At 46.7% G+C, this 72,089-nt stretch overlaps 1 protein-coding gene across 2 annotated transcripts; it reads left to right on the top strand.

Moving 5' to 3' along the window:
- Nucleotides 1–41,741: 41,741 nt before the first annotated feature.
- Nucleotides 41,742–71,534, top strand: PDGFB (platelet derived growth factor subunit B). Of its 2 annotated transcripts, none has more exons than XM_073326753.2 (8): nt 41,742–41,765; nt 46,709–47,793; nt 60,881–60,977; nt 63,935–64,015; nt 65,034–65,233; nt 67,006–67,147; nt 67,567–67,730; nt 69,088–71,534. In XM_073326753.2, the coding sequence occupies exons 2-7, from the start codon at nt 47,704–47,706 to the stop codon at nt 67,701–67,703; spliced, it is 747 nt and encodes a 248-aa protein (XP_073182854.1). In that variant the 5' UTR covers nt 41,742–41,765; nt 46,709–47,703; the 3' UTR covers nt 67,704–67,730; nt 69,088–71,534. The 2 variants fall into 2 exon arrangements, with proteins under 2 accessions (XP_073182854.1, XP_073182847.1); XM_073326746.2 differs by having other exon boundaries at nt 67,567–67,734.
- The last annotated feature ends 555 nt before the right edge of the window (nt 71,535–72,089 follow it).

The following is a 72,089-nucleotide window of genomic DNA, read 5'->3' as shown; positions in this document are numbered from 1 at the left end:
CAAGGGAGGTGAATCTCCCTCAGAATTGGGCTTTTCCATTCAGCTCATCACTACCTGCATCTCTGAATGCTCATTCAACTGAAGTGTAGCTACCAGACCTGCTGACCTGCTGGCGGGGCCACACCAGGATGCTCTGTTCTGTGTTTTTCAGCAGAAAAGCCCGTAGGCAGTAGCAGAAACCCAGGTGGGTTTGATGCTGCTTCAAGCTTGCAATTGAAGAACAGGGGGTGCTGCAGACCAAGCTACAGGTGCATTGGCAAAGCTGTGGGGGCAGCGTAGGCCTGAGCTATGCATGCACGCGCACACCCAACGGAGAAATAAATGAACCTTGTCAGCACAGGCGGAGCAGAGGCGGCAAGGCCAGTTGTGAAGAACTGGATCCTGCAGTTGTAGCAGGGGCCCTGACACGACCTCCCCATCACCTCACTGTCCAGCGGCTTGAGCTTCAGCCCCATTGTTTAAATGTCAGCAGATTTTTCAATCTTTCATCCAGCCAACAATGGTGTTTTCTTGCAGACACCCTCCCTCATCCTCCCCACTCCAAAATCTGATCTAGATGACCCTTAGGGGGTGCTGGCTGCCAGGGGCTGGCCAAACCAGCTGTTTCAGGGAGATGGAATTTTCCCAAAGTAGCTCTGCCAGTGAAAGGGGTGGGGGAAAGATGAAAACAGAGGCAGGAGAAAAAGAGATAAAGGGATAGAGAGGGGAAAAGAGAAAGTCAGAAAGAGAAAACTGGATTGGAGCAAGAAGGATAGAAAAGTTCTTGTGGACTTTGTGAAGTTTGTCAGAGGTATGATGGACTTCACAAAGTTCTCCCATAGGAATGGATTAAAGAAAACTTTAATCCATACAGACTTTGCGTTAACACGCTCCTGAATCATGCCAGGTGCACTACGGTGAGATAAACTCAAGGGCCATACATGAACCAGCAGGTATTCCCCAAGAATTTCAAGGCAACTCAGGGGTTCCTGCAGATGTTACCAACATAATGGGATTCCTGAAAAGTTTATAAGATGCTCAGGGACTGCTTTGATGTTTCTTAGCCTGGCAGAAGGCTCAGTGCTGGTTTTCCCAGCAGTAAAGTGGTAGAGACTTCATTGAAATCATTTTCATATTCAGGGTTATAAAAAGCTGTTTTAAAAAACAAAGGTAGTTCCCTAACAAGACCAGTTAGGGAAGAGTTAAGGATGTAAATATACCATTTATTTACAACCAATGTATTAGAACATTGTAACTGTTACCTCCCAGTGCTGGTCAGAGATCCCACACTTCAGCTAAAAGCCAGAAGTCAACTTTTCCACATCCATTCTGAACCTATTGGCCAGAGACCCCCCAATAACCTACACACCCTTACAAGTCAGGCCTAACATCTCCCAGTATTGGCCCCCAGTCCTGCAAGCTGCTCCACTAACTTGGACCCATGCACTGGTCTGTAGCCATTTTCATTGGGGCTCAGGAGTCTGCCTGCTCAGAGTAGCTTTCAGGATTAGGTCTACTGACTGATGATGTAACTCGCACTCACTCACCCATACAACCAATGACCTGTGATCGGGACCCTCCCCGATTCCAGTTATGGGACAGAATTATTTCAGGGATAAGGCTGGGCTCAGTTTTGTTACCCTTGCAGGCTTTTCTCTGATAGGACCTCCTTTGTCTTGCAAATTGCAGCAGCCTCTGTTTCTTTTATGTTCCTCCTCTTTCTTAAATCAAGTCATTGGTCAGCTTCTCTCTCCCTGTTATTCTTTCTCAGAGGCAAGAGGTAGGTTGGATGAGCTCCATTAGGAAATCAAGTGAGTGCCCTTTAAAAGTGAGGCATGATGGGGACCATCTCTAGACTATAAAGTCCAATGGTACAGAGCTTACTCTGCTGATGGTTGTAACAGAGAAAGGGCCTGGTGATGTACTTGGGAAACCAATTCTGCTGGTTGTGGGCTATGTCTGATTTGTTTTCATTGTTTTTTTTTTAGTGTCAACAGATCAGAACTGTATAAAACTGGCTCCCCGTGGGTTAGTGTGTGACAAACCATGTCTGCTGGCACGCAGTGGCATTACAATCTTAATCAAAGCTCAGCACTGGGATCTTCAGCTCCCAAAACACAGGTCTCTATTACTTGTGCCAAATGAGAACTTTTACCAGAGAACAGTAATAGGCTGTAATAATTTCTGGGGTTAGGCACTAAAAGGAGACATAAACACACACACTAAGCCAGTGTGTGTCATATGGACTCCTTGTTAGAGAAGCCAGACTGAGAGTCTTAGGGCCACAGAAGTTCAAACTCCACCTGGAGTGCAACATTTTTCTGACTCTCCCTCCTGCATATATGCTAAGGGAGGGTTATAGGCACATTTCATGTCAGGAGTTCTGGGGACGTCACAAGATCATGTTATAGGAATTCACATGCTTAACAGGGAAGATGCAATTGTTTTCATGTGGCAGCCAGTAGGGGGTCTTCTTTGCCACGTGCCCTGGATCACTAAGACCCTATCTATCCTAGGAAATGGAGCTGCGTTTGAATGAGCTGAAGTATGTTTGAGGATCCTTGTTTGGTCCTGTCTGTACAAGCTGGCTTATTGACTCTTGGTTTTGGATTGTGGTGGGGACAAAGCCATGTTTGGAAATGTTTTTCCACTATAGCTTGAGCTGTAGCTCACGAAAGCTTATGCTCAAATAAATTGGTTAGTCTCTAAGGTGCCACAAGTACTCCTCTTCTTCTAGCTGTGACATTCTATACCTTGGGGGAGCGTACTGTAACCCCTGTATTCCTCATTTTCATATAATCGTGATCTCACATACAAAGCATGCCTTGTAAGGTATTGGGGAAAGGTTATGATCTGCTGAAAGTCATTTCTCTATCCATAGATGTGTATCATTAATGCATATGAAGTTATGAGAATTGTGTAGTATGGTTGTCACTAAAACATGCTGTAAACTGGGGAATCAGCCAGATATTAGCTCCCCAGAGGCAACAGCAAGGAAAGTAACCAACTCCCTGGTGGGGTGTGAAACAACCGATCAACAGCCATTGTCCAGCAAAGGAGCTACAATGCAATGACTCACCTGCATGAGGCCACACCAGGGGAATTGCTCAACCTTGCTTGGAGAGACTCAGCAATGCCCCCCAGACATGCCTGGACTTGTGCTCCCCAAGCACATGGCTGAGGGTATAAAACAGACAGAGTGGACACATACTGGGCCCTTCTCCTGCCCCCACCTATGCTACAAACAATTAAGACACTGAGAAGAAGACAAGACTCCAACACAGGAGTTTGGCCCAGGTTTAAGGAACAAGCCTGTATATTAAGGACTGCAATATCCAGTGGGGTGAGAAAAACTGCTTAATCTAGATGTTGCCCAGTCTAATAGGGTTGAGAGTTTAGACTGTGTGCTTATATTTTCTTTTCTTTTGGTAACCACTCTGACTTTTTGCCTATCACTTAGTATCACTCAAATCTATCTTTGTAGATAATAAATTTGTTTGTTTATTCTATCTGAAGCAGTGCGTTTGGTTTGAAGCATGTCAGAGACTCCCCTTGGGATAACAAGCTTGGTACATATCAATTTCATTGTTAAATTGATAAACTCATATAATCTTGCAGTCAGTAGCATAGCCGGGGGGCGGAGCGGGGGGAGCGGCTGCTCCCCCTCTGAGCACAAGTTAACTTATAGGCGCCTTTTTTAAAAAAGGTGCCACCCACTTGTACTCACCCGGCGGCGCTCCGGCTCCTAGGCGATCCGGGTCTTCACGCACTCCGGCTCCTCGGCAGCGGGGGCCTTCACTCGCTCCGGGTCCTTGGTGGCATTTCGGAGGTGGGGGTCTTCAGTGCCGCCAAGGACCCGGAGCGCCGCCCGGTGAGTACAAGTGGGTGGCACCTTTTTTATGTCCGCTGCCCCTGTTCGCTCCACCTAGCTATGCCAGTGCTTGCAGTGTCCAGCAGGCAAAACTGGACACTGCAAGATGGAGGTTCCTAGGGTTGTGTCTGGGACCGGCGATATTGGCTAGTGTCATTCAGTTGCACAATCCAAGAAGCAGCTTACATGCTAGAGTGGGGTGGGCAAACTTTTTGGCCAGATACCTACATCTGGTATGAAAACTATATGGTGGGCCATGAATGCTCATGAAATTGGGGGTTGAGATGTGGGAGGGGGTGCAGGCTCTGGGGGTGGGGCCAGAAATGAGGAGTTTGGCATGCGGAAGGGGGCTCTGGGCTGGGGCAGGGAGTTGGGGTGCAGGTGGGGGGCTGAGGGTTCCGGGGGGGGTGCGGGCTCTGGGGTGCAGGAGGGTGGGACTGAGGGCTTCAGAGGGTAGGAGGGGGATCAGGGCTGGGGCAAGGGGTTGGGGCACAGGACGGGGTCAGGGTGCAGGCTCTGGGTGGCGCTTACCTCAAGCAGCTCCCGGAAGCAGCAGCATGTCCCCCATCTGGCTCCTATGTGGAGGCGAGGCCAGGCAGTTCTGTGCGCTGCCCCATCCGCAGGTGCTGCCCCTGCAGCTCCCATTGGCTCTGTTTTCTGACCAATGGGAGCTGCGGGGGCGGTGCTTGGGTGGGGGCAGCATGCAGAGCCCCCTGACAGCCCCTACGCATAGGAGCCGGAGGGCGGATGTGCTGCTACTTCTGGGAGCTTGAGGGCCGTATTAAAATGTCTGAAAGGTCAGATGCGGCCCCCTGGCTGTAGTTTGCCCCTGTGCTAGAGGCTGTATGAGAACAACCTGGGAGTGTGGGTTCTCACAGCAGAGCAGGGTAAGGCTGGCTCCCAGAGTCGACGACTGGAATGGCCTAGCAGATCACTGGTCCAGATAACACCAGGGGAACGTCACACTAGTGTAGCCAGGCAGGGCTGGAGTAAGAGGCCCTAAGCACTGGAAAGATTATGGTGCCCCCCCATATCTAATTCAAAATAAAAACAATACTATACCGTAAAATAAATTTTATTTTTTGAAATGACACAAAACTTACATGTATGCTGAAATTAAAATAGCTTCTTTCTAGATTTTCTGATTGCAAAATTCTGGATAAGTTCATCAAAGCTGACTCGAAGAAGCATGTCCACTTCCATACACAATAGGGCAAGTGAATCAAGGCTATCCTGACACATTGTTGTTCTCTGAGGGTTTTTTATTCTTTTCAGCTGAGAAAAAGAGCATTCTGCGGAGCAGTTAGTAATCATCAGTGTTAGAAAAATATGTAGTGCGATCTCTACATTTGGAAATACACATTGTATTCCCTCTTTCAATATTGTGTCATGAAGATCAGTGTGACTGAATTTCCTTTTTGCTGTTTCATTAAACTTTGTGCATACATAACAGTGGAACTGCTGTACTTCTCCACAGAGATTCATGTTCAAGTTAACAGGGTATGAGTCAACTAGCTTTTGGGAACCTTGTGAATATTGTTTGTCAGATAAGTCTATATCATTTAGAAAAGAAAATCTATTTGATACTTCTTTGTACACTTCACCTCTCCTCTTCATATGAGCTTCAAGTGTATCAATTATAGTGTAGTAAGTAGATATGTGAAATTTGTCTCTAGGATTCAATGCTGTTTCTGTTGCACTGCTATCATTTGCTTGTTTTTTCCTGATTCACTTGTGGGACTGGGCTTCTTTGTAGTTAGTATCAGGCAAGATATCTTTTGATATGTCTTCAGATCTTTCGAAATCATTCCTCGAAGTGTGTAAGTGGTCTGCAAATGATTGACAGAGGTCTGCACATGTTTTCAAATCCAATTCTTTTTCGTGGAGAGCTTGACTTGTGTGGTAAAAGTGTTCCACATAGTCAACATGAATATAAACTCTAGTTCTTGCATCTTGATTGCAATGTTTTCTGCCTCTCGTACAGTTTCTCCCTTTTGTGATTGGTCTTCAGCTATACTTTCTAATGCATCCACAATCTTTGAGTAGGACTCCAGAATTGCACTTGTTGCCACTGCATGTGCCTCCCAGCAAGTATTAGAAAGAGATTTCAACACACGATCATTGCCCAAATATGTTTTGAGAACTGCCCATCAGTGTGTTGAGGTGGAGAAAAATGTATAAAGTAACTGGACTGTTGAGAAAAAACTTACTGCCACCGGACAATAATCAACAGCACTGCGGCCAACAAGATTGAGAGTGTACAGCACATGGTATGAATATGGCATATTTGTTCTGTTCTAAAAGCTTCTTCTGCATTCCTTGATAACGCCCTGACATGTTGGCAGCGTTGTCGTAAGATTGACCTCTGCACTTTGAGAAATCTATTTTGCAAACTTGGCACAGATAATGCAGTACTTGATTTGCCATTTCTTCACCAGTGTGGCTTTTCAAATTGAGGAACGTTATAAATCGTTCAACTGGTTTTCCATCTGTGGGAGACACATATCTTAGTATAATACTCAATTGATCAATATGTGAAAGATCAGGTGTAGAGTCGACAGATAAACTGAAGTTCCCAGCAGTACTTATTTCATCCACAATAGCTGAACGAACTTTGTCACTCATTAGACCAACGAGTTCATCACATATTGTCTTGGATAAGTATGATCGGTTACCTTTGCCAGCATTCCCATATTTTGAGATATGGCCTGCTAAAAATGGGTCAAACTGAGCCACAAACTCCAACAATCCCCAGAAATTTCCATTCTGCAATGATCCAAATGTGTCATTTGAGCCCCGGAAAGGCAGACTAAGTTCAGCTAATGTTTGAATAACAGCTATAACACGCTGCAAGACATGTTGCCAGTATTCACGCTCCCCTTTAATTTGTTCTTTTTGTAGTGATAATCAAGGTGGGCCATTTCCAGCAGTTGACAAGAATGTCTGAGGAGCAGTGGGGGGTGGGGGCGGGGAATAAACATGGGGAAATAGTTTTTCTTTGTGTAATGACCCATCCGCTCCCAGTCTTTATTCAAGCATAATTTAATTTTATCCAGTTTGCAAATTAATTCCAATTCAGCAGTCTCTCCTTGGAGTCTGTTTTTGAAGTTTTTTTTGTTGAAGAATTGCCACTTTTAGGTCTGTAATCGACCTACACTGTAATCAATCTACAACGTACACTATTTTTATGTATATATAATATATATATATATATATAAGAAAAAAAATGAATCAAGTATGTATAACTCAGAAGAATATATCAATAATAAAACATAAATTTATTGCAATACATGACAGGATTTGATTTCCTTGCATTATTTCGATCTACGTTAGTAAGACGCCCTCCTGGTTTAGGTGGGGATAAGTAATAAAAAAAAAAAACCAGAAAAACGGGGGAAGAGTGTGTAGTGGAGTGTAAGGAAGTCTAACAAAGTTCTGATTTTTCCCATGATGACTACTTCGATGCTTTTTTTGAAATATCAAATATCAAATTTTTTCAAAAAAAATCTCATTTTTTTTTGTGCCCCCTGCTTTGCTGGTGCCCTAAGCATGTGCTTAGTCTGCCTATTGGGTAATCCAGCCCTGCAGCCGCGGTTTAAGGAATGTATTTATGTGCAAATAGCATCTGGGTCTCTTGAGAATTCAGCTACTCATTCTCTTGCCTGAAATTCTCACCTTCTGAAGGTGCCATCCTACTGACTGGCTGACATGTAGATAATTGGGATGTCAGCGATAATGGTGATCTTGGGCAGGGGAATTAACAGCTGGTGAATTCTCAAGAAACTCAGATCCTGTTTTTGTGCTAATATTGCCTGAGTTCTAAGAATAAGAGAGAGAGAGAGAAACATAGGAAATTGCAGCGACAGAAGCAGAGTTGCCTCCCAAACAGAATGAAAAGCTGCTGACGCCTGTCTGAGAAACAAAGAAAGAGATTCAGAAAGGCCACATTCATGGGCTGGAACTACATACAGCTCTGCCAATGCATCATACTCCCTGCTAATCTAGTCTTGGGTTCTCCACATATACAGCTCTACCCGTGCACCTTAGTCCCGACCTGTAGCCCCCTGCTATTCCAGGCCAGGACTCCCTATGCACAGTCTGTGAATTCAGGGGGGTGAAATCATGGCCCTACTGAAGTGAATGGGAGTTCTGCCACTGACTTTAATGGGCCCGGATTTTGCCCAGAGTGCCTAGAGGTACAAGCAGTTGCAGTGCAATCGTGGATCAATTCTCTGTATCCCAAAGACTTAGAGACTTCATAAGAACCCAACAATTTCTTGGGGGTGGGAAAGAAAGGGAATAATGCTGACATTTTTGAAATGGAGTCAGCTCTGGACAGGACACGGGGGAGGGGGAAAGCCCTGGGACTTCCTTCTAACCTGGATCCAGCTGCTCTGAAAGCTTTGGCTGGCATGTCAAAGGGGGTGGGGAGTGTGCATACAGTAACGCTTCTCTACGGCGTGGGCGCAGGTCTCTCTGCCATTTCAAACGGTTCATTTTCCGCTCCAAAATGCCAGGGCAGCTGTCTCTCTGTTTCTCACACACAACAGACCCTCTGTCTCTAATGCACAGAAGGAAATTTTGAGCAAAAAGGCCCCAAGGCCCGTCTGACTTTTTCACACAAAGTCAGGAGGAAAACGTCAGCACGTCATTCTGTGGGTCCGTCTCTTTCAGACCTACGGCCACCCCTATTCAAAGACAGTTTGATGGGGAGGGGGGGATGACAGACAGTGTAGTCCCCTCTAAATTTGATCACCCCTGCCAGTCCTTGGCTCCTTCCACTGACAGATTACACAGAACAGCACTTCCTGTCACCAGTAATGTTACTTCCTGTATGCCAGTTACTCTTTTTTATCCCTCTCTCCTCCACCTCCTCCCAGATTTTGTGGGCGTGGTTCAGTGCAGGGAAACCACTTTGCAGGCCCACTGCCTAAACATCTCTAGCCACATGGCATCTTGGCATTCCCAATAAGTCTTGACCAGAGGGTCTGGGAAAGAGTCGCACTGACTGGTCAAGTCTGGTTCTGACATCTGAGTGCCGGATTTAACAATGACTAGCATCAAACCCCTCCCCAATCAAAACCCCCCCTGCAAAGGAAATTCCAAGAAACCAGCTGTGGTGTCCAAAATTCCAAGAACCTGGCAATAAAAAACAGCTGCCTGTCAGGGTGGTGGGAACTGTTCTGACTTCTCAACACCTTCCAAATTAAAGGGGATAATGGTAAAATCTTAGGGCTAGATTGTTCTCTGGCCTCAGGGCTGCCCTAAACTGCAACAAAGGCCAAACCCGCACCCATAGCCTCAGTACTAGGAAGGCACATGCCCCTGTCCTTCAGGCCAGGCACTTCCCAAGTGCTGGCAGACTGATTAGGGTTGCCACCTTTTTAACTGCTGGTAACCAGACCCCGAGGCTCCACCTCCTGCTCTGACTCTCCCCCAAGACCCCGCCCCTGTTCTGCCTCTTCCCCCCCAGGCTCTGCTCCCATTGCTCACTCATCCCCCTCCCTCTTCTCTCCCCATTGTTCACTTGCTGGATCATCGCAAGGAGTCTGCCTGCAGGTAGGAGGTGGCCCTGGCTGAGCAAAGGGCTGGCGCAGGTTAAGCCTCCCCCTGTTCCCCGATAACCGGACTTTTGGTTCGGATGTCATTTAGGGTTGCCAGGTCCCCTTTTTGACTGGACTTTGCAGTCAAAAACTGGGCAGGAACAGGGCCACTCAAGTTGCCCAACAGGATTTGGCCCACCTTACTGAGGTTGCTACTCTTTCAAAAATATGCAGGAATGCTCCTAGGCCATCAATTGAGCCCAATTTTGCCAAGCTGGGTACTGGACTGGCAAGATCTTCTTCTCCAGAAACTACCCAGGGCCCTGGGATCCATGGCTCTAGGCACTGCAGGGAACATTCTTGCTGTCGTTGCTGCCCCTGTAACAGATTCAACAAACGAGCATGCACCTGCTTCTGTTGGGCTGCCAGCATGCAGACTACCTCCCTCACGTTCCCTGAAGGAGAAAAAAAGTGTGTGTGTGGGGAGGGGGCGGGGGGGCGGTGTAGTGTGTCCGTCTGCCCCATATCTTTAAGGTAGTTGGTATCTCCCTCTGTCCACAGAGGGGGTCCCCATGATCCCACTTTTAGTACCAATAGGTGGTGGGGCTCGCTGACCCTTGAAGCACCCCCTTGTGTCGGTGTTGGATGTTGCCACTATCTTCAGCCTCAGCATCTCCTGAAGGCCACCTGCCTCTGGCCCCACAGACCTCTTGTGGCTCAGCCCTCTGGCCAAGTCCCCTAAGTTCAGACCCCTTCTGGGGTATCAGAAACAAGTCCAGCGAGACTGAATAATTCTCTGATCCTCTTGGGCTACTGAAATCTTTTCCTGTCTACTTACGAACTGTATCTCAGGGCTTCCCTATATCGTTGCCCTTATACTGCACTGCTTCCATTGCCGCTGTCTGTATATCCCAACCCTGAGACACCTGTCTCCTCTACCATCTCTCCGCCAACTGAGCTCCTTCAGCTTACTTCTTACCACTTGGCTGGCCAGGAGCCAGTTAACTACTCCCCTCTCCAGGCGCAAAGCATGACTACTTGGGAGCCTTCGCTAGCCTTACAGGTGACGGGGGTTAAGCCCCATCATGCACTGACAGGGCACTGCTGTGAAGAAGCTCACAGTGCCTGCATCTCAACTGGCACTGACAGGACACTGCTGTGGGGAAGCTCCTCATAAGTGTTGATTGAATTAGTTCTCGGTGTCTCCGTGTCTGTGAATATGGCCATAGCGGGACATTGGTATGAAAATGTCCAGGTCCTCTTAATACCCATTCAGCCTCTAAAAATAGACACAGCACAGCAAAGAATGTATCACCAAAATAGAGTTGACGCTGGCTCAGTCAGCGCTGAAGTTGATACCGGGAAAGGTTCCCATTGTGGCTCTGCAATGAGCTTCTGCTCTATTATTGTTTGCATTTGCGCTCTGAAACCACAGTGGTGACTTTACTGCCCATGAGACCAATGTACAAGCCGAGGCTGTGAAACCCTCCCATGGACATGCAGCAGGGCTCTGCCAATGCACCTCATTCCAGCCCTGTAGCAACGTCTGCTATGCCAGTCTTTGGGCCCTAGACACAGTCCTGCCACAGTAAGTTGCTGCACGCCTACCACAAGCCCTGCTTCTTAGCTCGGCAGCTCAGCTCAGCAGCACCTACATGCTGACCTACAGCACCGCCTCCGCTTCCAGCGCTCGCAGGGAAGTGTGAAAATGAGGGCTCAGAAACAGTGAGTCACTGTCCAGACGTAATGGACAATGTGGGAGGAGCTGTTTGTCACTGCACGCCACTTTCCCCCTCTCCCAAAAAGGAGTGAGCAGCGGAGGAGGAAGATGGAGGCAGGAAAGCCCTTGTTTGTCCGTTCCCAGGAAAGAGCAGGAATCGCCATATGAGGAATCACCTGGCCTCAAGAACAGCTCCGGATGCTTGACACTGACCTTACCTCATCCCAGTCCGTTAGAAGCTTCTTTCTTGGCTGATGGGATGCTCCACTTCCTTCAAGAAATTTCTTCTCCTGCACTGCCTCTTACTCCAGGCTAGCAGTTAGCAGCAGCTGGTTTCCTCTAGGCTGCTGATCCACTTCCTGCTCCTTAAACTCCAGCTTTTCTACACCTGCTGCTGCTCCTGGAGCTCCCACTCTCCCGCACCTTATGGAGAGCTAGAATAGCTACGCTTCTGCAGAGCCGCATAGTCGAGTGGTTTGCTACTGGACTCTGGAAGTATGAAATTCTGAGTTCTAATTCCATCTCTGACACACACACTCACTGTGACCTTGGACAAGGCCCTTAAGTGCCATGTTCCTCAGCTCCCCATCTGTGAAGATAATAATGCAGTGTCTATCTCACAGGGCATTCTGGCATTTAATTCACTGATGTTTGAGAAGTTCTATGCCTTATTATTAGGACCAAACTCTGGAACACAAACATCTTTATATGTTATGGCCTCCTTTATTGCCCTGCTCCCATGGAGAGCTAGGCCAAGATAGATTTGCAGAATCTGAGAGGCAGCTGGGATACCCCGGGAATTTTGTGTAGGGATAAATGCAGAATGAAGCTAAGAGCAAGATCTGGGTTGCACTGTGTAGAAACTGGAGCCAGTAGTGAGGATGTTCATATAGAACAGCGTTCACTAGAAGACAGAGTGGGACTGGGGTGTCCATGGGAAACAAGAGAGGAGAGTCATTGGGAATGGGAGCGCAGGAGGAGGCTGGGTGTACATAGGAATAGGAGTGGCATTATGATTCTCCTGAGCTCGGATTCAGGAGTTGGAACAGAGGAAGAGTGAGACTTAGCTGAGGAACAGGACTCTGGCAGCTGGACACCGGAGTGGGGCTGGGAGGCACTGGAAATTCAGACCTAGAATGAGAAACTCCAGGGTTGGATGTCAGGGACTGAGTGCACTAGCTGGAAATTGGAGCCAGGACACACATGGGGAATGGGAGAAGGAAGGTGAGATTTTTTTCAGGAATGGTGCTGGGATACTGAGAACTGGAACAGGAGTTGGGTTGAACCAGAAACAGGAACTTGGAGCAAGGGAGGGAGCACTGAGTGGAAACTGAAATGGGAAGTGGGGATGTACCCAAAGAACGGAAATGTGGGATGGAATGCACTGGCAAGCTGAACCAGGAGTGGAGCAGGGATACAGCAAGAGTAGGGAATGGTGTGTGGTGAGCTGCTGATCTTACAGCCACTACCGCTGTGACACTTTGTCAACTGCTCTGCTAAGGGGTGTTTGTATTTTGTATTACGGTAGCACATAGAGACCCTAGTCAGGATTGGGGCTCTGGTACAGTAGGTACAGTATAAAAGCATATGAAAAGACACCATCCCAAAGGGGACATAGTTCAAACCAGAGAGGCTAGAGCCCTAAAAGAGAATAACCTCATGAATGGGAAGGATCAGCTGAAGTAACAGGTTATTTCTAGACTAGGAAATGAACGAAGTGGTCTGATTGCCCAGAGGGAGCATGGGGAGGTCTGAGATCATCAAGCTCATGAAGCCATTGAAAGAGAGGTTATATCACCACTCACATTCCAGAGGGTAGGAACTGGGGGAGGAGGAAGGGGGACCGGATGTCAGGCCAGAATGCTTAAAGAAGTGATGTTAAGGATATCCCCTCTCCTCCTCCTCCTGAGCCAAAATGTAAGGATTCCTCCCTGGGCCCCTGGAGCAGCAGGGGAAGTCACAACAGGTGTTCCAAGGAGTGGGAGCCATGAATTCCTCCCCACCTCACACACCTCTCCACTAGCTCCCACTGCTTCCCCAAGGTGCCATCTCTTCACTTGGCTTTGCATTTTTTTCTGTTTCACATTTAGAAATGGAAAACAGAGGCAGAAAACATACAAACTCACCCAGAGCAAACGGGGGCCTGCTGTTAGGTCAGGACTGAGGGGCTGGCAAGTTGTGGCAGAAGGGCAAGAGTGTTGCAGCAGGAGATGCTGCAGGACAGACTGGCATGCATGGGCAGAGGGACAGAATCAGAGCAGAAAGGTGCCGCAGGACAGGGTGGAGGAGCCTTGGCAAAGCTGTGTCAGGACTGGAATAGCTGGGGATGTAGTAGGTCAGTATTAATAAATGTTATAGATCATTATTTATGTGTATTATTGTAGTCCCTAGCAGCCCTCCTCCTGGGCCAGGACCTCCTGGTGCTTGGTGCTGTACAAACACAGAACAGTGAGACAGTCCACACCCCAAAGAGCTGACAGTGTATAAGACAAGAGACAGCAGATGCATACAGATAGATGGGGGAGTATAAGGAAACAGTGAGACAGTATTGGTCAGCTCATCTTCAAATGACTTTATAAACATTAACCAAACAATTCCCTCTCTGTCCCTGTAAGAGAGGTTAGCATCATTATTCCACGGGGGAAACAGGTTAAATGACTTGCCCAAGGTGATCGAGTGAGTCACTGTCACAGTCAGAGGTAGAACTCTAGAGCGTCTGGGCCCAGGCTCAGATCATAGAATCATAGACTTTAAGGTCAGAAGGGACCATTATGATCGTCTAGTCTGACCTCCTGCACAATGCAGGCCACAGAATCTCACCCACCCACTCCTGTAACAAACCCCTAACTTACGTCTGAGCTATTGAACTCCTCAAATCATGGTTTAAAGACTTCAAGATGCGAGAATCCTCCAGCAAGTGACCCATGCCCCAGACTGCAAAGGAAGGCGAAAAACCCCCAGGGCCTCTGCCAATCTGCCCTGGAGGAAAATTCCTTCCCCACCCCAAATATGACGATCAGCTAAACCCTGAGCATGTGGGCAAGACTCACCAGCCAGACACCCAGCAAAGAATTCTCTGTAGTAACTCAGATCCCACCCCACTTAACATCCCATCACAGGCCATCGGGCATATCTACTGCTAATAGTTGAAGATCAATTAATTGCCAAAATTAGGCTATCCCATCATATCATCCCCTCAGTAAATTTATCAAGCTTAGTCTTGAAGCCAGATATGTCTTTTGCCCCCACTGCTTCCCTTGGAAAGCTGTTCCAGAACTTCACTCCTCTAATGGTTAGAAACCTTTGTCTAATTTCAAGTCTAAACTTCCTGATGGCCAGTTTATATCCATTTGTGTCCACATTGGTACTGAGCTTAAATAATTCTTCTCCCTCTGTGGTATTTATCCCTCTGATATAGTTATTGATAGCAATCATATCTCCTCTCAGTCTTCTTTTGGTTAGGCTAAACAAGCCAAGCTCTATGAGTCTGCTTTCATAAGACAGGTTTTCCATTCCTCAGATCATCCTAGTAGCCCTTCTCTGTACCTGTTCCAGTTTGAATTCATCTTTCTTAAACATGGGAGACCAGAACTGCGCACAATATTCCAGATGAGGTCTCACCAGTGCCTTGTATAACGGTACTAACACCTCTATCTCTACTGGAAATACCTCGCCTGATGCATCCCAAGACCACGTTAGCTTTTTTCATGGTCATATCACATTGGTGGCTCATAGCCATCCTGTGATCAATCAATATTCCGAGGTCCTTCTCCTCCTCTGTTACTTCCAAGTGATGCGTCCCCAGTTTATAACAGAAATTCTTGTTATTAATCCCTAAATGCATGACTTTGCACTTTTCACTATTAAATTTCATCCTATTACTATTACTCCAGTTTACAAGGTCATCCTGATCTTGCTGTAGGATATCCCGGTCCTTCTCAGTATTGGCAATACCTCCCAGTTTCGTGTCATCCGCAAACTTCATTAGCACGTTCCCGCTTTTTGTGCCAAGGTCAGTAATAAAAAGATTAAATAAGATTGGTCCCAAATCCGATCCCTGAAGAACTCCACTGGTAACCTCCCTCCAGCCTGACAGTTCACCTTTCAGTGTGACCCGCTGTAGTCTCCCCTTTAACCAGTTCCTTATCCACCTTTCAATTTTCATATTGATCCCCATCTTTTCCAATTTAGCTAATAATTCTCCATGTGGAACCATATCAAATGCCTTACTGAAATTGAGGTAAATTAGATCCACTGCATTTCCTTTGTCTAAAAAATCTGTTACCTTCTCAAAGAACGAGATCAGGTTGGTTTGACACGATCTACCTTTTGTAAAACCATGTTGTATTTTGTCCCAATTACCATTGACCTCAATGTCCTTAACTACTTTCTCCCTCAAAATATTTTCCAAGACCTTGCATACTACAGATGTCAAACTAACAGGCCTGTAGTTACCCATATCACTTTTTTTCTTTTTCTTAAAAATAGGAAGTATGTTAGCAATTCTCCAATCATGCGGTACAACCCCTGAGTTTACAGATTCATTAATAATTCTTGCTCATGGGCTTGCAATTTCATGTGCCAGTTCCTTTAATATTCTTGGATGAAGATTATCTGGGCCCCCTGATTTAGTCCCATTAAGATATTCAAGTTTGGCTTCTACCTCGGATGTGGTAATATCTACCTCCATATCCTCATTCCCATTTGTTGTCCTACCATTATCCTTAAGCTCCTCATTAGCCTCATTAAAGACTGAGGCAAAGTATTTGTTTAGGTATTGGGCCATGCCTAGATTATCCTTAACTTCCACTATATCCTCAGTGTTAAGCAGTCCCACTTCTTCTTTCTTTGTTTTCTTCTTATTTATATGGCTATAGAACCTTTTACTATTGGTTTTAATTCCCTTTGCAAGGTCCAACTCTACATGGCTTTTGGCCTTTCTCACTTTATTCCTACATGTTCTGACCTCAGCAAGGTAGCTTTCCTTGCTAATCCCTCCCATCTTCCACTCCTTGTAGGCTTTCTGCTTTTTCTTAATCACCTCTTTGAGATGCTTGCTCATCCAGCTTGGTCTACAACTCCTGCCTATGAATTTTTCCCCCTTTCTTGGGATGCAGGCTTCTGATAGTTTCTCCAACCTTGACTTGAAATAATTCCAAGCCTCCTCCACCTTTAGATCCACAAGATTTTCAGTCCCATCCACTTTCCTAACTAATTTCCTTAATTTTTTAAAGTTAGCCCTTTTGAAATAAAAAACCCTAGTCACAGATCTTTTTTTGTTAATCATTCCATTTAGTTTGAAATGAATTAGCTCTTGGTCACTCGAACTGGACCCCACTGTTTTCTCTCAGGTGTGGTACAGCTCAAGGCTGAAGTATGTTGGCCAAGCTGTGCAAGGGAAGCTGGCGTGGCCGCTATCTGGCTCTTCATGCCTCCCTTTTATGAACAGGATTTTTCAAATGCTGAAAGCCCACACCAAGCCGTATGTGCATCTCAAAGGCATCTGGATGTGTGTTTGCAGCAGGGGCCTCCAGGGGAAAATGGGGACTTGCATCAGCAATCCCAGACCAGGAGGGAGAGATGAGAGGCATGCTGGCTGGTGACCCACACCCGGAGGGTGGATGAACAGCACGTCAGTGGAAAAGGGACAGCAATTTGCCACGTATTTACACAGAACATGTGGCAAGTCTTGAATCATGCCCCTAAGGAAACCTGTGACTCCAATATGAGCCCTTATTGTATGACTTCCCAGCTCTTCTCACCCTGTCTCTCTCTTTACATAGCTCTACCTGTCAGGACCTGCATGGGACACAGATACAATTATACAGCTGTAACAAGTCTCCCCAGCCATCTCCCTGCCTCCAGTGCCTGATCACTGCTCACCTTCCTCCCAGCTCCATCCAGAGCCGGGAACACACACCCAGGGCCGGCTTTTCAGAGTGGCTGATTGCCCATTGTGCCCATTGATGTCATTTGGAGTTGTGGATGTTCAGCACTTTTGCAAATGAGGCCTACGGTGTCCCTTAGACTGTCAGAGAGGTGTTTAATGGTGGAGATCTCCACAACGAAGCTTGTGGGGGAGGGTTGCTCTTGTCTCGCTAAGGGGGATGGATGAGTTCATTCTTGAGTGTCTTATCCTCCAAATTATTCCCTGCTCCTACTGGAGAAGGACTGAGGCCAGATGGGGCTGAGTAACAGGGACAGTTTTAAAGAAATGCATGGGAGACGTGAATACAGATGAGACGCCAACATCGCTCTCTCTCTCCCAATCGCCCCTTCATCCAACCCAGTGCTCACCTCATAACCCACCAGCCCACTCTTACCCAGTCCTTCTTCACTGAACCCAACTCTCACCTCTTACCCTACCTGCCACCCCTGGAGCTCCACACTCACAGTTACCAGGCTAACTGCTTCTCCCACCCATCCTGCTCTCTTAGTGTGCACCTCCCTCTGCCTCTCTCTCCAGGTGAAATCCCACGATTCTCCCACTCTCAGACCAGGTCCTGGCTGCAGTGCCCTGTGATCAGCCATGATAACCTCAGCAGGCTGACGTGTCTTCAGTGTCTGCTATTCTGTCCCTTCTGTGACTAATGACGGTGCTATCCAGTCACCAAACACAATTCCTAAAGCAGAGTGTTATTTATTTAGAAGCAAAGCTTTTAAGACAAAACAGATCTTAAAACAATAAACCAGTCTCTACACACATCTGCTTCTCCCTAAGGCTCACCATTTCCAGGGTCTGGGAAGATCCAACTTCTTCAGCATCCCTCTGCAGAGCCTCTCTCTGTGTCAGCCTGTCCCCTGGACATCCCCTGATAATCCCCTCCTTCCTCTCTTGAGAGTGCTTTTTAACTATTTAGGCCTGGTCTACACAACACAGTTAGGTCAATGTAAGATGCCTTGAGTTGACCTAGCTGTGCATGTGTCTACACTTAAATTTGTCTCCCACTGACATAAGCACCCGTTTACAGTGACGCGGGGACACCACCTCCCGAGCAGTGTTGGGCCATGGTTGATCTACGGAGGTTGACGCAGTGCAAGTGTAGACTCAGCATTACTTTACAGTTCTCCAGCCGCTGTCCCACAATGCCTGACATGATCATTCTCATCACAGTTGTGAACTTCACTGCCCAGGGGTCATGGAGACAGCAACCTCCTGCCCCTTTAAAGCCCGGCAAAGTTTTGAAATGCCTTGTCCTGATTGCCCAGCTTGGCGAGCACACCTAGCAGCTCTCCACTGCTGCGAGCAACTGCCCAGCTGACAATGCCAGCTACACGCTCCAGATGTGCTCTGGCTTGGAGTAGACAGAGGATAGTGGATCTTCTGAGTCTGTGGGGAGAAGGGGCTGTGCAGGCACAACTATGGACCAGCTAGAGAAACATGGATATCTATGAGCAGATTGCACGGGGGATGCAGAAGAAGGGGTACAATAGGGACCAGCAGCAGTGCCATGTGAAAGTGAAGGGAATGTGGCAAGCATACCAGAAGGCCAGGGGGGCCAACAGTCAATCCAGTGCCGAGCCACAGACCTGCCACTTTTACAAAGAGCTGCTTGCCATGCTTGGCAGACACCCCCTTACAACCCCATAGACAAGCGTGGATACCTCTGAGGAGCCAGCATCAGAGGCCCCGGCCTGAACAGAGAGGAAGAGGAGGAGGATGGGGGACAAGCAACTGGGGGTCTAGCTAAGCGGGAAGTCAGGAACTGTCTGAGACTCCACCATAGTCCACTCAATCCAGGCCATTAAGCATGGGAGAGCCTGATGCAGGGGAAGGATCCTTGGGTAGGTGTGTACATTTATTCCCCCTTACAGTGATGGCGCCCCCAAAGACTGTTTATTAATTTACTCACACTACATGAGGTAGTGGTACAACAAAGAGCAGTAGTCTTGCTGTCTAATTTTCATTCCCCTGTAGAGTCAGATAAGGGGGGCATGCAGAGCAGTTGGCTTATGCACACAGGGGTGTCCCTTGAACCCTCCTGAGAGATCTCGATGAAACTTCCATGGAGCTACTCTGCAATCCTCTGCCACAGGTTTCTAGGGATGGCGGCTTTATTTCTCCCTCCATGGCAGGACACTTTCCCACACCACTCAGCAATAACTTTGGCAGGCATCATTGCATCACACAGGCTAGCAGCATATGGGCCAGAGAGGATTCGGGATACCAGCAGCAGCTGTTCTTGCTCTGCCTTTTGTTACTCTCAGTGGTGAGATATCAGCTAAAATCACCACCACTTGCGGAAAATGGTGCCAGTACTCAGGGCCAGGGCCCTATACTCTTAGTTTCATGCAACGAAGCAATTCCCTCCTCATTTCCTGCACCTCTGGCAGGCCATATTCACCATGGCCAGCACTGTGAGTGGTGCTGTGCACAAGCGCTCCCAGCCTTAAGTGTCAACAAGCATGTCTTGTTTGAAACTTTAGGGGAGCAAGAGAAGGGAGTTCTGAATCTTAACTTTCCCTTTCCGTTGTGACTATACTGACAATGGTACCTCTGTGTGTCATCTGCAGCTGCTGCCGTTGTAGCCTTGCCCTCCTCCACACCTGTGGAATGCCTGAGTTAGATAAGGAGAAAAAAGAAGAGGACTCAGGATGACATGTTCACTGAGATCCTGCAAGCCAGTGCTGCATCAGGGCATCAGCAAAGGGCCTGGAGGGTGAATAGTGCAGACAACCTGGAGAAGGAAAATGCACACAGAAGAAAGGCTCAGGAGTCCCAGCAGGAAGAGGACAAGGAGATGCACTGTTAGAGGGCTTTTCCTCAACCCTCCCACTTCCCTGGTTCTTGTCACACAGACAGCAAGCAGCAAAAGACCAATAGTCCGAAGTCCAGACAATGCAATGTTTATTGGGGTTAGTTTCCAAGCAAGCATATTCCGAAGTCCTTCACACCAGTCGGGCTTATCTCTGTATGCCGATAGAGTCTGTTCCCATATTCCCTTCCCAGCTGTAATGCTGCAGAGCATTTACCCCGTATCCTCTATTATTATAGTCGTCTCTATTAGTTCACAACATATGCTGCAGAGTGCCTAGCAGTTCTGAAAGCACCTACTGACCTGTTACTGTACAATGTGACAACTCATAGGATCAGCGACACAGATAATAATCATAAATGTACAGCAAGCACCGCAAAATTAATAGGTGCATTGTCAATGTTATATTCAGAGATGTACACCAAACACTGCACAATTCCTAACGGGCCCTGAAACAGCAGGGCCAGGTAAAGCACAGTATATCACAATGAATCACTGTGGCTCACTGTTAAAGTGCTCTTTTAAAGCCGCCCTGGGCCACTGAGCTCTTCTAATAGCCCCTATGGCTGTTCAAATTCAGCAGACAGCTGCTCCACCTCCACATCCGCGGCAACTCTTCCCCCTTTGCTTCACAGATATTATGCAGGTGTCAGAGTAACAGCCGTGTTAGTCTGTATTCGCAATAAGAAAAGGAGTACTTGTGGCACCTTAGAGACTAACCAATTTATTTGAGCATAAGCTTTCGTGAGCTACAGCTCACTTCATCGGATGCATGCCGTGGAAACTGCAGCAGACATTATATACACACACAGAGACCATGAAACAATACCTCCTCCCACCCCACTCTCCTGCTGGTAATAGCTTATCTAAAGTGATCATCAAGTTGGGCCATTTCCAGCACAAATCCAGGTTTTCTCACCCTCTGCCCCCCCCCCCACAAACTCACTCTCCTGCTGGTAATAGCCCATCCAAAGTGACCAGGAGGAGGGTGAGGGAGTGAGAAAACCTGGATTTGTGCTGGAAATGACCCAACTTGATGATCACTTTAGATAAGCTATTACCAGCAGGACACTGGGGTGGGAGGAGGTATTGTTTCATGGTCTCTGTGTGTATATACTGTCTTCTGCAGTTTCCATGGTATGCATCTGATGAAGTGAGCTGTAGCTCACGAAAGCTCATGCTCAAATAAATTGGTTAGTCTCTAAGGTGCCACAAGTACTCCTTTTCTTTTTGCGAATACAGACTAACACGGCTGTTACTCTGAAACCTCTCCTTACAATGTGTATGATAATCAAGGTGGGCCATTTCCAGCACAAATCCAGGGTTTAACAGGAACGTCTGGGGGGGGGGTAGGAAAGAACAAGGGGAAATAGGTTACCTTGCATAATGACTTAGCCACTCCCAGTCTCTATTCAAGCCTAAGTTAATTGTATCCAATTTGCAAATGAATTCCAATTCAGCAGTCTCTCGCTGGAGTCTGGATTTGAAGTTTTTTTGTTGTAATATTGCAACTTTCATGTCTGTAATCGCGTGACCAGAGAGACTGAAGTGTTCTCCGACTGGTTTATGAATGTTATAATTCTTGACATCTGATTTGTGTCCATTTATTCTTTTATGTAAAAGGGCTAAGTCATTATGCAAGGTAACCTATTTCCCCTTGTTTTTTCCTGCCCCCCCCCCGCCCCAGACGTTCTTGTTAAACCCTGGATTTGTGCTGGAAATGGCCCACCTTGATTATCATACACATTGTAAGGAGAGTGGTCACTTTAGATAAGCTATTACCAACAGGAGAGTGGGGTGGAGGGAGGTATTTTTTCATGCTTTGTGTGTATAAAAAGATCTTCTACACTTTCCACAGTATGCATCCGATGAAGTGAGCTGTAGCTCATGAAAGCTTATGCTCAAATAAATTGGTTAGTCTCTAAGGTGCCACAAGTACTCCTTTTCTTTTTGAGATATTATGCCGGACACAGCATGCAGCTATAGCCATTTTTTTCACCGAGATCCAATCTTGTGAGTAAACAACACCAGCATCCCTTCAATCTACCAAAAGCATGTTCAACTGTTGTTCTGCACCCGCTAAGCTGGTAGTTGAATCTTTCCTTGGTGCTGTCAAGATGAGTGATGTAGTTTCATGAACCAGGAGAACAAGGGGAAGCCTGGGTCCCCCAGGATCACTACTGGCATTTCAACATCACCAAAGGTAATCCACTAGTTTGGAAAGAAACTCCCTGTTTGTCACTTTCTGAACAGTCCTGTGTTGTTAAACATGTGAGTGTCATGCACCTTCCCTGATCAGCCAACGCTGATGTCAGTGAAGCATCTCCAGTGATCCACCAATGCTTGCATGTATTCTGGGGCAAAGTGGCCTGGTGCCAAAATAGGGATATGAGTGCTGTCTATTGCTCCACATAGGCGCCAACTCCATGGGTGCTTCAGGGCTGGAGCACTCATGGAAAAAAATTAGTGGGTGCTAAGCACTCACTGTAAGCCAGTTCCCCCCTTGTCCCCAGTGACTCCCGTCAGCCGGCAGCCTTGCTGATCAACTCCTCCCTCTCCCTCCCAGCACCTCCTGCCCGCTGCAATCAGTGTTTCAGTGTGCAGTGCGATCAGTTTCGCAGTGTGCAGGAGGCTCTTGTGGGGGCGGGAGCGAGGATGGGGTGCACACAGATGGGGTGCACTCGGGTCAGGTGGGCATGGGGTCTGGAGAAGAGTGGGGGTTTGAGCATTGCTGGGGCCCGGAGGAAGCCGGTGCTTGTGTGTTCCACCACAGTTCAGGAACCCCATAGTTGCAAATTCATCCACTATGTTCCTGCACATTGCTGAGAGTCACAGTCCTGCGCAGCAGGAGAAGATTAATAGCCCTGCACACTTACATGACAATGGCCCCCACAGAGGATTTCCCAACTCCAAAATGATTTCCCACTGGTCGGTAGCAATATGCTGTTGCAAGCTTCCACAGTGCAATCACCACTCGCTTCTCCACTGCCAGTGCAGCTCTCACTTTGGTGCTCCAGTGCTGGAGGGCTGGGGCGAGTTCTGCACACAGATCCAGGAATGTGGCCTTATGCATCCAAAAGTCCTGCAGCCATGGCTCATTGTCCCAAACCTGCATTACGATGCGATCCCACCACTCAGTGCTTGTTTCTCGGGCCCAGAAGCGGCACTTCACCATCTGCAGCTGCTCTGTGAACACCACCGACAACTTTGAATTGGTCCTTGCTATGTGCCACAGCCATCTATCCCCCAAGAAATTGTCATGTTGCACCAGGGCGGTGCTGGGGGGACCTTGCAGGAGCGATAGCCACCCCCAAATTTGCCTTAGCTGCTGCTTTCCAGCTGCCTCGCTCTGAAGGCAGAGCGGAAAGAGTGGTGGCTGCTGGCTGGGCACCCAGGTCCAGCAGAGAAGTAAGCCCGGGCAGGGGGTCAGGATGCCCAAGAGCAACCCCTGGCCCATGTCCCCACCAGGCTGCACAGTCTGGGGCTCCCCACAGTGGCCCGAACTGACCCACTCCAGCCCAGGCTCTTGGACCCTGCTCCCCACGGTCACTGCTCCCCTAGGTCCCTACTGACCCCAGAGCCAGGTACCCCCACCCGGGGAGCTCTTACTGGCAGCACAAGCAGCCTGAGCCACTCACTGCCCAGCTCTGGCTTTCAACGTGGCCAGAGGTTGGGGCCTAAGGGGGGACAGAGGAGGAGCAGAGGGCAGGGCCATGAAGGGGTTGGGGTCTTGTGGTGAGGGGGAGGGGTTATGGCTCACCTCAGGCCCCCTCCTAGAAAGAGGCTGGCGCTGCCCCTGTGTTCCACGCTGACTCTGTTCTTCTTGCAGTTCTTCAAACGCCAGAGGATCACGTGACCTGTGCTTGTCGTGCTTATAATAATAGTGCAAAGCTGTGCTGGCTCCACACTTCTGTCAGAGCAAGGAGTGTCACGAGGGTTTGTGGGATTTGGAAACAAAACATGAAAATTATGGGATATAGCTTAGATTATGGGATGGAGACCGTTGCAAGCTGGGAAGTTGACTCCTTGCTCCCAGTCACCTTGGCATGACCCATTTCTGCCCTACCATGCATTGCCAAAACTTCCCAAAAGACTGAATGGTGATAGGTTGCACACTGGGATACCTACCCACAGTGCACTGCACTGTGCATTGATACAAGTACTCCTTGGTGAATACACGCAGTGCAAGTGATGGACTAATTGCAGCAGCTTCATGCTGACATAACTTGCATTGATCAAAGTTTGTAGTGCAGACATGGCCTAAGTGCCCAGCCTGGCAAAACAAGGCTTGCATCTTCGTTGGAGACAGGATATTTCATTGGAGACAGGATCCTTGAAGCTAATAGCTTTCCCCATTGTCTTTCAAGTATGTGCTGAGCTGTTCTCATCTGGGGAGACAATGTGTTGCTTTCCTGCTTGTTGTTCTTCCAACAGCCCCCGTTGACCTAAAGTATAATGAACATTCCACTAACTCTAATCTAGTTATACAGTCTGTCCCAATAACAAGCTGATATTCAATATTCATAACATTATTGCATAGCAACTCCACATCTGCCACAACCACCACACCCAATTCTCCAACCTTCCCCTGGCGTTGTGCCAGCCTCCCCTCAAACCTCCTCAGCTTTTGCTCTATACTTTCCTGTCCTTTTGTCCTTTTCTGCATCCTCTCCCCCAGTCTACCGCTATTCCTGTCTTCCTGCCCTCTCTCTGCTTTCCTCAGCTTCTCTCTCCACCTCTCCATTCCTGTCTTCCTGCCCTCTCTCTGCTTTCCTCAGCTTCTCTCTCCACCTCTCCTCCCTCCTCTACCCTCTTCTCCAGTCATTCACCTTTGCCAGTAGCGCTGGAGCTGCACTAGCATTAGAAGAACAGTTGGAAAATTTCCGTAAATCCTCAGTACAGACAAGTCCTCTGAATCTATCCTCCTGCCCTGCCTATGAGCTCACTCAAAGGCCTTTGCTTGATTAGATTCCCAAATGTACAGGCACACAATAAGGCAAGGAAACCCTTGTTATTCTGAAGTTCCAGCCCTACTCCCCTGGGTGCATTTACCCTTCCTATCGCTTTCCTGCCACTCCAGAGTTGCTCAGGTGTCCCTCAGCTAGAACAGCCACCTGGGCTCTAGGGCTGAATCATCCCCTCTTCCTCTCAGATCCCCCATGTCAGCTGGAGTTGCAACAAACAACAAAAAATGAATCACACACTTACGGAAATCGAAGGGACCTTGGCTAAAAGACAGGACTGTTCTAACCCATCTAAGGTCGAGACGGCTTGGTATGTATATTCCAGTGTCACCACCACCCACAGCTGTTTGAGCCTGGCTTCCAGTATTAAACACTGTACATACTTGAGTTTACTCAGGGTGGAAACAAATCTAGGTCAGGTACTCCTTTTCCCAGGGTCTGTACCCAGTGTTCATTCCAGGGAGCACAGAAATCCACTTCTCCTAATAGTTCCCCTATCACAGCCGGCACTCAAAGTCCTTTCCAAGAACAGGGCTCCAGTTCAGGCCTTCCCTGCCTCCAAGGGGCTGTGCCCAGAACCCATTCCTGGCAGAACAGAACCCCAGTTCAGGTTCTCCCCATCTCCAGAGGGCTACACCCGGAGCTCAGGACTGCAGTGAGGGACAGAACACCAGCTCCGTTTTTTTGTCTTGTGATTTCATCTGCTATCAGTTTTTTTCACTTGAAGCAATCACAAGTAAATCCTGGTCTGGATTTCTGTGCCCACCCAAAAGAGATTTCATATCATTCCCCAGAGCTGGCAAAGGAAATGACCACTCTTAGAATTCCAAAATGGGTCTGAACAGCCCAGTCTGGAGAGGAGTAAATTTCCTGTCTGCTGTACAGCAGGGTGGGACGTAATTCAAATTCACATTCCTGTTTGTTGGTCACATCTGCTGAGGAGTCAATCAGTAAGGATGCATTGACTAGCTCAACCATAAGATAAGAGCTTGATGCAAGAATTACTGGGTGAAATTTTCTGGCCTCGTTATGCAGGAGGGTCAGACTAGGTGATCGCAATAGGACCTTCTGGTCTTAAATCTAGGAAAGGCATGCTGGGAATCACCTTCCTATTCCTGAGGTGAATCTGATGGCCTCAGAACTATCTCGTGATTTTGGTAGGTTTTCCTCCAGGCTTTTCTTTCCAGAGCTCTACCCCTTCAAAAATATGGAAGCAGGAGTTATACTTATAATTTGGCACCGAGTGGGAAAGGCCCAGGCCTACCCCACTATGAGCCCATCCTCATTAGGCAGAAACCTCTGGCCTTTCAGAAGTGTGTGCAGGCCGCTCCAGTCAGCTGCAGCACACCCACTACACAGTGCGGGCGTGTCACTGTGAAGACACAAATCTGGCCACACTGCAGTGCCTCCTCTGGCTGGTTTTGAGAGTGGCAATGGCAAGGTCAGAAGGGACAGGCAAGACAGCCACTGTGATGTGCATATGGGACCTTCCTAAGGAGCCCTAGATTCTGAGACCAGAAAGGACCATTCTAATCTAGAGTGACCTCCTGCACAACACAGGCCATAGGACTTTAGAGAATCGTTCAGGTGTATTCATCCCCATGTTCCCCCCCCCCACCCCCCCAATGGGTGGTGATGAAATGCTATACAAATGTTCTCCCATCTTTATCAGTCTTGGCTTTAACATCCTCCTCATTTCATTACCTGAAATCTTGTTTCTCTTTTCCGAAGCACCCCTCGAGTTACACAGCCTCTTACAATAATCAGACAGGCATCATGCAGGGAACAAGGGGACATGGAGAGGGGGTTCTTGCCAGAACTCCCTCAAGACCCCATCAGTGCTATTCCCTGCTTGGCAGAAGAGAGAGTGAGGGGGAAGAAACAATCACAGCTGCTCTGTCACTTGTTGGCAGCTCTGGAAGCAGGTAGATTGTGCGAGGCCTGGCGTTATCTCTGGTGAAAGACAAACAGAAAGGGGAAAGTGAGAAGAAATTCCTGATCCAAAAGGGCCCTTATCTCCCTTCCGTTTCCCTTGCCCAAGAGAGATATGGCGGACTCAGTGCACTGTTGTTCCTTAGAGGGCTCTCCCTCCTTCCTTCTCTCCCCTGTCACCTGCAAGTGACTCTGGCTATGTGGTATTGGGTTCTGACCTACAGCACACACAGCTCCTCTATTTCACACAACACACATGCACACACACAGACACTGCCAATGTACCTCAATTCTGACCTGCAGCACACACCGCTATCCTAGCTTTGGGGGACCCTCCTCCCTTAGGGCTTGCTGCCCACCTCAAAATACACAGGTCACAACTGAATTTCCCAGTTCTGTCCTGAAAGACGACCACTTGCAGGGACACAAAAGGTTGTTGTATTTATTTCAGATGTCATGGTACAATGTTATCATCACACGAGTTTCTAAACGTTGTGATGGAGCATCATGGCCTGGCAACATGAGCCTTGTGTTTGACAGGCCAAGTGTATGGAAAGGTAGCAAACCCCACAGTTTTTCTGTGTTAGGGACTGTGTTAGATTCTTAGGATCTATGATGGGATCATGACAGGTCAAGAGGCAATTCTCTCCTTATCCAGTGACTGAGGACCAAATGTGGGGCTCTAGCACTTTACAATGGGTAGGAAATTACAAAAATCAGGGCTTGGTGGGGAGGAGGAGTAAGGGTGTGTGTGAAATTTATTACTGGATACCAAAGAGTGGCCAAAGCACCCCTTTCTGAACAAATGGCCTAGTCTCAACTCCTGACTTGTTCATTTCAATATATGCACCAATTAGAGCACAGTCCTATAACAGTAGCCAATAGAGTCAGTGCATATTGACCCCTGCCATGTGACAATGACCCTTTGTAATCTTGACCCATGCCATGTGACTGGGGCCAAGAAATAAAGATCAATCTCTTATCAGTACTTCTGCCTGTCACCACTTGATTACAAGTTAACAGAAGTAAACTTAAACCTTTGTGGGAAATTCAGCGAATGAACTCCCAGGCAGAGAACTGGAGGAGGTTGTTGCAGCGATTTCCCTATTCTCCTGGGAACAAGTGGTATTGAAAAGCAATCAGAGAGGGTGAAACTGTCCACGCTGCTACACGTGGCAGACCCAGAGACACTGGGGATCTACAGTACATTCCAACGGGAGCAAGAAAAGGACTGCAAACAGCTAGACAAAGTCATTGCAAAATTCCAAGGTGACTTTAATCGATGTAAGAACACTACTTGGGAAAGACATTTTCTTTATTAAATAGCAGCTGCCAGCCAGCTACAGCTCTTAATTGTTATGTTACAGGCCTATGAAATAAAAAGCAAGATGAATCTGAACAGTTAACGAAAGTCTGGTCTTAGTAGAGACAAAATTTTACATGGTATAACTGATAACCAGATCAAAGCAACGTTATCGCAAGAAAAGGATTTGATTTGGCAAAGACCAGTGGGTATTAGCAAGGCTAGTGAGAACTGTCCTTATTCTGAACAACTGCACAATGTATTGTGAGAGGGCGTCTAATTTTGGCAGCTGGTGAGGGTGGAGTTTATTTTGTGGGTGGAGTTTGGAAGGATAGCTCTGCACTTCTCCCTGCCTCCCGCCCAGTTTAAATTCTGCTTATGGAGGAGACTATTCAGTGACAAAGAAATTTGACCAGACTGAAGAAAGGTGGAGACAATAGTACAAATTGAAAGATCCCCAAACAAGGTGGCCTTATGCAGATGCATAGACATGTTAACCTAGCTAAAAATGCATCCCTAATTTGTCACAATTACGTTGTCCACTCAGAATGTTTCTTGCAGCCAATACAGAATGACACTGGGATGACTGGCATGAGGAAAGCTTTTGGAAATTGGCAATACTTGTTATAGAAGCACCATTACTCAAATACTGAGATTAACAAAAAGTCTAAAATCTCATCGGATGCAAATTTGCAGAGATTAGCAGCTGTCTAAATGCAAGGTGATCACACAGTGGGATATGCATCCAGAGCATTGACTAAAACACAACAGAACCACGATAAGATTGGAAAAAAATGCTAGCAATTGTTTCAGTTTACGAATGCTTTCATGGATATATTTATGGACAGACATCGGTGGAGGTAGAAGTGGACAGTAGGCTGTTGGAAGCCATATTACACAAAATATTGTACAAAACACTCCCTAGACCTCAGAAAATGATCATGAAACTCCAAAACTGTTAAATATGAAATTCAGGCCCAGTAAACAGCCTCTTATATGCTTTCAAGAGCACCTCCAGATAACAAAAGGAAGAAGATGCAGGAAATGGAGTTTGATCTAAATATGACTCATACATGACTTGTTTCTGAAGCAAAACTTGACGATTTCAGATGCGGAACACAAAATGACTCAACCTTAAGAAACTGACGATAGTAATTCTAGATGGATGTTCATAAATATGAATATCCCAGACACTTCTAAGCATAAACCCTTATTGGGACTAGAGAGATTAAATTGTTGCACAGGACAGAGTTCTGTGCAAAGGATATTCTATCATAACACCACCCAGCATGAGGTCAGAAATACCGAGCATAAATCACCATGCTCATCTGGGTATAGAGAAATGTAAGAACGGAATCAGAGATGTCCCAGTCTACCCATTAGTTGTGATACAAATACCAAAGGCCCCCTAGTACTTTGCAGGGGACAGAAGATAGAAGGAAAAACAGTTATGGGAAAAGCAGATTCCCAAAGATATCTGATTTGCTTCCAGTCTCCAACTTCATGGGGTAAGAATTTTTCCAATGAAGGCCAAATTCTGCTGAGTTATATCAGTGTAAATCAAGCATAACTCCACTGAACTCAGCTGAGTCATCACTGAGGTCCACATTGATAGCAGACTCTTTTGCAAGTTTCCTGTGTGAAAGGGGAAGCCAAAGGCACACTGAATCTTCCATCATCTGTCATCTATTCCATCATCTTAGTTGTCTTTGCCCTCCCCTCCCACTAAATTTCCCCATGTTGAATCATTCCAATAGATTCATATATTAATATATTTCAAGACCAGAAGGGACCATGGTGATCACCTAGCGTAATCTCCTGTGTAACTAGGCTTGGCAGAATTCAATTTTTAGTTTTTTTATAATTCAATGGACAATATTAATGTTTATTTTCAGCACTTTTTTAGATTTGTGTTGATTTAAATTTTGATGGTTTCATGAAATTATAGGGGGCCAGACAATTATTTAATGACTAGGTGTTGAGATTAAAAAAAGTTAAAGCTTTATAAACTGTTAAAACACAACTTGTCAACATCACATCAAAATATACAAAGTAAATATCCTTAAATCAACAAATCTTACCTGTTTTTACTATTTATTCACTAGCCCATTTGTAAAAAGCCTAATTAAAAAATCTAAATCACTGGATTTTGACTCTAAGAAGTTCTCAAGGAGCATTTTTCTTGCTTTTCCTATCTGTAAATTTCAAATATTATTGATGGAAATATTATTTTCATTGGTTTGTGTGTGTGTATGGTGAAATCGGTGTTTACTGACATTTACTGATAAAAATCGAATCCTTCCAAGCCTATGTATAACACAAGCCACAGAACTTTCCCAAAATAAATCCTAGAGCATATGTTTTAGAAAAACATCCAATGTTGCTTTAAAAATTGCCAGGGATGGAGAATTCACCCCCATGACCCTTGGTAAATTGTTCCAATAGTTAATTACCCTTACTGTTAAAAATGTAAACCTTATTTCCAGTCTAAATTTATTTAGCTTTAACTTCCAGCCATTGGGCCATGTTATACCTTTTCTGTTAGACTGAAGAGCCCATGATCAACTACATTCCTTGTGCTGATACTTATAGACTGTAACCAAGTCACCCCATAACCTTCTTTTTTTTAAGCTAAATAAATTGAGCTCCTTGAGTCTATCACTATAAGGCATGTTTTCTAATCCTTTCATCATTCTCATGGCTCTTCTCTGAACACTCTCCAAGTTATCAATATCCTTCTTGAATTATAGACACCAGAACTAGCCACAGCATTCCAGCAGCGGTCACACAAGTGCCAAATACAGAATGGATAAATGTATATAGCTAGGAATAAAGAATATAGGCCATACTTATATGATGGAGGACTCTGTCCTGGAAAGCAGTGACTCCAAAAAAGATTTGGAGGTCATGGTGGATAATAAAATAATCTCTTTACTCCTACTTGAGATTCCACTGTTTATTCATCCAATGATCATATTAGCTCTTTTGGCCATAGCATCGCACTGGGAACTCATGTTCACTGATTATCCACCATGACCTCCACATCTTTTTCATAGTTATTGCTTCCCAGGATAGAGTCTCCCATCATGGAAGTATGGCCTATATCCTTTGTTCCTAGATATACACATTTACATTTAGCTGTATTAAAACACACATTGTTTACTTGTGCCCAGTTTACCAAGCAACTCAGATCACTCTGTTTCAGTAATCTGTCTTTTTCATTATTTAACGCTCCCCAATTTTTGTGTCATCTGCAAACTTTACCAGTGATGATTTTATATTTTCTTCCAGGTCATTAATAAAAATGTTAAATAGCATAGGGTAAAGAACCAATCTCTGTGGCATCCTACTAGAAACATACCCCATTTACAGTTGCATTTTGAGCTCTATCAGTTAGCCAGTTTTTAATTCATTTAATATGTGTCGTGTTAATTTTATATTTTTCTAGGTTTTTAATCAAAATGTCATATGGTACCAAGTCAAATGCCTTATAAAAGTCCAAGTATATTACATCAACGTTATCTTTATCAACCAAATTTGTAATCGCATAAAAAAAAAAGATAAGTTAATTTGACAGGATCTATTTTCAGTAAAATCATGCTGACTCGCATTAATTATATTACCCTCCGTTAATTCTTTATTAATCGAGTTCCATATCAGCCACTCCATTATCTTGCTCAGGATCTATGTTAGACTGACAGTCCCTATAAACTCCTGGGTCATCCTGTTTACCCTTTTTAATAATATATTCCATATTCACTGCTGCTGCAAATCAGAGCCTAGCAAAGTTTCTGGCTTTGGTGACCTTTCCCCAGGACAATGGCACTATTGAAATCAGTCAGGAATGCCGTTTATGACTTGCAACAGCAGAGGCATTGCTCTCATCCATACAAAGAGGGTTCCGCTTAGCATCAGCACAGCTGGGTGCGGGGGAGGTTGGCCTGGAAAAAGATTTAAACCATGAGCCTGCCTTTCATTTGCACCTGATTTCTCATGTTTTTCCCCATGGTGTCAACTCTCTGGGGTCACACAGATGCTTCCATGCTTAGCTATGCTCTTTAGCAAATTTAGTACCAGTGCGAGGTGCCAGATCAACCACTCCGGAGACTGAAGTCCTATGTTTACTCACTGCATGACCTGCAAGAGGTGAGGGCATGGGTAACAAGCTTCTCATCTACACCACACACCACCACTGTACCTCAGCCCTGCCAGAGAGGGACCACCTCTAGAGTTCACCAGGGAGTTCAGTCTCCATGGCTCACTGAGTCCTTGATCCCTTTACCGAGACTGCCAACAAGCAGCAAATTAGTGCTTGGCGACTGTGACCGTATTTTTCTTTTATGCAGACATCTGGCTTACTTGGAGTGAGGGGGGCAGCAGAGATGAGCTGTTGGAACATGGCACTAGGAGGCAGAAACCCCTGATTTATAATCTAGGTTCTGACATTAAATCTGTGTCACTTTAGACCTTTGTTCCTCTGTGTATAAAATGGGGATAATAATACATCCTTATCTAATCTGGTGAAGATGAGTTAGTCAATCTATGTACAGAATTTTGAAGATGGAAAGTGCAATATAAATTATTATTATTTTTACTGATCTTAGAATGAGACCACAGGATCATTTCATTATAGGACAGTCTAAATAAATCTCCCCAAATCTGAACACTCCTGAATTTTGGGATCTAAACTTTTCATCCGGGCTCATTTCTATAATGGGATGAGCCAAAATCACAGCTCTGACTTGCCCCACCTTTGGGGAAAGAACTTTGTGCCTCCAATCCATTGCTACAGCCCAGCCTCTAACTCCCATTTGATTATGACCAAACTTAGTCAGGATTAGAAATGCAGAGATGAACGATTCTGTATCCCATCTCCAGTCTCTTGAAATGCAATGCCCATGGAGAATGGTGCCAGCAAAGTTTCAGGTTTTAGATGCTTCGCAGAGGAAGGGGATGTTAAGGTGCCACTTTTTAATGCTTCTGATGAAACCTGATCCTTTAGAATACTTGTGAAAAGACAACACGCAGAGGGAAAGAAACTCCCATCCCATTGAAAGCCAAGTTGAAAACTCTGAGCTCAAAAAGATAATCAGCAAAACAAGTAAATGGCATTGATATATTCTTTAGATCAGGTTTCAGAGTGGTGGCCATGTTAGTCTGTATCAGCAAAAACAACAAGGAGTCCTTGTGGCACCTTAGAGACTAACACATTTATTTGGGCATAAGCTTTCGTGGGCTAAAACCCACTTCACCAGATGCATGGAGTGGAACATACAGTAGGCAGGTATAAATACACAGCACATGAAAAGATGGGAGTTGCCTTACCAAGTGGGGGGTCAGTGCTAACAAGCCAATTCAATTAAGGTGGAAGCCAACTGTCAACTGTTGAGAATAGGCCACTTCCACCTTAATTGAATTGGCTCCTTAGCACTGACCCCCCCACTTGGTAAGGCAACTCCCATCTTTTCATGTGCTGTGTATTTATACCTGCCTACTGTATGTTCCACTCCATGCATCTGGCGAAGTGGGTTTTAGCCCACAAAAGCTTATGCCCAAATAAATGTATTAGTCTCTAAGGTGCCACAAGGACTCCTCATTGTTTTTTCTTTAGATTAGTAATTCCCTTCAGCCCTCAGGGTGAAAGAGTGGTGGTAGGACCTAGATGTTTCCTGAGACTCGGAGGGTCATGCAGGGATCTCAGAACTTGTCTATACTGAGAAAACGCATTGTGTTGGAAAATGTGTTAACTAGCACATATTAACTAACACAGCATTAAACATGCTTTTGCCCTTACTGTGGACAAAGACAGTCGTGTTTTAAAACATCTTCAATTGTTATGGTTAATCCTAGGGTCACAACGCCTCTACATTTTTTTTTTCTTTGCTTAGAGAGAAGGAAAAACCTCCCTCCAGAATTCGAGGGCTTCTCCAGAGAGAGACCCAGAGACAGACAGAGAGACCACCCCACAGAACTTTAGTGAACCATAAAGCATGCACAGTCTGAGGTCACAAAGCCTTGGAATGCTGGGAATGCACTTTTGATGTAATGTGCAAAACATGTCACTGATTAACAAGTCATTGCCCTGACTCTTATCTGCTCTATCCCTGAGGGGTCCATTGCTACATGCTGGGTAAGAGAAATACCTGTGACGCAAACCTCCTGTCCCTTCCCAATGGCCCAGGAAATGTGTGTGTGTGAGAGAGCGAGTGTGTGTGTGTGTGTGCGTGCGTGCACACTTGTGCGTGTATGTGAGAAAGAGAGCATGCACATGCATGTGTGCTCACACCTTGGTGAGGTTCAAAGATCCTTTATCACCATACCCTCTCCTTACATGCACTATAGTTCATGCTCCCACACATGACCTTGGGTCTGATCCTTCCCTTACAGCGAAGAAGAGATACACAGAACTTAGTCTGTCTGCTGGGAAGTAGGGGAAGTTTTATCCAGGGGCCTGGCTGACAGCTGATTACAATGGAAAGCTGTCCATTCTCCAATGTAGGAATTTGTGTTGTGACCTGAGCCAAAGATGAGGAAAGGCAGGAGGTTACCTGTAAAGCTTCTGCTTCTTTTAATGTCTCTCCTTTCAATTCATGTGCAGAAGAAGAAGGAAAATGATTACGCTTTTAGTTTCCCAGCTCTGAGCTGGAAAGAAGAGGACCATGTGACTCAGTGACTTGTGAAGCATCAGTTCCCTGAGGACAAGATTAGTGGCAAAACTGTCCACTGGTGCACACGCACCTATGTATATGCTACATGAAGAAACATACATGAACTCAGATACATCGGTATAGAGACACATACACATATATATATGCATAGACACACACACTGTACATGCAGACACATACACATGCATATATATATTCATACACTTAGACATGCCTATGTCTGGAATCTCTCAGTACATTTCCCAGACCTGATGAAGAGCTCTGTGTAAGCTCAAGAGCTTGTCTCTCTCCCCACCAGAAGTTGGTCCATTAAAAGATATTACTTTACCCATCTTGCTTCTAGAATCCCACATGCACACAGATATGCTTATATGATCACGCACACATGTACCCAGACTCACTTGCATTCATGTGTGGACCCATATAAAGACATAGACACATATATGTAGGGATACACACATGCTTACTGACATGCATGAAAACAGAAAGACAGACTCAGTCACAGACAGACAGACAGACATAAACAATCATTGGTGTGCATGTGTGCACTCACACACCCACACCACACCACCTGACCAGCCACTCAACAGACCTTGTGCCAAGAAGCTACCTGGGGGGTGAAAGAGGAATTTTGCTCAGGGCATTTTGGAACCAAACCTAACCACAGTCCCTGAGTGGCAGGTCCCACACTCAGTGAGAGGAGCAGAAGTGAAGGAGGGGGGCCTGTTGTCACCGGAAAGTTATTTGTCCTGCTGGCATTGCTGACATTCCAATAGCCTTGACAGTGTGGCTGGTGCTCCCGCAGGGCAGAATGACCTAAGAGAGACTCAAGTGGGGGTGAAGGAGAAAGGAAGGCTGGACAGGTTGACAACAGCGTTCAGGGGTCTTGCTGGGACTGGAACTGTGTTTTCTTGAGATAAGTGTAACCTATTCCCACTTGCCCCATAGCTGAGGTAGGAGCTAGGGCTTTACGTATAACTTGACCTTCTATTGTGGCTACCAAACATTGGAGAAGATAAACAAGGTAATCAAACAATTCCCAAACTACCACACCACCTCCAGCACACACACACACACACACAATGAGACTGGGGCAATGCTGCAGGGAACCCTTGACCTTGGAGTGAAGTTCAGACTCCAAAGGTAAATGAGTGTATGAAGAACGATCATTATTTTCTGGTAGAAAACATGTCCAGTCCAGTGAGACTCAGACACCAGGAAGGAAGACAAAGGAAGAAGGGCAAAAAGGTTGTTCTGATGCCTTTCTTCCTCTCACGTCTGTCACTTACAGGTGGTCCCTCCTGGTCATAGGGGAGGCAAAACGTGACAAGCTTCCTCTACTGCTGCTGCCTGTGCTGTAATTGCTTTTGGGATACACACGGAGCTGGAAGGCAGGATTTTCAAAAATGCCGAAGTAATCTAGGAATAGAAGAGCCAGTGAAAGACAAAAGGACTCGTGTTCCTTTAGTCACGTTTGAAAATCCCATCCTTAGGGCCCAGGACGGTCAGTCTGGCACCTTTCACCCACAACTAGTTCGCTTAGAATTTAAAATAATGGGCTAGGAAAAGCAAGCTAATGCTTCTAAGGCGTCATCACAATGAAAAAAAAAAGCAAAAGCAAAAGACATTGCAATCTCAGATCCTTTTATTTACCAATCTTAATCGAACCATCAATAATACAGGATGTATCCCACAAGCAATCTGCTCGTTTTAGGTAGCTATGGGTACGTCTACAAGGCAAAGTAAAAAGCTGTGGCCCTGTGAAAATTGACTCCAGCTCACAGGGCTTGGGCTGCAGGGCTATAAATAGCAGTGTAGATGTTCCTGCTCGGGATGGAGCCTGGGCTTTGAAACCCAATGAGGGAGGAAGGTCTCAGAGCCCAGGCTCAGACCATGTGGGGACATCTAGACTGCTGGTTTTAGCTCTGAAGCCCATGTCCCATGAGCTCAAGGCAACTGATCCAGGCCCTGAGACTGACTCACTGTTGTGGGTTTTTCTTAGTAATGTAGATATACCCTGAATGGTCCTGAGCCACAATCACACTTGGTGATGTCATCAGAGTTACATCAGAGATGCATTTGATCCAGGATGTAGGGAAGCTCTAGTCTCTGGAAATTGTCTGTTAGCTACTCAAGAAAGGGACTGTGTGCCAAATTCCAGTTCTGGTGAAGGCTTGATCTGGTTGAAAATTCTTGGCAAACTTTTTGGAGATTTTGTTGTGAAAGTTTGTGGCTGCCTTTTACTAGCAAATAGAATGGTTGATTTTTTTTTAATTCAAAACTTTTGCAAAAGGAATTTAAATGTTTGCGTGTGATTCCCCCCCCCCCTGCAAATTTTGACTGGCTCAATTGAAAACAACATGATATTTACCATAGGCTTCAATTATAACAGCACTTGGCCCCCAGTCTTTTCATTTTGCCTGTGAATTGCCAAGCACACGGGAACTCTACGTATAATAATAAATAATAGTGTTTTAAATTGACAACCAAATATACATTATGCAAATAATGAGGAGAGGAGAGAACAAGGTGAAGGAATGGGAAAATTGGATCTCTGAAATCTCCTAATTGCTGGTTGCTGATGGGGAAAAGGGATTGGGGTAATTTTGGCATCTGTCCTTAATGTTGAATGGTGGGAAGGGAAATTTAGCTCAAATGAGCTAATTAATATATATATATATATATATATAATTTCCACCCAGTTATAGAAAAGCCAGTCTTAGAGCAGCTGCTAGGTCATTGTTTGTGAATTTAAAAATAAATATTACTTGGCATAGGCTACTGGGGTGGAGGCAGCCTCTCTCTCTCTCTGTCTCTCTCTCCTTCTAGGGAGAGGTAGATGAGGTTGGGAAAAGTTAGCTAATCCAACTGTTTGTTGCTCAGGTGTGTCTTGGCTTTCAAATCTCTCTCCTCTCTGGCTGCTCAGTGAGTGGATATCTGCAGCCCAGATGGTGCACCCTATTGGTGTGAGATGGTGGGTCCTACACACTAGAGAATTGGGGATGTCCTGCCATGCAAATAGCTAACGGTGTCAATTTAACTTATTTTAGGAGGCTTTGTCTCTGGTAGCCCTTATTGCTAGTTTCCCCCCTCCTCCATACACTCAGTGAGCTGCCTTCTGACAGCCCCGCACAGATTTGGAGAGTCAGAGGTGAACATTTCCATTCCCTATCTCTGATTCCCTGAGTCATCCAGTCCTCCCAGTCTGGGATGGGAATTGAACTCATAACCTAGGAATAAAAGGCTCCAGGTTCCCACTCTGATCCGCTAAGCATCCAGTCCCCCGTATCCCATTTATCATTCCCAACCCCCTGCACAACCCAGTTAGGTTCTTTTCCCCCGTGACTCAGACTATAGTTGCTGCTGTCCTCTTCCGCTGCTCCTTGTGGGGATCCAGTGCTTTCCCCCAGTGCCTCTGCTGCATTTGGCACACCAACCTTGGCAAACGAAAGCAACATTCCAAAGAGCCTGCCCCCAGATTCTTGGCAAAAATTAAAAACAAGAACACCCCCTGCCAAATCACGCAGCCACAGAAAGAGTGTGAGGTGTAGGAAGGTCTGGCTGGATTCAAAGCCATTCTCCACCTGCTTACCACACTAGAAACGAAATTGGAGAAGGGGACAGAAACCAGTGATATGCCAGAGGGGGCTCTTGTTAAATTTGGCCAACGCAAAGGGGGAGTTTGAAGAGATTGCCCTGCATCTGATAGAGCTCACCCTCTCCCTGGATACTGCTGCCACTGCCAGAGCTGGACTTTGTCCCAGGAGCTTACACAAATACTTCTGCAGAACAAATGCACTGGCATGCCCCAAACTGCTCCAAGCATCAGGTATGTTCAAAAACATCTCTTAGGAAGGCTAAAGCTGATTCTCCGCACCCCCTGCATCAAATGACACCAAGATGTACTCTCAATGCGCTCCCTCTATTTTTTCAGAACCAAATATTAACATTTCCTGCAGGTGCACTTCAGACAAGCTTGTTTGCAAAGAGGTGTTGGCGCCCCCTTGGTGGTGGTTATGGGAAAGCATTTTTGTTTAAATAGGAAAACAAATGGAGAGATCAGCCAGACACTGACATACACCCTGGTTATCACCAGCTAAAGGAGAAAATGTTGCGGGGAGTCTCTGGTTAAAACATGGGCAGCAAATCACTTAGTACCCCACCCCAGTTCCTCTGCGACCACTTGCTCGCTTGTTCTGAGATACTGCATTGTTCTTCTCATATCAGCCACTTCTTTTCTAGGAGACTAGAGGGAGTGGGGGAACTAAAACCGATGTGCTGTGCGTGGAGCTAAGTATAGGGCTGCTAGACTTAGAATAGCAGGAGTTGCTGCAGGTAAGCACGCAGAGCTGTAGGGGCGCTGGGGACTGGAATACAAGAGAGTGCTGCACGCAGGGTGAGGAACCCTGGCAGAGCTGTGGAGGTGGCCCAGTACCAGAACAGTAGTGAGTGGAGGAGGAAATGGGAACAGTGAAGAGAAGGGCTCTCTCTCTCCCATACATACCTAACAGAGCTATATACCTCCTGATGGCCAATAGCGGTGGCTCCTGACATTTGCCCCCACCTCCTGCCACAGAATCAGGAGGAGACAGCATCAACCTTGGAAATCCCCTCTGTCTCATCACTGGGGAAACGGGGTCTTTGTGGTGATCTCACCCACCCAGTCTGAAACCTTCTGTACTGATGTGTGAGATTAGCAAAAGTGAGAGAGGAGGGAGGCGGGGGAGCAGGGGACGGGAGGGGAGTCATGGGCAGGAAACCAAGAATACATCAGACACTCTATATTTAGATCTTTTTATTCAGCTGAGGACAATATTCCTTGATTTCTCATTGTTTGAGAGAGGGCAGAGGGCAGGCAATCTATTGAAAAAGCTTTGTCCTAAGAGATGCCACTTTGTCTGGGCACACCAGGGGTGGAGGAGGGGCATATTATGCCAGTCAAATGTGCTTTCTGGGGGTTTTGTTAGTCAAACAGTCCTGGGTTGGATAGGTGGGAAGCTTTGTATTAGTGATGCTGTCACAGGGTATTAGGGTAACTGTTGCAGGGGGAGGTTTGGACCTGGAACACTTCTGTACTTAAGTGAGCTGTAGCTCACGAAAGCTCATGCTCAAATAAATTGGTTAGTCTCTAAGGTGCCACAAGTACTCCTTTTCTTTTTGTCCTTGGACAGTGACTCATACCAGACAGAATCTGTTGTGGGGTGTGTGTGTGTGGGGGTGCGGATTATTGTTATCTTCTGGGGGCAGGGGATAAGAGCAGGCGGGGATTCAATTTAGGAACATATGCAGAATGGTGTGTGAAAGTAACCAGAGTGGAGGTGGCCGGGGAGGAGGGGAGAGAAATCTGGGGCTGCCCATTTATTCCAGCTCCTAAGAGTGGGACAGAATTGTAACGAAAATAATATATTCATCCTAGAAGGGACTCTGGGTGTAGCCTCTGCGGGGAGGGGAAGAACCTGAGCTGGATTCCTGTGTCCCTGGAATGGACACTGGGTGCAGCCCCAGATATGCTGCTGTGTAAAGCTTGCTATTTCATTGACATTCTTCCCCCTTATTGTGCTCCTGAGGTAAAAGATCTGATAGTATCATGCTGGTGAGATCCCTGTTCACTGTGGGCCTGCTTCTCCAATGCCTTGCACTTTGCCTGGTGCAAGTGAGTGGAGAAATCTGATCTGGTAGCATTCTACACCCACTTTGCATGGGTGCAAATAATTATACAAAGTGCAAGACACTGGAGAATCAGACCATAGGTATGTAGGACACATATACCAATCTCTCAATATAACCAGCTCTCTCTTTCCTGCATTTCAGCTCCGAGTCTATTTTTAAACTCCCTCCTCGTTACATACCCTGCAAGATATCAAGTGCCCCCTCTATCCTGCATTGTGCCATATCCTGCTATATCACACACTTTACCCTTGGGGATCTCAGTCCAGGTTATGTGTGTTCAGAATTTATGTTGTTTGCAGCATTGTTGTAGCCCGCTTGGTCCCAGGATATGAGAGAGACAAGGAACGTGAGGTAATATCTATGACAGGACGCTTCTGTTGGCAGAAGGTACAAGCTTTCAAGCTACACAGAGCTCTTCTTCAGGCTGGGGAAGGAAGCAGAGGGTACAAAACTCAGTCAGAGTAAAGCATTCTGTGTGAACAGAGGGCAACAGGCACAAAACCAACGCCAACCCAGCTGATGCTAACTGGGCCTCTTGTTGGCAGTCTCAGCAGAGGGGCCAAGCATTGAATGGGCTGTGGAAATTAACCCACTGCCCTCTCTGTGCTAGAGTTGTTTCCTCAAGAGTGGGTTTGAGCCACACAGGCAGGGAACAGTGCATGGGCACAGCTAGAACTCTCACTTCTGCGGCTGGTAAACGGGACTTCAGGGTGGCATCCTGAGCTCAGCTCCACCACTGTAAAGCAGAAGGCAGGGCCAAATCCTGGTCCCAGTAAAGTCACAGGGAGCTTCTTTCGTTATTTTAAATGGGATCAAGATTTGACCCTAGCTCCTTTGGAGTCAATGGAGTTACTGCAGATGGAAATGGACACAAACAAGATCAGGCCTGGAGGGACAGACTCCAACCTCCCTCACACAGGTATAAACCAGAACTGATGTCAGTGGAGTTAGTTACGTCGGTGTAAAATCTGAATGAGAGCAGGAACTCACCCTCTGAGTCACATTCATCTCAGGTGTAACTTGAGTGGCTTCACTGGAGTTACACCATAGATGACTTTGGCCCTCAGACTCCAGTACTGTTAACCAGGCATCTCCACTGGCATAAAAGGGACACAATTGATATTTGGTTTTCTCTTTAGTCATGAAAAATAATAATGCCGGGGGGAGGGGGGAGGAGGCAGAGGAGAGAAGAGATGATCACTTTTGTTTTTCGCTCCTCATTTTTACTTCACATCATGAGTCATGTTATCATGTTCTCAGGAGCTGAGTAACTGCCGGGGCTATTTTTACCCTTGTTCTTTTTCAGCAGGCTTCCTTTTCTCTGCCGCTGCTGCTGGATGGACGAAGGACATGAGGATGGTGAGTGGCGGGGGGGGAAGGGGAACGGCGGGTGGGATGGCTGTCCGGGGGAGGGGGGGGAATGAGCCCCACCCAATTAGGAAACAAAAGCAATATATTAATATCCAAAAACAACAGGATGAGCTCTGATGTATGTCATATATATATATATATATATATTATTATTATTTATTATATGGGGGGGAGAGAAATTCCTTTCCAATGCTAGTCACCAGTCTGGAAAAATAAAGAAGGAAAGCCGAACATTTTTTCCTTCCATCAAAACAGGAAAGAGATGGGGAGTGGGGTTGGGAGGAGACACATACAGATTGTAAAATGTTGCCAGAATAAGGAGATGGCTACCCTTTGCCCTAAACTTGGGGGGGAGAGCAGGGGACGTATATACTGGGGGAGGTGCATTCTCTCTCTCACACACACATAAAAATACATGCACACAGGTAGGTTTGAGGTATAAATCAATCCTCCCACTCTGCTTTATCTTATCCTCTCTTTGTATCTCTCTCTCTCTCTCATTCATACATCCATGAGGGACGAAGAGGTTGCCCATTTCCCACCCCCCCACCCCCCCAGGTGTGCATGTATGGGGTGGGAGGGTGAGCAGTGCCAGTCACCATTGTAAGAGCTCCTTTCCAACCCTTCTGTATCAAGAACTGTGTATGGTCCCATGGGTCTGGCCTGTGGTGTCCCCTTCCCCGACCTCTTCTTTCATTCAGTCACTGCCAGGGATCCCTTCAGGAGAGTGAGAGAGATTTACTAGCCCACCAGGAGGGGCAGAGGAAATCCTGGTTCAGGTGAGTGATAGTAGAAGTGGGGACTCCCTGGGAGGTCCTGGCAGCTCACACCAAACACTAACTCCCCCGGTGGCATCTCTCTCTGCCGTGTAGTTGTTCTGCCAGGGTTTTATTTAACACCTGAAAAGCAATTAGAGCCCAGAGGCCCTGTAATCCTTCTCCAGTTCAACACAAAGACAGAATATGCAAACCCTAAACAACTGTAGCTTTTTCTTTCTCTAAGCAATGCTCCCCACCCCATCTCTGTCTCCTTCCTTCATTCCCTCTTTCCCTTGCCTCCTTTCTGACTCCTTTAGGGCTAAGTTTGACCTTCAGGAAGTGGGTGCAACTCCCATGGAAGGTTCTGGGGCAAATGATAAATGGTGGTGTAGGTGACACAACTGGGGCCTTTTTCTGATCATACTTATACTGGGGTAAACCTAGAGTAACTCCACTGAAGCTGAAAGAGTACCACTGATATGAAATCAGAACTGACCCCTGGGGTATGTTAGTCACCCCTCTCCAAGATTTAGGTGGCCTGAATTCATCTTTAGCTGTGACTTCACTGAAGTCCATGGAGTTACACAAGGGATGAATTTATCTGGCTGCAATAATGGTAAATTACCTCCTGCTATTTTTGCCCCGGGGGACCCCACCCAAGCATTGCTAGTGGATCTCAATCTCCCCTATACCACTCATGCTCTTCCACCCTTGGGTCTGCCCTCCCACCACAGTTCTGCCAATGCACTACCCTGCAGCACCCTCTGCTGCTAAGCCACCCTAATCCTCATCAGCAGCACCCTCTGTTTTCCTGTTCTGGGCTCCCATACAACTCAGCCAATGTATCTCAATCCTGCTCTGCAGTATCACCTGCTATTCCAGTCCTAGAAATCCCACTCAGCTACACTGAGGCACTTTAGACCCTGACTTTCAGACCTCCTATTTTTTTTTCTATTGATTAATTTTAAGTAGAATTCATCATGGAGAGGCTGAGAGGCATGTCCACAATTCAGGCTGTGTCTTGCTTCCCACTAGAAACCCAATTTTGTTTCCTGCCCTTACAAAATCCTCAGAAAAAGTTATTAACACTCACATGTTGCATGTGTGATCTGTGGCCAGCTGAGAATTTTTTGCCAACATTTTAGGTGATGGGGGAGAAGCTGTTTATGTGCTAGGGAATCTACATTGTTTCAGGACTTTTATGTGCATGTTAAACCAATTCCCAATAACAAATAAATGATTGGGGCACAATAAACACAATTTTTCATTGTTTAAAGAGGGGGGGGAAATTTCTAATAAAAACACTTCATTATTAAAACTCCAGGCTATCGAACGTGGAGGGATCCTGTAGGGCCATCATATCTGTGGTTTGTTTGATGGGATCTGCTCAGTCATTACTAGGTTGTGACATTGCCTCATCAAGTCATGATGACATATAATGACACTCTGGCTCAACATCATCCCACTGCATCCAAACCTCATCCCACTGCAATATGATGTGACATAACATAATGACATTACCACCACCTCCAAAGTGCTTTGAAGTCCAATGAATGTCTCACAGCAGTCCTTATAAAAGGTGCGCTCGCCTCATTAGAAAGGTGACGATTCTGGAAATAATGAGGTGAGCAGCAACCCTATTTCATAAAAGCCCTGAAATAAAGAGAACAGAGAACTGGCCAAGTTCAGAGCTGGGGTAAGCAGGTATAGCCCCAATGAACTGGCATGAGGCTCAGTGGAGTTGCATCTGCCCAAATCTGAATTTGGCCCAGTACCTTTAAGATTTTTCACAAGAGAAAAATCTGTCCCTGTGTTAAAAACAGAAAAGACAAATAAATAGCCTCTGAAATCCAAGCAAATCTGAATATTATTTAGTTCTATTTTCAGCCAGGGTTACAGGTGGATGATTAGTCAACTTCCAAACATCCTCTTCCTTGTCGTTTAAAGATTCAATTGGGATTAGCTTTTCACTGTTGCTGAGCTTCTGAAAATTCCCCCGCATCATCCACATCAAAATAAATAACTTTACTTCCATCTGACCTCACATGTAATTTAGCTGGATATAGAAAAGCCAGTCCCCCAAAAGCAGACCCTAGAGTCATACAACATTTCCTAATGTCTCATGTCTCAGAGAAAAGATGCAGCACTTCCTGCCAGCTTAGTCCTTAGCCCCACTCACTTTGACTGATGTACCTAAAGTGCTGATCAGCTCCCTCGCTGAGTAGAGACAGCCAGTGGGGTCTATGGGCCATAATCTTGGTGGATGTAAATCAGAGTAGCTCTACAGAAATCAGTTCAGGTATCCCCATTTGCACTAGCTGAGGATCTGACCCTGTATGTTCGTAAGTGTGATGACTGATGTGATGTGAACTCGGCTCGGATGGTCAGTGGACCATGCCTAGAGAATGAAGGGAGCAGTAACAGTAAGGGTGTTAGTGGGGAGTGTGACTAAAGGGATGGGAAGATCTAAGAGAAAGCTCCTTTAAGTTCTGTGAAATATTGCAGAGGTGGCACTATGCCAGAGGGTAGATCAGACACTGCCTTCCCATGCTTCAGTTCTGGAATTAGGCTTGGGCCTGATTCAACACCTTTCCATCCCAAGCTTTTCCTCCTGCACCTGTGTGCCCTGGGTTGGATCCTCAGCTGGTGTAAACTGGCATAGCTCCGGTGACTTTACACCAGCAGAGAATCTGGCCTCTTGCTTCCTGGTTTAGGATGAAGGTGGCCCATGTACCTTGCTAACTCAGGGCACTTAGCTTTGCCCAGCCTTTCAATGTGAATATTATGCTTTTGTGCGTTAGGTTACATTTCTCTTGGAAGTAGGGAGCAGAGGGGATTGCTGTGTTGTTATGGGAGACATAGATACAGTGCATCTGATTCTGCAGTCAGGTACTCCACAGATTCCTGATTTACACCAGAGAATATGAGCTCAAAGTCAGGCCCTTTAGGTATGAATAGCTAAGCTGGGAGGACTTGTGATGTCCAGGGCCTCACACTGCAGAGGAGACATTGCACTGCACAGCTTTCTGCCCATCTCTTGTGGTTGCTGATCATGGAGAAGTTAAAGATCACAGGGCACTTCTAGAAGAGTAACTTCAGCATCCTAACCAGCCTCCCTTCCCTCAGCGAACGGGGTTCTAATAGCTGCTGCTATGTTCATATCATTGCTGAGGAGAGAATGGCTGGGGTCTTTGGCTAGGCTGTCACAGTGCCATCAGGATCTCTCTCTCTCTCTCTGCTGCATACAGTGTCCTGGGACCCCTGGGTTCTGAAGCTGAAATTCTCTTTCTATCAGAGAAATCACAAGAGCAAGCACCTTCACTTCAAATGTGTGAGTGTGTGTGTGAGAGAGAGAAGAGCATGTGGATGTGTCTGTCAGGATGCATGAGTATGTGATTATGGGAGTCTAATTGTGTTTATAGTGTGAGAGAGCACCTGTGAGTATCTCTGAATGCGTGACTCGGACAGAATACGCAAATGGTTGTGCATATGTCAAGAGCGAGGGCGTTGGAGAAAGAGCATGCAGTTTGTGTGTAGGAGAGAGCATGGGTGGGTAATGTCTTTGAAAGAGAGAGTACATGAGTGTGTGAGAAAGCACGTGTGATTTGTGTGTGTTTTGTTAAGTGTGTCATTTTGTTCGTGAAGAGAACATGTGAGTTTACGAGAAGTCATGATATGACTTTATCTTGAATTCACCTGTTAACTAACCCTCTTGCTTCCCCCAGCAAATACCTCCTTGCTTAATTTCCCTTTGGATGTTTATTACATGTGGAGATAATCATGCGGCAAAATTCCTTTTAGTGCCAAGAACAACACAAATTCTGTTGTAACAATGTTTGAATTTTTTTGGCTTTCTTCTGCACACAAAGAGATTGAAGATATTAAAATGACATCTCCTCCAGAGCAAGCGGGATGGCAGGGCAGGGGGAAAAATGCTGAGGGTTGCAACTGTGACAGTCTTAGTCTTGGGCCAAAAAACTCAACTGTACTGCTGGGAATATCTTTCTCCTGATCTCTCTCATTCCTGAAGGAATTTCTCTCCCCACGTCTATGTGAGCGTAGGGACATCACCAATATAAATTATGTTTATTATTGAGGGTCTTTTTTATTTTGGTGAGTACTGAACTGTCAGTGCCTTATTAGATTTTTTTTTTCTCTGTCTTTGATATACAGCCAAGAAAGGAGTTGCTGCTGGCTGTCTCCACCCCTCTCTCGTCTCCTTTAAAAGAACAGCTGAAAGGGTGGCACCTTATTCTCTTTCTTGCAGACTAAAATAAAGACCCACCAGCTCTCTCCCTGCTGCTCTCTCTCCTCCCACTTGATTTTACCTTTTTTCTTGTTGCAACAGAGCATAAGAGGCAGCAGCAGCAGCGCGGCTGAGACTTATCAAGACTCAACACACACACAGAATCCAGCCAAGACATTTGCTCACCTGTCTGCAAAACCAAACCAATCAGACCTCACATACAGCAAAACTACCAGCAACATTCTGAAAGAAAAGACACTGAAACCAGAAAATAATTTAAGAGACAAAAATTCAACTTATAACAACTTTTATTTTTTAAAAAATATGCCAGAGGAAGAAAAACATTAAAAAAAAAACAAAAAAAATTAAGAAAGAAGATTTATTTTCTGATTTTGTATAAAGATTTAGGAAAACTTTGTTTCAGACTTTTTCTAGTTTTTTTTGGAAAACACTGCAAATCATTTTTACCTTTTTGTGGGGGACTTTTTTTTTTTTTAAAAAAGAACAAAAATTAAGAAGGAAAAAGATAAGTGTGTGGACCATCCAATAAAAGGAAATACTGAAAGATTTCTTGTGGAGAGGGGGGAAAACAGACTTTGGATGCATACATTTTTGGGGGGACTGCCTTTTTAGTTTATTTATACTCCTCTCCTATATTCCTGCTGGCTGATGAGGCAGAGAAAGGGTCCGATAAGTAACCGAGAATTACTTTTTAAAAAATAAAGTGTCTGTTTTTTAACCCTTTCTTCCCCACTCCATGATTGTGGGAGACTAGAGAAAATAACTTGGAAGGGAAAATGAAGAAGTGCGGAGCACTCTGTGAAGGAGACAAGGCTGGAGCGAAACTGTAAGCAGAGACTGCCTCTCTCACCTCTTTGCCTAAGCGTGGGAATTTATTATTTCTTTTAAAGTCTCTCCTTCAATGTGTCTGGAACTTTTGGGGCTCAGAGTCGGTATGAATTTCAGACTGATCTTCATGTCTCTCTGGTACCTGCCTCTCATCAGCACTGAGGTGAGTGTTGAACCATTTTATTTAACAACTGAGAACAATCAATATCTGGTGAACTTTAGACCTAGGATAAAGTATACAGAGCAGAGCGAGACAGAACTCCTTATAGGTGTTTCTTTGACAAGTTTCATTGTGTCTGTGGGAACGGTTATACATTTGTAGGTTATTTTTAATAATACTTTATTTTGGTTTTTAAAAGGCAAGAAAATGAATAAGGGGAGAATAAATACGGTTGAATAAGCAACATTTAAGCTGCTGAACTGACAGTAAAAGGGAGTTGGGGAGAAGGATTCAGTTTTGACTCTGGAGTCACAGATGTAGTTTTACTTCTATAATTGGGGTGAGAGGGGGGCAGTTCCCGTCAGGCCAATGGGGCCACACAGGGGAAGGGGAGCAAATTCTGCACCTGCCCAAGGCTTGCAGTTTGGGAGAGGGCAACAGCCCCCTGGCCCCCCTCAAACTACACTCATGTCTGGGGTGCACTCCCCATCCCAACCAAATGTAGCAGTTGCAGCGTCTCAATCTCTCATGCATTTATTAGTTTTGCTTTTTAAAACAAACAAACAAACAAACCTTATTTAGGCAACTCTTTTTGCAGCACACCATGGCTAGCCCTTGCCCTGCTGGCTAGCTGTTTGTGGGGGGAGGGGGGAACACCTTCTCCCACCACTCCCCAGAGAAAACATGTAATCCAGTGGCATCTCAGATCTCCAGATGGGGATCTTCAAGATGGGTTCTGCTGGAATTAAACAGGGATGAGCCTGTCTGGCAGTTCAAGAGGGAGCCTGGGGTACTTGTTGCAATGAGGGGCGGGCTAGACAGAATGAGTGAGCTCCCAGTAGTTAAAGAAGGCGCTTGCGGTACATCTCACGGTGCTGGTGGAGTCAGAGGGAATGAAAGAGCTCCGGTGTCGTTCAAGACTTATGTCTCTCTCACGCTGGGAGGTCAGGCTGAGTGGAAGTGGGGAGCTCCCTGAGTTCTTGCAGCTGAATTCTAGCCCTGGTTGCTGGCTGCAGCAACGTGTTCCACAGCTGTTCTGGGCCGGGAGCTGCAGCAGGGATCCTCCTATCAGTTCTGAACAAACACCCAAGAGGAAGGGAAGATAGCAACGATTTGCAGGCTGGAGAGAGATTTGAGGGGGAGGGTTCTTAAAGGAACCCAGGTCCTCTCTTTTGCTTTCCTGGTTTTATCCCCCACCCCAAGAGCTTTCTTCAAACACGTTGTGCCCGTCTCTTGGGACGCTGCGATATCTCTTACCCCCGTGTAACTTAATTGGGTCAGACCCTGAGCATGCTGCGCGGCGTGTGTCCGTATGAGTCAGAGTGCACCTCCAGAGGGTCAGGACGTCGGGCGGGAGAGCTGCAGCAGGTTGGCTGGAAATGCACAGCTGCAGGGGAGAGTCATTACAAAAAAAAAAAAAAAAGCTGGGGGGCTGAAGAAATCAAGTTGGCGGAGTTTGCTCCTCCTTGCAGCGAGCTGGCAACAGCAAAGACTAGAGCCCGGGAGCGAGAGGAGCACCGCGAGTAAGGAGGACTCGTACTTCTCCCACAGAGTTATTCAGAGAGCGCTCAGGGCAGGGCGCAGCCAAGTATCAACAAGCACGCCATGAAAAAATACAGCCCCCTGCACATAGCAAAAGGGAGGCGGGAGAGGGTTAACACGGAGGTGAGCCTAGCCGAGATGGAAAGCTGGGACCCAGCCAAGGCAGGTTGTTTTGACCACCAACTCGTGGAAAGAATTCTCCTTTTGTTCTCCGTGCTCCTGGGAGTCGTCATGCAGATTTCACCCACCTCCGCTCGCTCCTGCCTTGCGGTGCCAGCGGAGGACGCCCCCCCCCCCGTGCCTCACCTATTTGGGGGAGGGGCAGGTGCACTTCGGGCCCCACCCTTTCTACAGCTGCAGTCACTCACCGTGCCAGTCTCATTCCCCAGAGCCAAACCAAAATAAAACCCAGGCGGAGGGAGGAAGGGCTTCCTCACCACGGGTGACGATGATGATCATCCTGAGAAAAAACAGCACAGAGTCATTCCAGGATTTCGGCCCAAAACTCTCTCCACCTTCTCGCCCTCCCAACTGCAGGAGTTTCCACCACACCAGTGTTTCTTTCCTTTTAATGAGGATGAATCAACCCCACACTCCTGGTTACTCCTCCACGGGCTTGCTACAGCTTTATCCGGAACAGCTCTGGGGGAAAGTAATCATCATCATACTTAGCAGCTAGAGAGCATTTTACATTTTTTTTAAAGAACTGGGCAAGCCTTAACCAATGAAGCCTCATAGCCCCTCTGTCGGGTACCGTAAGTGCAGTTTAAAACAATAACAGTAAGAGGACCAAGACAATGCCACCATGACTAAACAACAGAGGCAGTTAGGAGACAAAAAGACACCACTTAAAGTCAAATCCCCCTGAGAAAAACAGAAAGGAACATTAACGCTGTCAAGTCAAGCGTGGAACCCTGGGCCGGTAAGGAAGAATCTGAAGAGTAACTAGCCAAAGGCACAGAAACTAAGAGCAATTTTTTTAAAGTCCACCAGAAGCGGGAAGCCAGCCAAACCATCAGTGGGGCCCCTAGATGACAGAGGTGCTAAAGGAACACTCAGAGAAGACAAGGTGATTGCAGAGCGGCTAAATGAATTCTTTGCATCAGTCTGCCCTGCAGAGAACGCAAGAGAGATTCCCACACCTGAGCCATTTTTTTAGGTACGAATCTGAGGAATGGCCCCAGTTTGAGGTGTAAATAGAGGAGGTTTTGGAACAAGCTGATAAATTAAACACTAATAGATCACCAAGACCAGATGGTATTCACCCAAGAATTCTGAAGGAACTAAAATATGAAATTGCAGAGCTACTAACTGTGGTATGTAGTAACCTATTGCTTAGGGCTTGGCTACGCTTGCAAGTTACAGCTCAATAAAGCAGCCCTGGGCACTCTAGCTCACTCCCCGTCCACACTGGCAAGGCACGGAGAGCGCTCTCACTCCGTGGCTACAGCGCTGCTGATACTCCACCTTGGCGAGTGGAATAACATTTGCTGCGCCCCCGCTGGAGCGCCGCAGTGCCAGTGTGGACGAGGTGTTGCATTACTGTGCTCTGATTGACCTCCGGAAACGTCCCACAATCCCCTTAAGTCAAGTGGCCACTCTTGTCATTGTTGTGAAATCGGCTGCAGGAATGCGGAAATGCCCATTGAAAGCTCCCTGTGGGAGAAGCTGGCTGCTTATCAGCTCCGAGAAAAAGCAAACATTTACTGTTTGCTTTGAGTGAGTGAGAGAGAGGCGGGGAAGGGAGGTCTTAACTTACAAGAAAGCATGCTGACACACACTCAGCACCCCAAAAACGCACTCTCTCTTCCCCTACATACACACAACACACTCCCTGTCATGCTTCCCCTCCCCCATTTGAAAAGCATGTTGCAGTCACTTGCGTGCTGGGTTAGCTGCCCATAATGCACCACTCCCAATACCGCTGCAAGTGCCGCAAATGTGGGCACGCCAATGCGCTGTCAGCTGTCAGTGTGGACAGACTGCAGCGCTTTCCCTACTGCACTCTACGAAGGCGGGTTTAACTCACAGCGCTCTACATCTGCAAGTGTAGCCATGCCCTTAAATTGGCCTCTATACCAGATGACTGGTATCTAAGATCTCACCAATTTTTAAAAAGGCTCCAGAGGGGATCCTGGCAATTACAGGTCTATAAACCTAATTTCAGGTCCAGGCAAACTGGTCAAAACTATAGTAAGATACAGAATTATCAGATGCATATATGAACACAATATGCTGGGGAAGAGTCAACTTGGCTTTTGTAACAGGGAAATCATGCCTCACCAATCTACTAGAATTCTTTGAGGGGATTAAAAAACATGAACAAGAGTGATCCAGTGGATATAGTACTTGGACTTTCAGAAAGCCTTTGATAAGGTCCCTCACCAAAGGCTCTTAAGCAAAGTAGGCAGTCATCAGATAAGAGGGAAAGGTCTCTCATGGATCAATACCTGGTTTAAAAGATAGGAAACAAAGGGTAGGAATAAATGGTCAGTTTTCACAGTAGAGAGGTATAGCGGGGGTCCCCCAAGGATCTGTACTGGGACCAGTGTTGTTCAACATATTCATAAATGATCTGAAAAAAGGGGTAAACAGTGAGTTGGTGAAATTTGCAGATGATACAAAATTACTTAAGATAGTTAAGTCCAAAGCAGACTGCAAAGTGTTACAAAGAGGTCTCACAAAACTGTGTGACTGGGCAACAAAATGTAATGCACATTGGAAAACCTAATCCCAACTATACATACAAATGATGGGGTCTAAATTAGCTATTAACACCCAAGAAAGAGATCTTGGAGTCATTGTGGATAGTTCTCTGAAAACATCCACTCAATGTGCAGCAGCAGTCAAAAAAGCTAACAATGTTAGGAACCATTCGGAAAGGAATAGATAATAAGACAGAAAGTATCATAATGCCCCTATTTCAATCCATTGTATGTCCACACTTTGAGTACTGTGCGCCCCTCTGGTCACCCCATCTCAAAAAAGATATATTAGAATTGGGGAAAGTACAGAGAAGGGCAACAAAAATTATTAGGGGTGTGGAACAGCTTCCATATAAGGAGAGATTAAAAAGACTTGAACTGTTCATCATAAAAAACAGATTACTAAGGGGGAATATGATAGAGGTCTATAAAATCATGAACGGTTGGGAGAAAGTGAACAAGGAAGTGTTATTTACCTCTTCACATAAGGCAAGAACCAGGGGGTCACATAATGAAATTAATAGGTAGCAGGTTTAAACAAACAAAAGGAAGTACTACTTCACACAAAGCACAGTCGACCTGTGGAACTCATTGCCAGGGGATGCTGTGAAGGCCAAAACTATAACTGGGTTCAAAAAAGAATTAGATAAATTCAGGGAGGATAGGTCCATCAATGGCTATTAGCCAAGATCATCAGGAATGCAACTCCATGCTCTCGGTGTCTTTAAACCTCTAACTGCCAGATGCTGGGACTGGACAACAGGATGGATCACTTGATAAATTGCTCTGTTCTGTTCATTTTCTCTGAAGCATCAGGCAGCAGCCACTGGGATAGATGGACCTTTGGTCTGACCCAGTATGGTTGTTCTTATGTTCATCATTTTAGAGAAGGGAAATTGAGGCATGGAAGGATTAAAGGACAGACTCTTGGATGCTCAAAATTAAGCACCCATTTGGACACTTAACTAGAAGTGGCCTGATATTCAGCCACAACAACCAGAGGCATCAATGTGGGTGTGCTACACCTCTGAAATCCATACCTCATTTTATGTAAGATTTTAGGTGCCTAACTTCAGGAACCCTGGCTTGAAATTTTTGGCCTAAATGATTTACCTAAGGCTACAGGTGGTCAAAGTAAAGAACAGAAGTTATATGGTCAGATCACTCAGCGACACCTTTCTCTACAGAGCTGCCTGACAGGAATGGGAATGGGAAAGAAAGGAGACATATTTTTCAGTGAAAATGGAGCATTAGAGTCAGGAGAACCCCCATTTCCCTGGAAAGTCACAAAGAGGCTGCATCTTTGGGCTGGGGATGAGCAAACACTAGTTCTTTTCTCCCCTGTCTGAACTCACAAAAACTCTGAACTGGAATCAATGGGCAGCTCTAAGGGAAGTAGAGACCTGGCTAAAGCTGTCTTGGTTGAAAAGAGTTTGCCCTGTCACTGTGCTAGAATGCCTTGGGAACTAATAAGCCCTCCAAATTGTGCCTCTCCCTCCCGCACAGCCTCATGCAAAGACACACATCCATGGATACATTAAACACCCCGTCCTCTATGCAAGTCCCTCCCCAACAAAGCATGTATCATACAAATACACACCTATGCAAATCTGCATGTAAATACATACATGCACGCATCATACATACATTATTGTTATATTTCTGAGCTCCCCCAAAGTATGCAAGGCACTTTGCAGAAACAAGTAAAGGCACAGACCCTGCCCTGAGAAGCCTACAGAGTGAATTCAGACCTGACACAACAAGTTAAGGCATGTGCACATCTTGCTGGTTCTATTAAATTAGATTAGAGATACCCATCCGTGCACCATAGAGACACCCTAATGCAAACATGTCATCTTATTCCTGGAGCATACATACACCCACACATACATGCACCATGCAATTACCCCCTCACCTATCCCCCATCCACCCCATACATGTAGACTGCTTAGGAGAAAACATGCCATGGGAACTGGGATCAGGTGACAAGTTTGATCCATTGAACACGTGTGATGAGGGCAGCTTTTGTATTTTCCCAAATGGAAACCAAGCTCTCTTTTCCATTCCAACCCTGGAGCTGTTTTTCCTGCCAGGGAAGATGTGGTCGAGGGGAAGGGACTCTCCCTGATCCTCAGGCCTCTGCATTGTCATTTCTCAGTATCTGACTCCACAAAGGAGTGAGGGGGACAAAAGACCCCTAATATTCCCCCACATAACTGCAACTACACCCAGTGTACCCAGTGGGAAGTGTACCCAGTGGGAAGATGACAAACAAATGGGTTGAATCCTGGCTTGGGACAGGGGCAGGAGACAGGAATGCTCCTCCCCAAAACATCGCCTCCTGCTTTGCATCACTTCTCTCTCTCTTTTCCTCATTTTGGTCTGTCCTGTGTGGGCACAGCAGAGGCAATGGACATAAAGCAGAGTATGATGTATCCTTTACTCCTCATGGCTCTCTCTTCTCTTACCCAGACCACAAAAGGGAAGCAGTTGGTGCTGTGGGCTGCCCAGTGGTTGTGTTTGTTTGAGCAGGGGAGTAACTTCTGCCTCGCGCACTAACCATGAAACATCATCTATGTTGGCAGGGAGGGGAAACAAGAAATGTGCCCATTTCTATGCATTGTGAGAGGTGTATTCGTGCACATGCGCACTGACACGTGCATGTGCGGGGACACACACGCTGTTTGGGCACTGCTTTAACACTGTCCGGTGATGTCAGAACTCAGGAATGCTGGCCCTGAGCAGTAGGGTTTTTTTGGAGGGACTGTGATGGCATTTCTCACCTCCCTCACCAGGCTGAAGATGGCGCCTGCCTGAAAGGACACACCCCTGACTCCATTCAGCACCCTGGTGGAGTTTCCCTACCCAAACCCACATTCACATGTCACTCTCCCCCCTCCACCAACCTGCAGAAGCTCCGGAAACTCCTAACTGACTGCTTAATAGCAGGCACTGTAAGATCAGCATGCACGATGATTCCTCACTGCCTATAAAGGGAGGAACTACTTGATCCTGAACTCACATCTTTCTCGACAATGTCTGGGGGAGGGTCACTAGAAACACTGGGTTTGCATCTGATTCGGACAGATCTGAGCTGGAAGGTGGAGTCCTTTTGGTCCCTCCACTTCTCCAGTCACACCCATCTTTAAGACCTGGGAGCACTTCCAAGGGGAGTGTGGAAGTGGGAAGGTATTTGCCAGTTGGGAAGCAAGGATGCTAACCTATTTGCATTTTCCCTGTGGGTCAGAATAATTGCCTTGCAACCTTTAGAGAGATGGGCTAAACCAGGCGTGGCTTTGGTTTTTGTAAATTTCTGTTGGCTGGGCCTGCACATTTTGAAGTCCATCTCACAAAGAATGGGGTGGGGCTGTTAAACAGTCCTAGTTTTGGCCCATCTCTAATTTACATCTTCATGGTGTGAAGGCATAGGCCTCTTATACTGTCCTGCACAAGTGAGGCTCTTGCAGGAGTGAAATGGTGCAACCATGGCAGTGAATTTCAGGATGGGTCAAATGTCTGGGGTAAGCCCATGGGAATGACAAGGTGATCGATGTGGGTCTATCTCTCCCCATCAGCTGATGTGTGGGCCTGGAGAGAATGACTCTGTCTCTTATGGTATTTCCGACACTATTTATACATGTTGTGCTGATGGGCAAATACTTCCATTATGTTGCCCAGAGGCTGCTGTTGCTTGGGGCTGGGGACTGTATGCCTCCTCTTCATGTCAGGGGATGGGTGGGTGAGACTGGTCCTAGTAGATGGTTAGAATACAGCGGGCGAGACTGTGTCACTGGAATCAAGTTAGCAAAGATTGAATGGGATGTTTTAGGGAGCAGACCCTAAACTATATTTCTGTGCCCACATGGAATGGATTCTGGGAGAGATGAAGGGGTTTTCCCTGACATGTGAGAGAGCAGAATTGGTCCCTGGGAGACGGGTGGAAGGATTCCTGAGAGGTTACCCATGGCTGGGCGTGGCACTGGAAGGGTTAAATGTATCTGCCCAACCAAGGAACCAACAGCCCCTGGGGTTAAGTCAGAATGAGTCTCTTGCCAGGCTCTGCTGGGACTCGCCCGTCTTACTCCACGCTGAGGAATGTCACAGTGTCTCCCCTCACCATCCCCAATCTGAGTTTGAGGTAAAGAGAAACTTCTTCTTTTTGTACCTTGCGCTCTTCATCCTTCATGCACCCACCATGGTAGAATGACACAGCGGCTATCACCCCATCCCTGGCACTGTGATCCCTCTGCTCTGATCAGCAATGAGGTGGCTCGGGAGTTTCATAACCTACTCCCTTTCCCAGGGAGAAGAGCAGAGAGCTCAGCGCCTTTCTGCATTTTCCTCCCCCAAATCAGAGGGTCTCCCCTTCCATCCTCTCTCGTGTGGCATTTATGTGGCACTACCAGATGTGCAGAATCACAGCCTAAAAAGGAGGGGAGGAATCCTCACCCTGGGAGTGTCCTCAGTTTCTTTCTCCAAGCCCCAAGGGTCTTTCTCAATCCCTCCCTCTCAGTTTCACAATCTTTGCTCCCTCGGGGCCATGCATTTACCGTGCTGTTAAATGAGGAGGAATGAGCTAGACTCTGTTGGAACCCATGACTAGCCATAGGGATCACTGCAGAATGGCAGTGCATGCTCCATTCACTGCCCTTGCAGAGACTGATCACAACACTTTTCAGCACTTCCAGCTCCTGATGGCTCAGGGAATAGGACCTGGAATCTAACCTGAGTTTTCCAAACAGCCCGGCATTCATATTTCTAACCCCAGAGCAGTGAACTGGCCTCTGCAGCACTCCCTCTTCCCTCCCCACCCCAACACGGGTTGGCTCCATGCTAGATTGCCCTACTCAGTGTACATGTCTACAAGTGTAGGGGAGGGAGAGAGTCACAGTGAGTTAATGCATTTGGGTTTCACCCTTGGCATCTTGGGGTTCAAATCTCGCCATAGCAGAGGGCCAAGGACTGAAATAGATATGGGCTCCTGGTCAGGACTGAGGGGCATGGGCAGAGCTATGAGGGGGTCTCACACTGGAATACCAGAGGGGACTGTAGGACAGGACTGAGCTAGACGTAAAACATTAGCAGAGCTGCACGTGGATTCGTTTGCATCAGCTAAGGCTGCTGACATCTGAAAGTAGGGAGGAAAATCTGACACATAATAGAGACGTGCTTAGAACTTACCAGTACATGAAGATCACACTGTTCTGACTCAACACAGGGCAGGCAAAGCCACCACTGAAAAGACCCCACTGGCTTGCCCAGTACCTGCCCAGCGCTGTACATCCCTTGCTTTCATGAGCACCAAAATCATGTGACAATGTTAAACAATCACAGAAGTGTGTATGCGTCCGTCTGTGTGTGTCTGCCTGCATGTCTCTAGTGTGACGGCTGTGCATGCAAGTACAGAACGTAGGGAAGCAAGCAACTCGGGGTGGGAGCAGAGAGAGGAACAAAATCACTGGGGTAGGAATTCCAAGGCCTTGCAGCGGCCCAAGGCCAGGCCTCAGGCACTTGACAGCCATCCAGGACTCCATCAAGACAAGAGACTTCTTTGATCTACCGCAGAGTTAAAAGGAGATCATTAACCTGCTCTAGACTAATTCCACCCCCCCAGCCGCTGCAGCAGCAGCAGTTGCAGGAAAATCCCTGGCTGCTCTGGTTGGCCCCTGGGGAGACTCCACCCCCCTGCTGCTATTCCACCCTTCTCCAAGCCATACCACAGGATCAGGTGGATGTGTTTGCTGGTAATTCACGCACTGTGTGCCTTCCCTTCTTAGCTTCTAAGGGTCCGTCTGTAACCTGCATGTGAAGTTTCCTACTCACAGAACTTCCTCAGCCCTGGCTCTGTGACATGGGGATGCTAGGACAGCTTAGGTGAGCATTCCCTTCACACAGAACCAACTCAGAGAGGTGGGGAGAGCATAACAAGCCTCACAACCCGGGCATAGTCTCTCATAGGTCCCTCTCAGACTTGGCTTTGTGACGGGGAAGAAAGTAAGAAACTTCACAGCCCAGGCATGCAGTCCCCGCTCCCAGAGCTGCTTCAGAGATACAGGTAGAGAATAATGAGGCCTACAGCCTGGGTGTGGTGACATGCTTTAGTCAAACTGATAGCATCTCCGACAAGAAAAACTTGGCACCTAAAATTTCTTCTGTGATCAGGGAGTGGAGCTAATTCCTGTCATCCGGTCCCCAGTGAGGGGGCCTGCTTTTGCAATTCCTCTGCACAGCATTGATCCATAAATGCTCCTCCAGTTTTCTCTCCTCCTCCTCCCTAGCTAGCAAGGTCGCATCTCTCCTCTTCCCACTAATTCCACCAAAGTCGTGCAGTTGTGTAGCACCTGCCTGCTGACCCCAGCAAGTGCCAGAGTTTAAAATAAAGTCTAATTTCCTACATGTATTAAGTATCAGGAAGGACCAGAGTCATCTGTACAGTGCAACATTCATCCACAGATGCATTTCTTGACAGGTGAAAACATTAAAAATCAATTCTAATCTCAGGTTACAAATACTTGGACTCACAAACAATCAGTTTTCTAATATAAACTCCAGTGTGTGTGATACATAAATAGTACCATACAGGAGGAATACAGAGCCTTTCACTTCTAGGTCACTGGTTCCAACTAGGGTAACCACCTGTCCCGAATTTCAGTCCCGAAATGCAGAGTTCAAGTCTCGGTTGTGGGTTGAATGACTCTGTGATAGCATTTGTCCTGGATTCCCTCTGCACCTGCCCGAGGCTCGGAGGCAGCACCAGCCTCTTCCTGGTGTGTGTGTGGGGTGGGGTGGGGGAGGAGGGGGCACTGAGATGGGCCTTGGCCCTCCCTCACCACAAGGCCCCTCTTCCCCCTGAGGCCTTGCCCCTGGCCAGGCCATAAGCCTGGAGTAAGGCCATGGTAAGAGCTTCCCAGGGAGCCCCAGCCACTGTGGGGGAAGACCCAGACCCTCCACCTGCCCTGGGTGGCATGCGACATGGGCATGGGCTGGAGACTGCTCTCGGGCACCCTTGTACCCCACTGAGAGCAGGTGCAGCAGGGTCTGGGGATCACCACAGTGGCCCAGGCTCCCTGGGCAGCTCTTACCACTGCCCAGTTCCGGCTTCTGACCTAGCCTGGCCAAGGGTCAGGGCCTCAGGGGGGAAGAGGAGGATCGGGGGTGGGAGCTCAGGGGAAGAAGATGGACAGGGATGGGGCCAAAGAGGGGGGGCAGAGCTCCTGCATGTGTCCTGCTTTTGCCTTTTGAAAAGATGGTCACGCTGGTTCCAACCCAGGTGCAGCTTGGTAATTATCAGAAGTCATCCTCATGTGACAGCTGTTTGGTGGCCCCTGAATGACATGAGTTTATGGCCTCTCCGCGGTGTGTCTTGTGGGAAGATGCCAACATCACAAAAAACACCATGAAAACTGGCATTAGCTGGCTCTCTTATTGGCAGCCTCAGTAGAGAGTCCAAGGATTTAGTGGGCTGGGAAACTGCACTTCTCTTCTCGTCCCTAAAAATGGTCCCTAAAGGTCAGACCTGAGGCCCATTGGTAACAGGGAAGGGGGCAACAGCATGTGGGGTGAAACTGGCATTGCCATTGCCTGTGTGGTACCTCCTCTGTGGATAAACAGAGGATTCATTGTCTCTAGAGTCATCAGTCTGGCACTTTCCCCAGCACTAAACTGAAATGAAATGTTACACCCTGAAAGCAGTTGAGCAAAGAATAATCTGGCTAAGAGAGCATTCACCAGAACCCAGGGTACAGGCATCTCACTAATAATCATAAAACAGTAAAACAACCTACATTTCATAAACACATGGGGTCAAATTCTCCTCTCCGTTACAACGGGGCAGCCCGCAGGGGTTCAGCTACCACGCACTGCACAGCAACCCAATTAGGCAAGCAGCTGAAAGGCCAACTTTTCACACATGAGTACTCCAGAATAAAGAGAGCGTGGAGCTAACCGAACAGTTGAGTAATACTTTTCTGTTTCTTTTCCTATTATTTTGGAAATGTGTTTTAATAAGTACTTGCTTTCCCATGCCTCCACTCTGTAGTCCTGCAGGGCAGTCCCAGGGACCGATTCAGAGTTGATATAAGTGGCTGAGATTTCATTGAGCTCCATGGAATTGCACTCACTTACACCAGCTCTGAATCTGGCATGTAACCTGGCATTTGTAATGTCAGCATTCAAGGTTTATGACATTGAAATCCAATGTTTATGACATCACAGCCCAGCACCATGGAAATAACTGTGATGTCGTGGTGCAGAGTTTGTGACTTTACTGCTGGATCAAACAGGAGTAGCAAATTGGTCTGTGAAAGAGGAGTCAGTCTCCCTTTCCACTTCTTTTTTTTAACAGTGCCCAAATGTGCACATAATTGGCCAATGGGATTTAAAAACAAACAAAACCTGCAGAACATCTGACAGATCATGAATGAGTTTCATAACAGAGGGAAATATTGGGAAGGTTTTCTCTGATATTTTGAAAACTCCAGTACTGTATGCACCAGGACTGCCAGCCACCTGGTGAGGTCACACAATCTATCCTTGTATAATGAAACTTCCCGGACTGTTGGCAAAGTATTTAGGGCTCCTCAGCGTGTAATGCTATTGCTCAGCAATTCTCAGACTTCATTCCGCAGACCACTTTGTAAGAGGCAGAGATTCTCTCATTTCGCTTCTCTCAGATTTCCCATCCCACACTTTCATGGCAGCTTTTCTCTCTCCGTTTGGCTGGTTCCCTACCTCTCCCTCCCACTGCCACCTTCCCCTTCCTCACCATAATTAGAGTTGTTTGTGCAGGATTGGCATTCAATACCTGTGTAACATTTGTTTCCTACTTTGTTATTGTCTGGTAGGGGGACCCCATCCCAGAAGACATTTACAAGATAATGAGTGACAGCTCGGTGCACTCCAGGAGTGACCTCCAGCGTGCCCTGCAGATAGACTCCGTAGGTAAATCTCCTCTACACCAAACACTCCTCTTCCTTCCTTACATCTCATGGTGGGAGTACCTTTCTTTTTCCATCAGGTACACTGGCAAGGCTTACTCACTCTAAATATCAAAACATGTTACTCTCTAGGTGCCAGTCTATCAAGCTATACTGCAAAACTCAGTTACAATAGGACTGGGTGCTGGGGAGATTTAAATAGCCTGGTTCATGGAATGAGAAGCTTGAGAAAAACCCAAGCAAGCTTCTGAACTAGGAGATTCCCAGAGAGGTGGTTGGAGTGGAAGGTGAGTAGATTAGGAGGTGCACAAGCGAGCGAGTGAACTAGCTTATGAGCTGATGCAAAGGCACACAGGTGAATGGATGAAGTGGGCTTTGAGGAGATGCACAAGTGGATGAATTGACTGATCCATGGGTAGACAGAAAGACAGACTAGTGGGTGGTTGGGAGGTGGCCTGGTGAACTGATAGCACTCATCTAGGAGAAGGTGGGCATATGTGCAGGGGGAGGAGGGATGAGAGAGCTGGTCCCCAAGTAGAATAGATAGGGAGGGGCATAGGCAGGTGTGTGGACTGGTTCACAGGTAGGTCCTTCTATGAGATGATAGAAAAGGGAAGAAGGATGTGGGATTGTGTCAGGCTGACTAAACTGGTGGTGGGATTGGAATTGCTTTGTCATTTTCTGTGGGTAATAGCTCAGAGTTTGCAGTGCTTGGGAACACCTGGCCAGGACTGAAGTCACAGAGCAGCAGCCCAGGGAGCAAAGTGTGGAGGGATTGGCACATGTGGGAATAGGACCACGTGTCATGGTCGCCAGGCTGGGTCAGGAATTTATTTATAAACGGTCTCTTCAGAGTGAATTCCATTCTATTCTAACCTCTGCTCCCGCCCGTCCCCCTCCACCCCCCTCGCCTTCTCTCTTGTGTTTTGTCTGTTTGTAGCTTTGTAATCCTTGCCGAGACACTATCTACGGGGGAACAGAATTTCCTGCTTTTGTTTCCTATGCCAGTCGGACCACTGGCACGTTCTCAAAAGCATTCCCGCTCCCTTTCAAAATGGTCTGGGAGGGGGGGAGAGAACCAGCTGTGGGCTGCTATTGTTTTCCTTAAAAAGAGGCGACGAGGTCCCCCCCAGTTCTTCTTCTGAGTCCATGAGCCACACAATGGGGCAGCTTCCAAAATTAGAAGCACTGCCTTTTGCAAGCCTGGGTCCCCACCCCTGTCAGCAACAGCAGCAATGGCCTATCAAGAAGAAGGGGGGGAGAAGGGGGACCTCGGTTTTCAATAGAAGATTTGTTTCAAGTCAACAGTGTTGCTATTTTTTTCTCATCAACTCAACCTTTATGCAAAAGGCAACCCCCACCCTGGCCTGATAAAATTCCAGAGAACGCAAGATGGGGGGAGGGGGAGAGACAGAGAAGATGTGTGTAGTCTGTCATGTCCTATAGTTTATGTAAGGGATACATTTCTGTTCCAGTGACTAACCACTCATATGCTTAAGAAATGAAACAGGATTCTCTTGGGAGACCAGGGGTTTGGGAATGGGCTATGAAGCCTTTCAAGTTGGTTCCACACTAAACCCAGATTAGGAAAGACTGGATGACGCAGGGGATCACATATGGGACTGAAAGCTTTCATACCCAAGTTACAGATTCCAATCTGCCCTCAAGTAGTTAGTGACTGCATGTCATTACTCTTCGCTGGCCTATGTGAAATCAGCCTGGTGTTGTCACAGCAGGCCGGCAGACAGGTGTTCACATCACAATATCCACCAATGATGACTTGTTAACTTGTGGACTGAATAGAGACCAAATGCTCCTCTCACCCTTAAGAAGTGGCCTTCTCCAGGGCAGGGGTGAAGTGCATTATGGGGAGTGATAGGTGTGGGAAGCTTGCTCTGCTGTTGTGCCTGATAAAGAGAGATCTTCAGTCCAGTGCCTTGTCCCGGTCCTGAATTCATTTTAATACAATAACTCCCTGGAGGCTGATGCCCATTTTGCCTCCCACTGCAGCTACACCAGGCCACCGAAGGAGAGAGCTGCCACTGGGTGGGAGTTGTCTCTGAACACTGCTGTTGTCTGGGGCTCAGGAGGGGCCACTTACTAGAGCAACCCATGGAGACTTTGAGAATTTCTCTGTTCAGCACTTCCTATGGGAAAGCAGTGGGATGGGGATACTGGGAACTGTGCTGACTGCTACCAGTCCTCCTCCCCTCCTTCCCAACTACCCCCAGTACCTGAGTTTTAACTGACAGTAATAGAGGGGAAGAGTTATCTTAAACTCATTTTTCTATTCTCATGCCAAAAAAGTTGATTACCTCAAATGAGCATGGTGGGTTGGGAGAGAGAACGCAAGTACCCCACCGCCACCTCATCTAACGCACCTGCATCCTGACCTCCCGCAGCCCTGCTATTCCAGTCCTGGGTCCTCCACTCAGCTCTGCCAGTGCCCCTCAGTCCTGCTCCGTAGCACCCTCTGTTATTTCAGTCCTAGGACAAACACACAACTCTACCACTGCACCTCAGGTTTCACCTGCAGCACCTCCTGCTAATCCAGCCTTGCTCCTTGCCCTCCAGCCCAGCTCAGCTGATTCATCTGAATCTTGACTTGCAACTCCCTCCGCTACGCCACTTATATTCCAAATAGCTCTGCTAAAGTGCATCTCACTCTTGCCCTAGAGTATCTTCTGCAAGTCCAGTCCTGGGCCTCCCTTTAACGAGATATGCCAGTTACTGTGAATGGAGCAGTATGATGAGGTGAACAAATGTAGAGACTCCCCACACTCATTGCACTTGTTACCTGAGCTGGGACTTGAACTTAAAACTCTGGACAGGACATGCTAGTGCATTAACTAGACCGATGAATCACCCAAATTCTGCCTCCTCTGTCACTTGATGCCCAAACCATTGCCTCACTTTTTTAACCTCTACATTGTCTTCTTTGGCTATGTCCTTCTCTTGCAGAAGAGGATGGCTCCAATTTGGACCTGAACTCAACCCGAGCCCATCCTGGTCAAAACTTGCCTCGAGTGAGACGAAGTCTAGGTGAGTGACAGACTCAGACCTAACTTCTGTGGAGGAGTTTCAGTGTAAGTGGGAGATTAGGTATACAGATACAGTACATGGGTATATACAGTCTGCATCTGTGTCCACCAGGAGTGTATGAATGTGCCTGTGCGTGTTTAAGTGTGTTCACTGTGCATATGTGCATTTAGCCACGTACGTGTGTTTGTGTTATGGAGCCTATGTCTGCCTCTATGCTACCAAATGTAGTCTCCTTCTTTCAGCATTGCTGTAACTGCCCCAGTGCCGGGGTAGTGCAGACAGCAGGGTGCAGGCATTTCCAGCACTGTGTCCCAATGCCCTCCTCTGGCTGGGCCTTCGGACTTGGTGTTGGAAATGCCTGAGCCCTGTCTGCATTAGCATTCACTTCATAGCTTGTACCAGTACTGGAAAACAAGCACTAGATATGCTATTGTAGTCACGTCTTGTGTCAGTCAGTGACTAACTCTGTTTCTGCTGAGTGTGCTACTGCCCTAAGCAAACGTAGAGACTGCTATTAATTGTTAAGTATTGAAATTAGCTGAAATAATTCAACAGAGCGGAATGATAATGGACCAGGCCTGGTGCCCTAGCAATTGTTATTTGCACTTTTTGATTCCCAGTCCCATCCTCTGGCTCCAGCTGGGGCCAGCAGGGCCTGACAGCGCTGCAGAGGCCAAGCGTTCAGCACCTGCAGTAGAGGAGCTGGTGTTCGGAAGCAGGAGACATCATTCTGCAGCAAATCACTCTGTCTCGTTACACAGCAGCACTGACTAGCCCCTGTCCTTTCCGGCCCGAGATGTGAGCTGTAGTTATTATTATGTACCATCAGGATGCTTGGCCCTTTGAAGGAGACAGTGAGGGGCATTGAATGGGTGCAGGATGGAGAAAGAATATATATCTGTCGCTCCAGGAAAGTGTGAGCCTTTGTCCGATAACCTAGTGGGGTTGCATCAGGTTTCTGGGAGTAGCCTGTGAAGACCTATTTCACCATTTTTCTCTTCGGTCCCTCTATATGCAGTGGTAGATGCTGAGCCAGCAGTACTCGCAGAGTGCAAGACACGGACAGAGGTCTTTGAAATCTCCCGGAGCATGGTAGATTCCACCAATGCCAACTTCGTGGTGTGGCCGCCGTGTGTGGAGGTGCAGCGGTGCTCCGGGTGCTGCAACAACCGCAACATGCAGTGTCGCCCCACAATGGTCCACGTGCGGCATGTCCAGGTACACAAGAATCCTCTATCCTCTCCCTCCCCCTTGCTTCCTTCTCTCATGGCCCCTCCACTAAAAACACAAACCAACTGTAGTCATACAAGTGAGGGGCCAACAGTGCTGGCCTCTCCATCACCGCTCTGACAATGCACCTCAGCCCAAACACACGAACTGATACAGCATCTCCTCCTCCTCTCCTTTCCCCTCTGTGATCTTCCTGCCTAGCCCGGCTGTAAACAGACACCTGATAGCTGACCTCTTGCTCTGATCATGCTAGCTCTTCAGTTAATAGTGGTTTCCACACTTCCTCCCAGACAGCTCATTTCAAAATATAATCCTGCCGCACAAATCTTCTGCCTGACCTGTGAGAGATTCCCTCAGGCCCTGGGCAGGCTGGTGTGTGTGTGTCTGCTTTATCAGGAAATTCTTTTCTCAGAAAAGCCACTCTGAATGAGGGAGAAATAAGAGAGAGGGGGAGAAATGGGAGTTGTTTTTGTGGAAAAAGCAAAGGAGAGGGCAAAAGTCAGCCAGGAAAAGTGACCCGGAAATGGCTTCTCTGAGGACAGAAGTCTCTGTATTGTGTGGTTGGAAATGTTTGTCTAGTGAGCAGCGTGTGGTCTGAAGCGTGTGGGCTTTCAAGGAAAGATAAACAGCCAGTAGGTTTGATCACTGGTTGAGTGATGTTGCCAGGGCCAGTGGTTTGGGAGGATTTCAGTTCCAGACTCAAAGCAGTGATAGTATTTATAGCCCGCAGACCTCCTCAGGGAATGTGGTTTTGTTAGATAAGCTAAACTAGGTCAGGCCTGGTCAGTATTTGAATGGGAAACCACCAGCGCAAACGTAGGGACTGTAGGATGTGCTGCCGGAGATCTAGTAAGAGGTGCTCTTCCCACTGAGGGTACAGCTACACTGCCCCCGCTGGGAAGTGTAAGTCCCGCTGCAGGAAGATGTACAGCCCCTAGCTCTGACTGAACTAGTGCTCTAAAAATAATAGTGTGGCCGCAGCAGCTCGGGCTAGCTGCTCAAGTACCATCCCATCCACGATCCTCGGTACGTACTCTGGCTCTTTTTAGCGCACTAGCTCGATCAGAGCTAGCATGTGTACATCTGCTTGAGCGGGAAATTACACCCTTCAGCTGCATTGTACATGTACCTTGAATCAGTGATGCAAGGGCTGCAGAATGGTTCCCGGGAGGACTGTGTTGCCAGACGTGCTGCCCTTAACATGAGACGTGAGCCCCTTGCCATGTTAGTCATTAAAAATCATGAGACAAATTCAGACGTGGCTTCGCTGAAGTTAGTAGAGTTGCGCTTGTTTACATCAGGTCTGAATTTCTCCTCTCTGCCATGCTGTTTTTTGCAACAGTAACGGTTTTAACTCCAGTATCTCAATTCAGTTAATTACATTCTGCCTACCCCAAAACTTCCTCTGTCAAATCTATCAGACCCAGCATTGTTCTGTATTTCTTTTCCCAGTTGTGTAATGTTTCTGGGCACTGTTCATGTTTCATGCAAGAAGCAGCTGTAAGTCAGGAGTGGGTGAAGTGATTCTCTGTGTACAAAGCCAAAGTCAGACCTGCCTGGCTATGTGCTACTCTACTGAAATCAGTGAAAGTTGCACCAAACTGTACCAGGCCTGGATTTGATCCGTGGATTTTAAAGTGCTTTTGGACCCTTTGGGAAGAAGGGCAATAGAGAAATAAAGGTAGTAATCATATTGATGTAGTGGTAGTTGTAGCTGTATTTATATTTTAGATGGGTTTGTTTTTATTCTCACCCAATAGGTAAACAAGATAGAATTTATCCAGAGGAAGCCAAACTTCAAAAAAGCCATTGTGCCCTTGGAGGATCACCTGGAGTGTCGATGTGAGGCACTGTCATCTCGGCCCTCCGGTCGTGGTCGGCCAGATTCACGTGAACACAGAGGTAAGGCTGCTGGTATTAGGGGAAGAGAGGGAAATGCTGCAAGATGAGACAGAGGGCCAGAGCCTCAGCTGCTGTGAATCAGCACAGCGCTGGTGAAGTCCATGGAGCTTTGCTGATTTCCAGTGACTGAAGATTCTGCCCAGAGTGTTGCTTGTGAGAGGGGCAAAAACGGGGGGAAATGGAGGCGGGGAAGGGGGAAAGAAAGACAGAGGAAAGCATGGAATGGGAAAGAGGGAAAGAGCAGAGAGGAAAAGGAGAGTGGAGAAATGAGGAGAATAGATGACGTGAGGAAGAATGGAGGGGAAGGAAGAAGGGGGTCTTCGGCTCTCTTGCTGTAGAGATGGTGGGAAGGGAGTGGTATTTCCAGCTGTCTCCGCTGCTGTTCATGGCATGATACACTCCCATCTCTGTTTTGGCAGGTGAGTCACCATCGATCACTGCAGCCCCTGTTTCAGTGAGACAACGAGCGCGCCGGCTGCCAGCACGAAAGAGAAAACATCGGAAGTTCAAGCATGTCCATGATAAGAAAGTGCTGAAAGAAATCCTCACAGCATAGAGGTGCTGGCCAGGGAGAGAGTGCAAGGCAGGTAATAACAACTGCCACAGGAGGGGGTGCACTTTGGGAAGTGAGCCAGTCTGCTCTTCTAGTCATGGGGAATACCCTTCCCACACACAAGCACTGCCTACGCACCTCAATTGCTACCCACAGCACCTGCTGCGACTTCAGCCCTGAGCCTGCCCAGGTATCTCAGTTCTGCAGCTCTTGTTATTCCAGTGTAGGGCCAAGATGCCCAATAGTGCCAAATTGTGTGATCTAATGAAGTAACAGGACTAGCCTGGTACTCACCAAATTCATCCCACTTATGATTCATCACATTTGAACTCATTCTTGCAGAGGTGAAAGGTTTATGCATTAATCCCACTTTACCACTGAGTCCCACTCTACCACCTCCCTTAAAGCTGAGCAAGCCCATCCTCTCTATATCAAAAAACCACTGGAGACCATATTATTTGTCTATTATGTGGAGCTCGCTCTGATCTTCCTTCATGGATTGAGTTTCCACTGGAAATGGAGAATTAATGTCCATTTTGTAGTCTCTGTTGCAGGATTGCTTTTTTTAGTTTTTTGGTTAAAATGGTGGAAGGACAGAAAAGGAGCAGCACTTTGATGAGTCTTGCTGCCCTAACAGGAAGTCTGAGAGCATAACAAAGGTTAAAAAAAAGCAACAGGAGAACTGGAGTCTTGGAATTAAATCTGGAGCCTTTCAATTCTAGGGGCCTGACTCTCTCACTTACAGAGATGTAAATCAGGAGTAACTCCATGGACTCCAATGGAATTTCACTGGTGTAAAGCTAGTGTGAGTTAAAGGAGAATCAGGCCTTGGGTTCTCAATAGGCTAGGCCTTTTGAGACAGTGAAAGAACTGGTCTGAGCACAGAAACTTGGAGCCAGGAGTCTTCTAACCCCACCTTTAGCACTAGGGCTGCTCTGGGTTCTTCTGCCATTTTAATCAAAAAAATACACCTCTAGGTCCCTGGCCTGCCCAAGAATCCAAATGCAAGGGTGATGTGCTGCTATTTTTGCTCCTGTGCCAAGCTTAGCTGGGTCTGTCCTGGAGATAACCAGAAGAATTCAGTGGCTTGGTCTCCAGTGCTATTAATGACAGGTTTCAGAGTAGCAGCCGTGTTAGTCTGTATTCACAAAAAGAAAAGGAGTACTTGTGGCACTTTACAGACTAACAAATTTATTTGACCATAAGCTTTTGTGAGCTCAAATAAATTTATTAGTCTCTAAGGTGCCACAAGTACTCCTTTTCTTAGTGCTATTAAAGTGGTACTTTAAAGCAAACATTATCATAGAAGAATCAAAGAAGGAAGGAGAATAGAAGAGTGAGATGGGTTCTTATTCTAATTCAGTGTCTGTGTTTGTTTCACTTTTAGGTTTATTTAATATACAGTAAAACCTGTCTTAGAGATCAGCTCTGAAGAGAAACCACCTGTCACGAGCAACTACTTGCAGAGGCCACAGAACACAACCACTGTCTGGTGTGCAAACCTTTGAAGAGAGACCACCTCTTACAAGTGACCACTTTTGCTAACTCCCATGAGTGGTCGCTCTTGGCAGGTTTTACTGTATTTGCTGTATTGCCCCCATGGGGTCCTCAGAGTGATAACTCTTCCTCTCTGTCGGTCTGTCTCGGTGCCCGAGTCGGACGGCAAATGGTGCTTCCCTTTCCATGACCGGACCTTCTCCCTAGATTTCCCTCTCTTCATTTACTAAAAACATTTTAAAGTTTTCCAAAAAAAGAAAAAACATTAGGAAAAAAAAGAAAAAATCACAACTGGAACAGGATGATGCCTTTCCTACTGCAGACGATAGAACAGCAAATGGGAAAAAGAAAAATGGGTCAATTTTCCTTTGAGGGGGAAAAATGGGGGGGGGAAATGGGAGCAATTTTCTTCCTTTCCCCTCTTCTTCTTGGTGAGGGTGAGGGACCCTGGCTGAGATCAATGATTGTGATGGACATGTTTTAAAACAGTCAGACCTCAGATTAAGAGAGGAAACCAATGATGGAAAATGCACTAAGGACTTTTATTGTCCCGTCTGGACAGATTTTGTGTGTGTGTGTGTGTGTATATATTATTTTAAAAACCACTAAAATGTACAACATCTCGGGGAACAGAAAAAATGAAAGCAAAATGCATTTATCCCATCCACCCCTGGTGCAGACTGGAAGACTTTTGGGGCAGTGGGAAGGAGTGGACAGCTGGCAGAATCATTCTCCCCTCTCCTGGCCCCCTGACAAAGGATGCTGTCTTTGCACATGGCTGTAGAGGTTCGACTTTCCAGTCTGGGGACTTGGGTTATTGTTTAATTCACTTGTATGTGTGTATATATATATATATCTATATATATATATATCTATCTGGTTTTAAAATGGATTTATTCCACGGTGGGAGGAATCTGCAGGCATGTTTGTGCATCAGCTCAGGTGGGCTAGAAGAAAAGCAAACTTTCCACGGCTTTACCCAGGGTGTGTGGGGTGCAAAATGGGGTGCACAGAGCAATGACCCTCACTCTCTTGCCCCCTGCTCACAACTCCCCTGCAGGATACAGAATGACAACACAATCAACCAACGAAATTCAGGCTTAGAAACATTACTTCATCAGAACAAACTGTAACTGGCTGACCAGTGATCCTGAGGGCAGGATAATATTATGCAGAAATATCTGAGAGCAGAATAACCCTTTCATGGATGTTTCTCATATCACACTCTCAGTTGCTCGCTCCGTCTCTACATCCCTGGTTCTCCCATTTTCCTCCCCCATTTTTCTCTCTCAAACACACACACGAGGATTTCCTTAACTTACATTAAAGCTCTTTTCAGTTTCAAAAGCACTATAGATCCAAGGAATTTCTTGGGCAGTTGAAGGGGTTTGGGGTGAGGGTAAGGGGAGAAAGTGAACCTCTACTTCACAACAGTGATTAAAAACAGAAACAATCCCCTGTGGTGAAAGAGCATTGATGACTGGTGTCCTGACCTTCACGGACATCTTCGAGAGCTGTAGAAGTCTAGGTGGCAGAGGACAGAATGATTCTTCAGATAGGGACCACCTGTACACACACAATTATTAGGACATTGTTATTTATCATATGTATTGCAGGAGACGACCCAGTCATGGACCACTGTGCTGTGCACACAGAACACAACAACAACAAAACAACATAAACACACAACAACAACAAAAACTGTCCCTGCCCCAAAGAGCTTACAATGCAAGTTAGAGCTATAACTTTCCCAGCTGCCTCTCCTTATTCCATTTCCTTTACTGTGATCATTCTCCCATGGGAGAATGAGGCAGAAAAAGGGGAAAATATGCAGTACCCTCTCCACAGGGAATAACCCCTCTCATGGTCACTCAGTACAGCATACACATTGGGACAGAGGAAACAAGGAGTAGGCTGGAGGTAATTCCACCCTCGTATTTGTGCCCTGGTAGTAAAGGTCCCATCCACCAAATTCAGGTCTCAGTGCAGGCAGAAGTTCCATGGGGAGACTAGCAGCAGGAGAAAGGTGATGATGCAGCAGGATGGGAAGTGCGGTTCATCAGACAGGGGCTTAGATCTCCCCTCACCTCAAGCCCAGAGCTCCTCGCTTGCTGCCAACATCTTTCTCTGCCTCTTGCACTCTGCTCCATTCCCCCTACCCCACCCCATGACTTCTCAAGTCTTAAGACACTTTGCTTTCCTGCTCCAAAATCTCCTTCCTGTGGTTTGTAAAGTTGGTGAGGTTTTTTTTTTTTTTTGCTTTTTTTTATTTTAATGTAAGATTAATTTATACTCAGTACTGTATTTAAAGTTGTAAAAAAATACAAAAACAAACAAACACCCAAACTGTCAACAAAGTGTTAAGTTTCTTCTGTATGCAAAACTAAAAAGGCAAAAAGTGATCAGAGGTCAGACAGAGAATCCCAGCTCCTGCACTTCAACTGAGATTATAAAAGCAGCAACTAGAGACTGAACATTCACATTTGGTTTTCTAGTCCACCCCAGCCGCCAGCCAGGGCTGGGTTTTTCCCTCCTGTGTATTCCTCTGTACTTTGTCCAGTCTAGTTTTCAATGACTCAAGTGCTGGGGACTTCTCATTCTAATATATCTCACCTTTAGCAATGTTTTCTGATGCCCAGCCAGACTTCCCCATTGCTCACTTTCATCCCATTATTCCAGGTTCTACTCCTTTGAGCAACTCAAAACAATTCCTCTTCCTCTCTGGTGTTTACATTCTTCATAGACTCCTAAACAGTTGACATATTCCCCCCTTAGTCATCGTCTAGACATCTACAGCTCTTCTCACATAAGGGTTCAGAAGGCCAAAGTGTTTCCCCTTCCACTGGGTAAGGGAGGGGTTGCACATTCTGGCACCTATGTGTCATAGCACTG

The sequence above is a fragment of the Lepidochelys kempii genome, chromosome 1 (assembly GCF_965140285.1).
Source record: "Lepidochelys kempii isolate rLepKem1 chromosome 1, rLepKem1.hap1, whole genome shotgun sequence".
Taxonomy (NCBI): domain Eukaryota; kingdom Metazoa; phylum Chordata; order Testudines; family Cheloniidae; genus Lepidochelys; species Lepidochelys kempii.
The sequence above is the reverse complement of the archived record's forward strand: the minus strand, read 5'-3'. Positions and strand labels throughout refer to the sequence as shown.

Bases quoted from the DNA above. Each gene is read 5' to 3' on its own strand.
- PDGFB (XM_073326753.2), top strand. From the start codon at position 47,704: ATGTGTCTGGAACTTTTGGGGCTCAGAGTCGGTATGAATTTCAGACTG. The intron at 47,794-60,880 runs GTGAGTGTTGAA...ATTGTCTGGTAG, and splicing joins TGCCTCTCATCAGCACTGAG to GGGGACCCCATCCCAGAAGA. The intron at 65,234-67,005 runs GTACACAAGAAT...CTCACCCAATAG, and splicing joins TCCACGTGCGGCATGTCCAG to GTAAACAAGATAGAATTTAT.